Source organism: Quercus lobata, chromosome 7, assembly GCF_001633185.2.
Source record: "Quercus lobata isolate SW786 chromosome 7, ValleyOak3.0 Primary Assembly, whole genome shotgun sequence".
NCBI lineage: Eukaryota > Viridiplantae > Streptophyta > Magnoliopsida > Fagales > Fagaceae > Quercus > Quercus lobata.
Genome location: NC_044910.1, coordinates 5,484,694 through 5,549,830, shown reverse-complemented (window position 1 = coordinate 5,549,830; position 65,137 = coordinate 5,484,694). Strand labels below are relative to the sequence as shown.

At 35.5% G+C, this 65,137-nt stretch overlaps 1 protein-coding gene and 2 pseudogenes across 1 annotated transcript in view; all 3 read right to left on the bottom strand.

Annotated features, from left to right (window-relative positions):
- The window catches only part of LOC115951440, a 1,404-nt gene extending 69 nt beyond the window's left edge, over positions 1-1,335 (bottom strand). The window contains exons 1-2 of the mRNA XM_031068646.1: positions 937-1,335; positions 1-852 (exon numbers count right to left, since the gene is read on the bottom strand). The exon at positions 1-852 is cut by the window's left edge and continues 69 nt beyond it. Of these exons, the coding sequence (XP_030924506.1) occupies positions 1-852; positions 937-1,335 (1,251 nt within the window). The remainder of the gene's footprint in view (positions 853-936) is intronic.
- A 21,812-nt stretch (positions 1,336-23,147) lies between these two features.
- On the bottom strand, positions 23,148-35,717 carry LOC115951439 (annotated as a pseudogene).
- Positions 35,718-47,996: 12,279 nt separating this feature from the next.
- Positions 47,997-61,267, bottom strand: LOC115951437 (annotated as a pseudogene).
- Between the last annotated feature and the right edge of the window lie 3,870 nt (positions 61,268-65,137).

Genomic DNA, 65,137 nt, shown 5'->3' with positions numbered 1-65,137 from the left:
AGCACTCTTTAGAATTTCGTTGAAGCTTTCAGACAAGTTTGTGGTGATTGCCCCATAACGATGTCCACCATCGTATGCTAACGTCCACTTTTCCACCGGCCTTTCCCTTAAATACTTCTCACCATATGCACTTAATTGAGTAATTCTATCCCTGGTGATTTGAAACTTTCGTAACTGATTCTCCATGCCTACCCACATTACCATAGCCTTCAAGTTTGTATTCCCAATTTGTTGATTGAAATTGCTAGCCATATGGTGAAGGCAAAAACGATGATACCAACGTGTCGATTGACATATAGTCTGTATTGCTGCCATTATACCAAGATGATGATCAGATATGACACATAACCCTTTCCGATTAGTGACATTAATCTGAATACAACGCAAAAACCAATACCAGCTATCATTAGTTTCCTTCTCCATAATGGCAAAGGCAAGCGGAAAAAGTTTGTTGTCACCATCCCACGTTGATGCAATCAGTAACGTACCTTTGTACTTACCATATAGGAAAGTTCCATCTATACTAATCACTAGCCTACAATGTTGAAAACCTTCAATTGATGGACCAAAAGCCCAGAACACTCTCTCGAATATCGCACAACCTGGCATAGTAGCAAGTATTGTTCTCCAAATAACCCTACTACCCGAATTTGAATCAGTCAAAGCTTTCAACCATTTTGGCAATAATTGGTAAGATTTGTCCCAATTACCAAGCGCTCTACCAATTGCTTTCTCTTTCGCCTCCCACACCTTAAAATAAGAAGGCCTGTATTGGTACTTATTGTAAAGAGTCTGTTGAAGTGAAGCAATCTTTATGATTGGATCATTTTTGACAACATCCCTCAACTCTTTCTTAATAACATGGGTGTCTAATTGCTCATGATCTTATGTGAGCGTGGACTCTATACATGTGTGTGGACCATTGTATTTCCTAACCTCAAACAACCCATATGTAGCCCGGAAGCATGCTTGAAGACGCCAAGAACAATTTTTGCACCTTATAGACCAACATTCTAGATTTGACTCTCTTACACAAAATGTTTGGTTCCTTTTGATGTGATAGCGTTTAACAGTAGCTTGTAGTTCATCCTTATCGGCAAAAAGCAAGCCCACATAAAACTCTTGGGTAGGGTCCCAAATACTCTGAGTGGGCTTTTCAAATGGTGGGGTTGGATCAATCATATTATCCCACATGTTTTGTGAAAAGCTTAGTGATGAAGGTTGATGGAATGCCATAATTGGACTGCTTTCATGATTACCTTCATTTAGAGGCTCCTGTTCATCTCCAATATCATCAAGGACCTCGTCGTCATCAACTTGGTCATCACTATCCATGGTCCGCATCCTTTCTCATAATGTATGGACCACATTTTCAGTAGTAGCAGCTATGTGATGTGTATCATTGGGATCATTAGCAGCTCTCTGAGTGGCGGTTTGGTCATACTAAGCTTCAAACTCAAAATAAGTAGTCTCTTGTGTGACATGCTCAGTTGGATTATCATAGTCAGCATCACTGTTGTTCATTGGCCGAGAAGGAAAATGTTGATCGTCAGTTTTAACATGGGTATACGGAGCATGATAGTCAGCACCGCTAATGTTGATTGGGGAATGAGCTGCATCTTGAGAATAATGACCAGTATGAGTGGCATATGGATCATGGAAGTGCCCGCCATGTGAATAACTAAATGATGCACTCGGTCCTTTGTTGGCATACCGAATGGGAAAAACATCTCGGTGGCTTCTTATAGGCTCTACACTCACATAACTCTGCACCTACAAATCCATATTGGCGGTCTAACATATCGAATATTGCATTGACACTATTATCATCTACTACCAAAACTTGCTGGTAAGTCACAGGATGTGGATGACATTGAAAAGGAAATCTATACCAAATAGTCAATTTTGAATCTTCTCTGTTTATATGAAGCGTGGATGCTACTCCATCACATAGATCTTCAAATGTAACACCTCGGCTTAATGGAAGCATAGAAGGAGGTGGCCCTTCGTAATAAACCCCATTTTCTCCATGTTTAACTATTCCATCGGAATGGATGAGAAAAAGAACAACTTTGCTGCCATCTACACTAAAATATAATAATAGTATTAATAAATTAACACTACACAACCATTACAATGCAATACAAAAAGGTAATCCATTAAAAATATTCATTGATAATAATAGTATTAAATTATTTTTTATTAAGGTTTATGAACGTATACTAACCTTTTTTTTTTTTTTTGGTTTTCTTATAGCATACGTGTATATTATAGGCTAACAAACTAAGTATTTCTTTAAGGAAATATATGTCAATTTTGAAATTTAGGCAAGAATTCATGGACAAATAATTTAAAACATATCATACAAATCGTTGCATGTTGCAAAACACATAATACAAAAACAAGATTTGCATGAACAAATAATTTAACAAAAACAAGATTTTCATGTTTAGCTATGCCCCTAAAACATATCAACATAAATATTATAAAAAGAAAAGTAACTACTTAAGAAATATAACTCACCTTCTAAGAGATAACGAACGGATAGATATTTGCAAGTGTTGTTACTTATAGTTGTTTGTAGAATGTATGGCACGCATGATTTGAAAATGGTTGGTAAAATTATGAGGGAAATAAGAGTGGAGAAGAAGGTTGATGGAATTTATAGGGGAAAAAGAGTAGAAAATAAAAATTGAGGAAATTTTAGTGACATTAGTGTTGTTTAAATAGGATGCAAGTTTCATATCAGTAAAATTCTTAGATTTTAAACTGTATAATTAGATACGCAATTGACTAAATACAACACAACACAGATAGGACACTCTGGTACAAATAAATTACTTAACTATAAACATATATTCACTACAAATAATCTCTGCAAAAATCTCAATTTCTTTGTTCTTTTTGGTTTACAGCGTGCACATCAATCATTTTTTTTCATCCATATTGTAAGAATCTATATACTTTCTTTGGATTTTTTGGTTTACAATGTGCACATTAATCATTTTTTTTTCTTTCCTATTGTAAGAATCTATATATTTCCTTTGTTTTTTTTATTTACAGCGTGCACATCAATCAAATTTTTTTTATAAGAATCTATGTACTTTTTTTGTTTTGTTTTTTTTTTGTTTACAGCGTGTACTTTAGAATAAGAATCAATGTATTTATTGTACTTGAATCTATCCTTATAGGGTATTTTTACTATAAAAGAACATGACAAACAAAACTCCTTCGGTCAAAAAATACTGAAAGAATCTTTGCAATGCCACAAATACTAAAAGAATCTCTGCAATGCCATTGTACTTGAATCTATCCTTATAGGGTACATTTTTTTATATGTGTACTTTTTTTTTAATCTCTCTCCTCTATTTCGGCAACAAAAAAAATACTGAAAGAATCTCTGCAATGCCACAAATACTGAAAAGAATCTCTGCAATGTCATTATACTTGAATCTATCCTTATAGGGTATTTTTTTTCATATGCATACTTTTTTTTTATAAAGAGTTGAGGTGATTGGTTGATTGACTTTATTTTATTTTATTTTATTTTTTACTTTCTTTGCTTTTTTTGTTCACAGCGTGCACGTAAGAATCTATGTATTTTCTTTGCTTTTTTTTTTTTTTTTTGTTTACAGCGTGCACATCAATCTATTTTTTCTTCCGTATTGTAAGAATCTATGTACTTTCTTTGCTTTTTTGGGTTTACAGTGTACATTTCAATCATTTTTTTCTTCGGTATTGTAAGAATCTATGTACTTTTTTTTTGTTTACAGCGTGCACATCAATCATTTTTTTCTTCTGTATTGTAAGAATCTATGTACTTTCTTTGCTTTTTTGGTTTACTGTGTGCACATCAATAATTTTTTTCTTCCATATTGTAAGAATCCATGTACTTTCTTTGTTTTTTTTGGTTTACAGTGTGCACATCAATCATTTTTTCTTTTCTATTGTAAGAATCTATATACTTTCTTTGATTTTTTTTGTTTACAACGTGCACATTAGTCATTTTTTTCTTCTATAAGAATCTATGTACTTTTTTTTGTTTTTTTGTTTTTATAGCGTGCACTTTAGAATAAAAATCAATGTACGAGAGAGTGTACTTGAATCTATCCTTATCTATTTCTAAAAGAACATGACAAACCAAACTGGTTCAGTCAAAAAAATATTGAAAGAATAATATGCGTACTTTTTTTATATCTCTCTCCTCTATTTCGGCAATGGCATTGCCACAAACCAATTGGAACAATTTTTTTTTCCTCCTATTTCGGCAATGCTATTGCCACAAATCTGTTCCACATTTTATTTTTTAAAGAAATGGTAGGTACACACAATTTTTACAATATTTTTACAACAAATTTTAAGTGGAGGTTGTTATTGTTAGATTAAAAAAGTAATCTCAGTGTTAAATTCAAATTTGAACTAATAATAACTAATTACCTGTGATTTATTGTGAAAATATTGTGAACGAAACACTTTTTTTTTTTAAATTCCTCCCCAGATTTCGGCAACCACTTTTTTTTTTCCTCAGCAAAAAAATTTTTTCACCTATTTTGGCAATGCCATGGCCACAATTCCATTCCATTCCATTATTCCCCTTCCCATTTTAGGCAATGGCATTGCCACAATTACCAAAAAAAAAAAATTTTTCATCTATTTCAGCAATACCATTGCCACAATTACCAAAAAAAAAGTTTCTCCTATTGCCACAATTCTATTCTTTTTTTTCCCTCACATTTTTGGCAATGCCATTGCCACAATTCCATTCTTTTTTTTTTTTTTTTTTTTTTTTTTTTTTTTAAAGAAATGACAAGTGCACATAATTTTTACAATATTTTTACAACAAATTTTAAGTGGCAGGTTGTTATTGTTAGATTAAAAAAGTAATCTTAATGTTAAATTCAAATTTGAACTAATGATAACTAATCACCTGAGATTTATTGTGAAAATATTATAAAAATATTGTGAACGTAACAATTTTTTTTAAAAAAATTCCTCCCCAGTTTTCTATCACTGCAAGTTGGATTGGGGTGTATGTTTATTTATTTTGTGTCTGTGTGTGTCTATATATATATATTGTGTATTATAGTTTAGGGTTTCGATAACACCTTAAAATGTATACTTTTTATGGAGTGCTTGGGTCATTTACCATGTTTGAAAGCTTCAAATAAGGAAAGAAATCAAAGGGCCACAATCTGAAGAGGAAAAATCAGATTTGAGCACTAATTAGTATTTTAGACATATCTCTCTCTTCAAAAATCCAATTGACTCAAGGCGGGATGTGCTGGAACAGTGACTTAAATGTCTACAACTTTTAGGTTTTAAGTTTTTTGAAATTCACGAATTTTGTTGGCTGAAATTAACTCACAATTTGTTGCTGTAAATTTGGACGAAAATTAGATGGTGAAAGTTTTATTTTTCTTTGACACTTTTATGAGGGTTTGGAAGAGAGGCTGTGGAGAATGAAAATAAAAATGTACACCATAGTAGCCATCATGCAAAGGAAAAAAGATCAACTATAAAAATAGAAGTTTGACACCTTTTTTATTCCGCCTATTATGCACCTATAGTTGTGGCTACACATATAGATTCTATGTCCGATTTGTAGGAATGGACAATTATAGTAAATAGATGTATGATTAGATTAATTGGGCACTAATTTCAAATGCCAAAAAATATGTACAAATTTCTTATTTTCACAAAGGTCTTACGGTTAGTAGTATAATGTGCTATATATACTATCTAGGCATAATATTTTTTGCTACAATGATGCATAGACAATGATAATACTTTAATATATTTTTAATAAATAGTCATTTTACATTGATTAGTGATTGCGATGATGGGATACATTCAATTTTTGTTGTGTTCCACAACATGGAGGGTGCCTATTTACTTGTTGTTGGTACCTTCGTGCTTGCACCAGACTTCTCCCTGTGCGCCTTGACTGTGTTCTAATATCAACCTCTGTTTGATAATTACCACCTTCGTCATTTTCATTATCTGAAGATACCTCCATATCTTGGCTATCTTCTGCATCTTCCCTACTGTCCTCATTTGAGGCATCTTCCTCAGAGTCTATTACGGAGGCCTTTTCCTCAGAGTTTGGAGCACATGCCCATGTATTTTGTGGCGTGCAAAAATCACCAACATGAGGGGGTGGTTGGGAAGGTTATGGTGTGCAGAAATCATAGTTGTACTAGCTATCTTGGCCATAATTGTATTGCCCAGCATAGGATGGAGATGGTGATGGGTGATAGGAGGGAGGTGTTGAATTAGGTTGGGGATAATGGTCATAGCTAAAAAAACCCTTAAATCCTTGTCCTATGGAAGTGGATGACCCAATCTGTTGATATAAATTCATGCAGTACTCGTTGACATTAATTGGATTATACTCACTGAAGGTGGTTGGCTCATTACCGACAAATGTTGACGGCCCAACTTGGGTAGAGCTGTACATATTGTGTTGTGCAGAGGTGGATGGTCCAGCATCATCATTTCCATGTTGTCCACGTTGTGCAGAGGTGGACGAGTGGGTTTTAGTATAGGTTTGCAGCTATCTTCCTTGGCGCCTTTGTCGTCGCCCGAAGATTGTCACCCTCTCAGTAGGGATGGAGGAAATATTTGCTTCCATCGATAACTTCAGTTGGGTAAGACCCTTTACTATTAGTGGAAGGACTTGTTGTGCAGTGAGATCATTCCTCTGTTGGTTTGCAACAGCCAAATTTAACATATTATGGACCTCAGTTTGCTACCACAGAAGAAGAAAAATAACATTTATTAGTGCAGTATTATTGAAAAAGTGAAAATAATAATTTGTTATCAATATTAGTGCAGTATTTGGATGTGTAAATAATTTTTTATCAATATTAGTGCAGTATTATTGAAAAAGCTAAAATAATAACCTGGTACATATGGGCAGCCACCTTTGGTGTCGTGAATAGGTGACCATGTTGTTGGTACTATGTTGCATAGTCCACACCTAAATCAAAATGGTCATCCCCAACTAGAAGTTCAGCTCGCATGTTCCAACGCCGGTAGTATTGTTCATGCTGCGTATTCCAATTGACAGTGGACTTTCCTGTCAACTTTACACAATGCACAGATTTATCCAAATTGTCAGTAGGCCACCTTGGACATCTTTGCAACAACCCAAACTGTTGCATGACTCTTTCTGGGTGGTAATACTCTACAATTTGGAAGCACAGCAATGGCGCTGTTGTAGTCCATATATGTTTTTCTGCAAGACATCATAAATGCAAATAATTATTGTATGGTGCCCAAACAACCTGTAATCCCAATTACAATAACTGTGTTATAATCAATGAAGACAATAATATAACTAGTAAATTAACCATTGATGCATTGTGATATTTTACCTGTTCATTATTATGTGTGTCGTGATTAGAACGGTATGCACGCAGAACATGCGTTGGTGTGTGAGTAAATGTTCTCTTGGTATCCCACCTATACACAATTAATGATTGCCATACAATATTTAGGGTTTGGAAGTATCAAGGACTACAAAATTGTATAGAAATAGAAAGTAAATATTATACCTGCAATCGTATGGGTCGTCGCCACTTAAATTTGTTGGATTTATTGGAATTGGGGTCAGATATGGAAGATGCTCCCACGCCCATAATTGTAATATGAAAACAGGACCTGCAATCTCCGTAATTTTTTTAATAGCAGCAGTACACAGCTCTTTATAAAGGTAAGCAAGTGTGGCACTACCCCAGCTATATTCCCCAGTTACACCAAAGTCGTCTAACAACTTGAGAAAGCAGCAATGCAATATACTTTGGCTCTTATTTCCAAATAGAAAAGCCAAAACCTGAAACATGTATGCCTTAGAATGCTGTTGGGTTGTTACAGCATTGGCACCCTTTGGTAGGTTTGAGAATGTATCCCTTGCCCATGTTATTTTAAGGCCACCATAATTCAATGCTGTTGCAGGTGGTGTCACCCCAAGTAAATTAGCACAAATTAGATTCCAATTGAAATTAGTTGGCCCGCATACTGCATTGCCATCAATAGACAATCCTGTAAGGATTGCTATATCCTATAGAGTTATAGTCATTTCACAATTAGGTAGGTGAAATGTATGGGTACTAGATTGCCATCACTCCACCAAAGAAGTGATAAGACTCCAATCAATATCTATATGTGGTAAGCGGGTAACACGGTATAATCTACATTGATGCAAATATGGGGTGATACGCTTGCCAAACTGCCGGGGGGGGGGGCAAACAATTGGGGTCGCACTCGTAAGGTGGAAACCTGAATTTTTTTTTAAAAAATATACAATGTTATATTGCTAATGTTTAAATTATTTTCATGTAAATTGAATAATTGTAGATATTATTAGGACATTAATAAATTTGGATCTTGCAACGTACATTGCGTCATTAGAGATGTGATATTGTTGTTGCTCCATTTCAAATATATCCTACAATAAAATTGAAAGAAACTCAAATAAAGGATTTATGAAGAAAAATTTTTAATAATAATAATAATAATAGTTTTAGCAAAAATAATCATACACACAATAATTAGTATTAACAATAATTGAGATGCTTACCACAATTGTGATACCAACTAAAAGAGTGAGAATTATAGAGTGATACTTGCAAAATAATAATAATAATAATAATAATAATTCATTAATCTAAAATTTGAATAACAAGAACAAGAACAAGAACAAGAATAATAATCATAATCATAGGCATACAAATAATATTAACTGCAATTACAACAATACATAATATTTTACAATGTATTAGCTTCTAATATTTACAAAGCACATGTTTATACAATAATAATAAATCTGTTAATTTCTAGAGCTATAAGTTAATAAGCAAAGCAAAAAAACTTACATGAACAAAAAACTTACAATCCTTAGTTGTGGCACACTGAAGCAAAGTAAAAGAGTAACTTTGCAACCTGAGGAACTGTGATGAGATGCAATTCTAATTCTTCATCAACTTGCCTTGCCTTGTCTTTTATTACCAACTAAAGAATAAAAAGACAAAAAAGAATCGATGTTGGAGATTTAGGCATGATGTAAGCCTGGCAAAATATATTTCCCGTAGAGAATAAAAACCAGATGAGATGAGAAGTTGAGGTGATTGGTTGATTGAATCTTTGTTTTTTTTTTTTTTTTTTTGTTTACTTTCTTTGCTTTTTTTGTTTACAACGTACATGTAAGAATCTATGTACTTTCTTTGCTTTTTTTTTTTTTTTTTTTTTTTTTACAGCGTGCACATCAATTATTTTTTTTCTTCCGTATTGTAAGAATATATGTATTTTCTTTGCTTTTTTGGTTTACTGTGTGCACATCAATAATTTTTTTCTTCTATATTGTAAGAATCTATGTACTTTCTTTGCTTTTTTTGGTTTACAGTGTGCACATCAATCATTTTTTCTTTTCCATTGTAAGAATTTATATACTTTCTTTGTTTTTTTTGTTTACAATGTGCACATCAGTCATTTTTTTTATTCTATAAGAATCTATGTACTTTTTTTTGTTTTTGTTTACAGCGTGCACTTTAAAATAAGAATCAATGTACGAGAGAGTGTACTTGAATTTATCCTTATCTATTTCTAAAATAAGATGACAAACCAAACTGGTTCAGTCAAAAAAATACTAAAAGAATAATATGCATACTTCTTTTATCTCTCTCCTCTATTTCGGCAATGGCATTGCCACAAACCAATTGGAACAATTTTTTTTCCTCCTATTTCGGCACTGCCATTGCCATAAATCCATTCCACATTTTTTTTAAAGAAATGATAGGTACATATAATTTTTACAATATTTTTACAACAAATTTTAAGTGGAGGTTGCTATTGTTGGATTAAAAAAGTAATCTCAGTGTTAAATTCAAATTTGAACTAATAATAACTAATTACCTGTGATTTATAGTGAAAATATTGTGAAAGTAACACTTTTTTTTTTTTAAATTCAGAGATTTCGACAACCACGATTTTTTTTTCCTCCCATTTTTGGCAATGGCATTGCCACAATTGCCAAAAAAAAATTTTCATTTCGGCAATGCCATTGCCACAATTCCATTCCATTATTTTCTTTCCCCTCCCATTTTCGGCAATGGCATTGCCGCAATTACCAAAAAAAATTTCACCTATTTCGGCAATACCATTGCCACAATTCTATTATTTATTTTTTTTCCCTCACATTTTTGGCAATACCATTGCCGAAATAAATGAAATTTTTTTTCACCTATTTCGGCAATGTAATTGCCACAATTCTATTCTTTTTTTTTTCCCTCACATTTTCGGCAATGGTATTGCCGAAATAGGTGATTTTTTTTTTAAATGATAAGTGCATACAATTTTTACAATATTTTTACAACAAATTTTAAGTGGCAGGTTGTTATTGTTGGATTAAAAAAGTAATCTCAGTGTTAAGTTCAAATTTAAACTAATCACCTATGATTTGTTTTGAAAATGTTGTAAAAATATTGTGAACGTAACACTTTTTTTTTTTTTTTTTTTTTAATTCGGAGATTTCGGCAACCACAATTTTTTTTTCCTCCCATTTTCAGCAATGGGATTGCCACAATTAACAAAAAAAAAAAAAAAAAAAAACCTTGCCACAATTCCCAAAAAAAAAAAAAAATTTTCACCTATTTCGGCTATGCCATTGCCACAATTCTATTCCTCTTTCTTTTTTCCCCACATTTTCGGCAATGGCATTGCCACAATTCTTTTTTTAAGAAATGATAGTGTGGGGCCTGAAATTTGAAATCCCAGCCCACTTCACATTAAGGGCCCAAAGCCCAAGCCGAGGAGCCTACTGCCGAGGACGTATGACGAAAGCCCCTTAACGGCCCAAGAATGTGGCCGAGGACGATCTCACGCTCAACACCTCACAAAACGCCTGAAGAAAAAGACAAACTCAGTACAAGAGCAGTACAAACGAGAAAGCTGCCAACACCATAATGTGGAGCCCAGCGCCTGACAAGCCCATACTCCATACATGCTATCCAACTTTTCCCAACCACTCTGACGTATGGATTGATAGGACGAGTAATTACCCCAAATAAGGAGAAACTGACACATAGATGAAGAAGGGGAAGTGAATACTAGTATAAAAGGGAAAATAGAGCTAAAAAGAGGCGGGCGGGGAGGCCCCGTAAAAAGAAGGAGAAAAAGGAGGAAGAATGGTGAGAAGATAATGCTCCTCGGATTAATTCCGAGGAGTCAGACCTTTCAAACCACATCCGTGTAAGGCTTAGCAATATAGGCCAAATCCACCTTCGTATGGGCTTCCATGAAAATCCTGACTAAACCGTTGCCTAACGACCAAGATCCAGCCTTTCTATCTCACTCTCTTCAAATCATATTGTTTGGGCCCTTCACATACGAGCCCAACGTCATCTTTGGGCCGTTAAAAATCGTGTCTTTACAATTGGCGCCGTCTGTGGAAAGGCTTGCGCGTTGGCGCGGCTGGCGGTGGAGTCAGGTCTATATCAAACAGAGGTTCGCGAAGTTTCCACCATTTCTAGCAACATGCAATTGTTGCTCCGGCATCAACTCCCGCTAGGGGCTACGTCTCGCAGTGCCAATGGCACGGCCAGCTCTAGGGGCTTCCAACCTCAAGCTAACTCTCCCCACCTTGGTCGAGGGGCTAACCTTTGAAAAAACTACAAAATTTTGGACAGAACCAAGGCCTTGCATGGTCCTCGGACTCAAGCCTATGGGGAAACCAACTACCTAGAAGAGACAACATGGGGTTTGGGCACGACCTGGACGTTACATGGACCTTAGAATCTATCCAAGGAGAATTTCCCATTGATAGTTGGGCTAACCCCTAAACTGCATGGATTCCCCAATCTACCCTCGGATCCTCAATACCAAGGGGATTGATGCAATATAGGACAATATGTTGCCAAAAACACAGTCGAAGTCTCTCACTGCTCGGCTACCCTCTCGGATGAATTATTCAGAATTTATCGTTCTCGGACGGTCGCCTTGCATGCATTACGAAGCGCTCAGCCGTTATCTCGGTTAGTTCCAGGAGTTTAATCTATTGAGAATTACCATTGTCATACTTGATAATGTCAGTAAGTTCAAACTAGTAGGAATTTATTTTAAGATTTTTTTCCTGCTCTAAGTATCATTAAAGGAAAGTGTACATTTAATATTCATGCACCAAGTAGTTGTTGCAGAAAAGAAAAGTATTTGAGAGTAAGCAAATTCATTTCTTATTAAGACGAAAGAACAGTACAATGTACAATGAAAGAGCTTAAATAAGCTCATACTGAAACTAACTACACTAGCGAAAAGAAGAGATACAAGGGGATGAAGGAAAAGCCGAAGAAGATATGCGGAGAAGAGACGTGCTGCCGCTCCAAAATTTTATCGAAGGAAGCCATTCCTCAATACTTTTACATGCCTTCAACTCAGGCAGCAAAAGAGCCCAACTTGGGACTTGCACCGTTGAAGAAAAGGTGCAGAGTGCTCGACTCCGGGCTGGCGCCGCTAAAGAAAAGGTGCAAGGAACCTAACCTGCGGCCAGCACAGTTGAAGAAAAGGTGCCGGGAGCCAGAAGTTGAGGAGCCTCCACAAAATCATGCCTGCAATAAAGTAGACAGCGCTGATGGCGGAAATTCTTTCTTCTGACACACCAAAAATCTGATGTGACCAGAACCTGCTTCAGATTTTGACTGAAAGAGGTGGGGGTACCATTCCCACCTTATTCAAGTGGGAGGTCACCTTAAATCTGTGCCTCCCCTGCCCAGACCACACCACCTTAAGTCTTGGAAGGGTCCGGTGCCTCTGTGGCGGGTGAAGTTCCTCCACCTCCACCCAAGCCTCAAACATATTGCACTAAGGGAGGACGACACTGGATGTGGGAACTGGTTATGGATAAAAGGTTATGATTTTGAAGAGAGCAGAAGGGTTTATATGCCAGGAGAATAACCACCTATCCTGCTTATATAAAGGGTAAGGTGGTGTCATTTAATTTGAGCAGATTCCCAAGAAACGCTGCGGACAAGGCAGCTCTGGCACAATTTCCAACACCATCTGCCACCATAAGATTTAAAGGTCCTCGTGAAGGCGCGCCTCGAATACTGAAACATCAAAGGACACTGCGCGGGTGAAGAATAAAGTAATGCCTCTTAAATTTGGCACATCTCCCATGCAAATGGAAGAACACAAATAGCAATAAGGTGCGGAACTTGAGCAAACCGCGAGACGGGCCCAACATCACCAAAACCCTCCCCAACTAAAAAGTCGGGAAGCAGGATTTTGAGGGGCTATTGTGGGGCCTGAAATTTGAAATCCCAGCCCATTTCACATTAAGGGCCTAAAACCCAAGCCGAGGAGCCTACTGCCGAGGACGTATGACGAAAGCCCCTTAACGGCCCAAGAATGTGGCCGAGGACGATCTCACGCTTAACACCTCACAAAACGCTTGAAGAAAAGGACAAACTCAGTACAAGAGCAGTACAAACGAGAAAGCTACCAACACCATAATATGGAGCCCAGCGCCTGACAAGTCTATACTCCATACATGCTATCCAGTTTTTCCCAACCACTCTGACGTATAGATTGATAGGACGAGTAATTACCCCAAATAAGGAGAAACTGACACGTAGATGAAGAAGGGGAAGTGAATACTAGTATAAAAGGGAAAAGAGAGCTAAAAAGACACGGGCGGGGAGGCCCCGGAAAAAGAAGGAGAAAAAGGAGGAAGAATGGTGAGAAGATAATGCTCCTCGGATTAATTTCGAGGAGTCAGACCTTTCAAACCACATCCGTGTAAGGCTTAGCAATACAGGCCAAATCCACCTTCGTATGGGCTTCCATGAAAATCCTGACTAAACCGTTGCCTAATGACCAAGGTCCAGCCTTTCTATCTCATTCTCTTCAAATCATATTGTTCGAGCCCTTCACATACGAGCCCAACATCATCCTTAGGCCGTTAAAAATCGTGTCCCTACAAATAGGTACACACAATTTTTACAATATTTTTACAACAAATTTTAAGTGGAGGTTGTTATTGTTGGATTAAAAAAGTAATCTCAGTATTAAATTCAAATTAGAACTAATAATAACTAATTACCTATGATTTATTGTAAAAATATTGTGAACGTAACTTTTTTTTTAAATTCCTCCCCAGATTTTGACAATCACTTTTTTTTTTCCTCCCATTTTCGGCAATGGCATTGCCACAATTGCCAAAAAAAAATTTTCATTTCGGCAATGCCATTGCCACAATTCCTTTCCATTATTTTTTTTCCCCTCCCATTTTCGGCAATGGCATTGCCACAATTACCAAAAAAAAAATTTCACCTACTTCGGCAATACCATTGCCACAATTCTATTATTATTATTTTTTTCCTTGACATTTTCGGCAATACCATTGCCACAATTTTATTCTCTCTTTTTTTTTTTCCTCACATTTTCGGCAATGGTATTGCCGAAATAGGTGAATTTTTTTTTTTTAAATGATAAGTGCACACAATTTTTACAATATTTTTACAACAAATTTTAAGTGGCAGGTTGTTATTGTTGGATTAAAAAAATAATCTCAATATTAAATTCAAATTTGAACTAATGATAATTAATCACCTGCGATTTGTTGTGAAAATGTTATAAAAATATTGTGAATGTAACACTTTTTTTTAAAAAAATTTCTCCCCAAATTTCGGCAACCACAATTTTTTTTTCCTCCCATTTTCAGCAATGGCATTGCCACAATTGCCAAAAAAAAAAATTCATCACTTACCAAAAAAAAATTTCACCTATTTCGACAATACCATTGCCACAATTCTATTCCTCTTTTTTTTTTTTTTTTTTTCCTCACATTGTCGGCAATGGCATTGCCAAAATATGTGAAAATTTTTTCCACCTATTTCGGCAATCTCATTGCCACAATTCTATTCTTTTTTTTTTTTTTTTAAAGAAATGATAGGTGCATACAATTTTTACAATATTTTTACAACAAATTTTAAGTGCCAGGTTGTTATAATTGGATTAAAAAAGTAATCTCAGTGTTAAAATCAAATTTGAACTAATAATAACTAATCACCTATGATTTGCTGTGAAAATATTGTGAACGTAACACTTTTTTTTTTTTTTTAATCCTTCCCAGATTTCGGCAACAACAATTTTTTTTTTCCTCCCATTTTCAGCAATGACATTGCCACAATTCCATTCAATTTTTTTTCCCTCCCATTTTCGGCAATGCCATTGCCACAATTACCAAAAATTTTTTTTTTCCCTATTTCGGCAATGGCATTGCTGAAATTGGTTTTTTTTTTTTTTTTGGGAGCACTCCACACGGGACAAGACACAAAGCGCACGCAGTACACAGAGCGCACACCGTACAGGACACAGAGCACACTCGGGTAGGTAATTTGGGCAAAGGAATTTCGGTAACAGTGTTGCCGGAATTCAAAATCTTTCTCTCTCCAACTTTTCCTATTTCTCTCTCCTACTTTTGTTGAATTTCGGTAACACTGTTGCTGAAATTCTCTCTCTTTCCTCATTTTGCTAAATAAGTTGAAACAGTACTTATAACGCAAATAAATTTCAGATTTAGCAATATTAAGCCAAAAGACTGGGTTTCTCTGTAACTAAGAGAGGGGTCCTAGACTCTGTGCCTCTTAGACAGTAGAAGTGAGAGTTCCTTCTTGTAAGGCTGTTTGGGTTCCCTAGGGTAACTAGTTTACCGGTAGGGCTAGTGGGTTGTCTTTCTTTTGGGGTTAGGGAAACACAAGAGGAGGGATGGAGAACTTGACGGAGCATTGGCGTAAGTTGTCTCTCAATGAAAGAGAGGGAGGCAAGCTGGAGGTGAAGAAGGATAGAGCCAACAAAGAGTTTACTCTCATGACGAAATTTCTAACTAAACGTGTGTTGAATACTGAGGCGATTGTGAGGACTTTTAGCCCTTTGTGGCGAGCCAAAAATGGTTTTAAAATTCGCGATGCAGGCGAACATATGATGTTATTTGTGTTTGATAATACAGAAGAAGTGAATAAAATTTTGATGAGTGAACCCTGGAGTTTTGATAGGCATCTCGTGGTCCTTCAACGATTAGAGAGCGCTACCTCGGTGAATGCATTGAAGTTGGATTCTGTATCGTTATGGGTCCAGGTGCACCATATTCCAGTGAGCTATCTGAACAGAGGTGTGGCTGAGGATTTGTGTGAAGCAGTAGGCGTGGTGGATAGAAGTGCAAAGGATACTGAAGTAGATCGTGGCAGTTTCTTCCGAATTCGGGTGCGTGTTGATATCTCGATACCTTTGTGCCGGGGTCGAGTGTTATCAATGGAGGATGGTGAAGAGTGTTGGGTGTCATTCAAATACGAGCGTCTCCCCAATATTTGCTATTGGTGTGGATGTCTGGATCACTCCGATAGGGACTGTGGGAGATGGATTGAAAGCGAGGGAACATTAGATAGCAGGGAGAGGGAGTATGGTCCTTGGATTCGGGCAGTACCAACTCAAACAAGGAGGAAATCTGTGGTGGTGGTTCCTGGCTACTATGAGGCTAGGAAAAAGGATAGTCTTCAGGCCAACATTCCGGTGACTGAGATGCAAAAACCGGTTGGGAAAGAGGGAAGGGAGCAGACCAAACTTGCCAACTCAGCAGCGGAGAGGGTAGCAGTAAATTCAGAAGAGGAAATTACGGAAGAAATTAACGTGCATGAGAATACCAGACCTGAAACGGTAGAGGTGTTAAAGGAGAATAATTGCGACATTTATGGAGAGAATAATAGCGGGAATTATGGAGTTATTTATGGACATAATGGGGACCTGCTGGAGGATCAGATACTAGAGATTGATAGAGAATTAAATAGCGTTGAAATTACTGAAGAAATTGAAAGGGGTGAGGCGGCTTCAAACAAGGAGACACACGTGGACAACCCTAATGCTGATTCATCAAATAAGATCCAAGGACATTTAAATAAGGGTTTGGAGGCAGGTGCTGGTCACGTGGCTGCTTTAAATTCATTAACTGATGAACTACAGAAAAAAAACAAATCCGATACTCAGGGAATGGCTCTTAGCCATGTGGGAGAGGAAGGTCTAGCAAAAACTAGAACTTGGACTAGGGTAGGTCGCTTTGCGCAGAAAGGGGATGCTCAAGCGAAGGCGAAAAATGCTGGTATTTCTAAACGCTCTTTCATGGAGATTGATGGTTGCGAATTACCAAACAAGAGGAGATTGGTTGATCATGTCAGTCAAAAAAAACTTTCAATGGTGGAGGCTGCTGGGCAGCCCCGCCAGGAGCAATGAATCTCTTATGTTGGAACTGTCGAGGGCTTGGGAACCAATCGACAGAACAAGAGCTTGGGGATATTATCCGGGCACAAGATCCCTCAGTTGTGTTCTTAGCCGAAACATGGCTGGATAAGGCTAGGCTAGAAGATATTCGGGTCTGACTAAATTTTGGTGGTATGATAGAAGTGTGTAGAGATACGAGAGGAGGGGGGATAGTAATTTTCTGGAGAAAGGGAGTAGATTTTTCCCTAGATACCTTCTCCCCAAATCACATTGATGGTGTTTTGAATAAGGGTAAGGCGGATGAATGGAGGTTCACGGGGTTCTATGGAGAATCTGAGACAAGTAATCACTATTTATCTTGGGCTTGTCTAAGGAGACTAAAGGGTAGAAATTCAAGCCCATGGCTTTGTGCAGGTGATTTTAATGAGATTGCACGGAGTCATGAGAAGCTTGGAGGTAGGCAAAGACCAGCTAGACAAATGGAAGAGTTTAGAGATGTTCTGGATGAATGTGGTTTTCGGGACCTTGGCTTTACGGGAGGAAAATTTACTTGGTGTAATGGACATCCGGATGGGCATACAATTTGGGAGAGGTTGGATAGAGCGGTTGCTACGATGGAATGGCTAGATAAATTTCTTGCAACTAAGGTAATTCATTTGGAGTGTGGTTCATCTGATCATAAACCTATTCTTATTTGTCTCAAGGGTATCCCAAAAATCCGACAAAAGCCGTGGCGTTTTGAGCATATGTGGTTGGAGGAAGAGGGTTGTAGAGTTACAGTAGAAATAGCTTGGCTTTTCAATGCACCCGGTCAAGCTATGAGTAGGGTGGAGGGGAAGATCAGTCATTGCCAAAAACAACTCAAGTGGTGGAGTCGGGTTGCAATTGGGAATATTACTAGACTATTGAAGGAAAAAAAAGAGTTGCTAAGGAAGGCAGAAGAGGAGGCGATAAGGGGGAGGTCCATAAACCGGGTGACAAGGCTGAAAAGAGAGATAAATGATTTGTTATCAAAAGAAGAGAAAATGTGGAAACAAAGATCTAGAGAATTGTGGCTGCATGAAGGAGATAAAAATACCCGGTATTTCCATAGTAGAGCTACTCACAGGTATCGGCGAAACAAAATTGAGGAGCTGGAGAACCATTTGGGTGAGAGGTGTGTGGATGAGAATGGCATAGCAAATATTTTGGTGGATTTCTACCAAAATTTATTCACTTCATCCTTACCAAGTCGGATTGAGGAAGCTTTAGAAGCTACACCAAGGGTGGTAACTGAGGAGATGAATCATGAGCTTGTTGCTCCTTTTGGGAGGGACGAGGTTGTCATGGCCTTAAATCAAATGGATCCCTTGAAATCTCCAGGACCTGATGGGATGCCTCCATTGTTTTTCCAGAAATTCTGGTCAGTTATTGGTGATGAAGTAGCTGATGCAGTTCTCACATGCCTCAATACGGGTTCAATTCCACCTTCCATAAACCGAACTTTTATCACTCTCATCCCAAAGGTTAAAAGCCCGGTAAGAGTTTCTGAATATCGCCCAATTGCACTTTGTAATATTTTGTATAAGCTTATTTCTAAAGTTCTAGCAAATAGACTTAAGAAGTTTTTACCTAGCATTATTTCAGAATCCCAAAGTGCCTTTCAGTCTAGTAAAGCAATCACTGATAATATTTTGGTTGCCTTTGAGACCTTACACCATATGAAAAACCAAAAATCCAAAAAAATGGGTTTTGTGGCCATGAAGTTAGATATGAGTAAGGCGTATGACCGGGTGGAGTGGAGCTATTTAAGAATGATCATGGAGAAGTTGGGTTTCTGTGAAAGGTGGGTGTCTCTTGTTCTTGAGTGTATTAGTTCAGTGTCCTATTCGATTCTGGTGAATGGAGAGCCTAAGGGTGATATTAGGCCTTCAAGGGGTTTAAGGCAAGGAGATCCTTTGTCTCCATACCTTTTTTTGTTGTGCTCAGAAGGTCTGAATAGGATGTTACAGTAAGCAGCCGCAAATGACAAAATAAGGGGATTCTCCTTATGTAAAAGGGGCCCAAAAATCTCACACTTATTTTTTGCAGATGACAGCTTATTATTTTGTAGAGCTTCTTTGGCAGATTTACAGGCAATCCAAGATATTCTGTCACTATATGAACAAGCTTCGGGTCAAAAGCTAAACCGGGAGAAGACAACCATCTTTTTTAGCAAGGCAGTGAATGAAAACATGAAGGCTCAAATTTCAGATTTTCTACAAGTACCAGAGGTGAAAGAGTATGAGAAGTACCTTGGCTTGCCGGCGGTGGTGGGAAGGAATAGGAAAGCAAGTCTAAATTTCATCAAAGAAAGAGTGTGGAGTAAACTTCAAGGGTGGAAGGAAAAGCTATTGTCCCAAGCGGGTAGAGAGATTTTACTCAAAGCAGTGGTGCAAGCGATTCCTACATTCACAATGGGTTGCTTCAAATTACCGATGGGCCTTTGTCATGAAATTGAGGCATTAATCCGAAAATTCTTTTGGGGACAAAAGGGTGAGCAACGAAAAATTCATTGGAAAAGATGGGAGGTTCTATGCCAGCCTAAATCAGAAGGAGGGTTAGGGTTCAAAGACTTGGAAAAATTCAATGATGCAATGTTGGCAAAACAAGTGTGGAAACTATTGAAGGACCAATCCTCTCTTTTGTATCGGGTCTTTAAAGCGAAGTATTTTCCCAAGGGATCCATTTTTGAAGCCTCAGCAACCACGGGCTCTTATGCATGGCAGAGTATCCTTAAGTCAAGAAAGGTGATTTTGATGGGCATGAGATGGAGAATAGGAGATGGGAAGAGCATAGATATATATGGAGAAAATTGGCTGCCAGGGAAGGGGTCTGCTAGGATTGTTTCTCCTCAGGTAGCGGCATTAAAAGGAGCTCAGGTGGCTGTACTAATAAATCCAAATACCCGGACTTGGAATATTAATCTGCTCAATCAGAATTTTTTGAGTTTTGAGGTTACCAGAATAAAAGCAATCCCACTGAGTTGGACTGAACAGGAAGACCGTCTCATTTGGCCCGATAGTCATGATGGGGAGTATTCGGTTAAGGCAGGGTACCAAACGTTGTGTAGGGAAGCAAACTCTAGCGCTGCATCAAGCTCGGATTTGTCGCACCGATCAGCTTTCTGGAAACGCCTCTGGAAGCTCCATGTTCCTAACAAAATAAAGTTTTTTCTTTGGAGAGTTTGTTCTAATGCGCTACCCACAAAGGATAATTTGAAGAGGAGAAAAATTCTTGAGGATGCGAGGTGCAGTGCGTGCCTTCTGGATCAGGAAACAACGTTCCATGCGTTGTGGAGTTGCGAGACGCTGAAAGATATTTGGAACCCCTGTTTCAGCTGGGTCCGAACAGAGTGTCCTCATCTTCAGGACATGCAGGAACTAATAAATCTGGTCGGTCAGAGGGAAAAGGGACTGGAGTTGTTTGGGGTGGTGGCTTGGTCTATCTGGACTCAAAGAAATAAGCTGAGGCTGAATGAGAAAGGGGTGCCCAGAGATACGCTTTTTGAAACGGCTAGTAGATACCTCTCGGATTTCCAATCAAAATTCCATGAGACTAAGGTGCACCAACGAAAGGAAAATACGAAGTGGAGACCCCCAGAGGTCGGAATGTTTAAAGCAAATTATGATGGTGCGGTGTTCGCCGAGTCGGAGGAAGCAGGGATAGGAGTTATAGTTAGAGATAGTAAGGGGGATGTGATTGCTGCTTTAGCTGAAAAAATACCTTATCCGGGTTCAGTGGAGGTGCTGGAAGCTCTAGCTGCAAGAAGAGCAGCAAAATTTGTTGTGGAATTGGGATTATCGGCTGCTGTAATTGAAGGAGATTCTGAGGTAGTTTGGAGGGCTTTGAAGACAGCGGACGGGGCTCATTCAGCTTGGGGGGTGATTATCAAAGACACAATGTCTATTGTAGGTTCTCTAAGAACCTTTTCTTTCTCTCATACTAGGCGGCAGGGTAATTGTGCAGCCCATGCTTTAGCTAAGAGAGCAATTGTTTCTTTTCTGTTATTAGTCTGGATGGAGTATGTTCCAACAGATATTAGTCACGTTGTAATTTCTGATTTTCCAGCATCGTAATAATAATACTTTGTTTTGACTCTCAAAAAAAAAAAAAAAAAAAGCCAAAAGACTCTTAATTTGACTCATTTATATTTGGTAATTAAAGTGGACTCCAAGGGTCACAAAAGTAATTCTACCAAATGTGCCTCGAAATCACAAGTAAACAAATGGAGTCTTTGTTGTCGCCTAGGTTGTGACTTTCTGAATATTACCACACTTTAACCGACAAGGTGTACAGTGACGGAATTAAATTAATTGACATAGATTTTTTTCATCATTTTTGTGTAGTTTGTAACATATTGCAACAAAAAAAGATTTTGAAGTATTCTTTTTAATTTAATTTGTCTAAATTAAAGGATTGAGTCCTATTACATTTACCGAATAAATTTTTTTGATATATCAAGGATTTTTAATTTTTAATTTCACCTAGATTTATTTTTTAAAAAATTAAACTTGTTAGTATATACATTAGCCTAGCCCACTAGGTTTGGGCCTGGTGTACTGCACTTGCCATACACTTACATAGTTGTTAAATCGTGAATTGATTTTTGGTTTTTTTGTATCGTATATCGTATCGAATCGTGTATCGTAAAATAAAAAAATACCTAATAAAATTATAAAATAATTATATATATAAGGTATATTTATTATAAATTCAAAATATATTTAACTAATGACCAATTTAATCATTACTTATGTAATAAAATTTAACAAAGCTAACTAAATAAATCAAATTAACTTATGTTTATAATATGCACATTCAAATTAATTAAACTCAGAAATAATACGTGATATATGAACCAAAATAATAATAATAATATCTTTTCATTATCTTGGCTAATCAACTCCATCTAAGTCAATGTTATCATCATGTTCAGCATCTTGCAAAATTATTTTTTCATAGACATTTTCTTTATTATTATCAACATTAAATTTTTTTTTTTGGTTTTTTTATTCTAATAATTTTTTCTTTATATTTTTTCTTGGCGTTATAGCTTTTTAGACTCAAAATAATAATAAAAAAATAAAAAATAATTATATTTTTCATTTAATACATTATTAATAGCATAGAAAATAAATTTGCACATATGAAAGTGAGTGTTATAAGTATAGTCTAAATTTTGGAGGAGAAAGAGAAGAGAGGGAAAAAACTCATGGACTTACTATTTCATTAGACTCAATTAAGTTTCCCAATAATTTTGTATTAACAAAGTCTAATAACTTATTTAAATCAAATAAAATCACAAATTTTAACAAAAAAACCCATTTTAAACCCATAAGTCTATGTATGATATGATACGTACGATTCACTGATACGATACGATTCATACGATATGCACCTATGTATTGGATGATTCATGAGCACTTACGATATGCCTTTACGATACGAAACTTTTTGAACACAATACGATACGTATCGCGTATCGTACAATACTGACAATTATGTACACTTATAGTACTTGTATTTAACACATTACTTGTAGTCATCTCAAGAAAAGCTATCTCTAATTGTACTCCATCTCTACTGCCGACCAATATATTCACTAAGACTCACCCACTTGGTCGTCGTTAAGATCTTATCCAAACTCTAGTTTGCTTCCTCCTTGCCACCATGAATTTGAGGGGGGTGTTAGTATATATGTTAGTGTAGCCCATTGGACTTGGACCCAAAGTATTGTACTTGTAATACACTCATATTACTTGTATTTCACGCATACTATGCTTATACAAAACTCTATATTGTACAATGTTATACACACAAAATATACATCAATATACAAACAATTCTCACTTCTTAGTCTCTCTCTATATGTTCTTAACAAAAATTAAAAAATTAAACACATAAAATAACATAACAAAATAACTATCATTTGGTCAATAGTTTTGTAACTCAATTGATTGGCACTTCCATGCACAACTTTGTTGTGTACTATACTGTTCTCCATCCTTATCCAAGTTCTAAAGGAGGAAGGCTGCTGAGTGATTTCTATAATTGTAGCTCCTCTAGGCCAGTCTCCATAGCCACCATAACCAGTATGCCTAGCAAAACAAAGCCAAAGTTTCTCATGGAGGCAGCACCAATCCAATCCATGGTTATGTCCAACAAATATTGCCTGCCACAATAAAGAGAAAAACAACTCAACATTATCGTATTCATATCCATCAAACTCAAGCCATAGATTCATTTAGTTTCTGACTTTCAAGAACCATAAGCACACATTGTATATTAAATATATGTGGTTCCAATTCAGAGCTTTTCTTAAGCCAAAACTGATCAAGGCTTAATACCTTCTTGCAACACATTAACATTTTTGCGTAAACTTCTTCCACATTTAAAAGAGAGATATAATTACAATAACCAAAACTCAGCTGACCATCCTAAACCACACTTAGATGATTTAGGTGCGAGTGGGTGACTCACATGTCATGGGTGCTTGAACTCATATTTTCCTGTAAATGGATTATGAATTTGTGATAGAACTGAAAAATGATAATTGTGTTGGAGTGAGTGTGTTTCAAACACTTAACCTTTGCTTTGTGTCCCACATTGGTTAGGAATAAATCTTGTTATGAGTTTATAAGGCTTTGCATATCTTAGGTGGTGAGTTGGAAAACAATGGGCTAGGTATTGGCTTGGGTTTGGGTTTGTTACAGCATTCTTGGGCCTCACCTTTTCTCTTACTTTCTTTTAGCCCAAATTTGATTTGATTTTGTTATGTCCGTTGGTGAGCATTTGAGCAGCCCGTTGGGCATTAAATGAATAGCCTGTTGGGCATCAAATCTGCACAATAGCCGTTGGAGGTCTTGTCCTTTAGTCAGCCCACTTATCTTCCTTTAGTTAGCTTATAAACCCTACAACTCACACTATTCAATACATATATTTTTCCTCATCTTCTCCAGTTGTATGTCTCTATTTTGCTCTGGTTTTGCTGCACAAAAAAATTTCAGCTTCAATTTTTTAAGTAAAGGAAAGGCAAGTAAGGTTGTTCCTAGTTCTTCTTGCTTGAGTGTGTGATCAACTTGAAGAAATTACTGTAGTCTAATCTTTGGGGGGTTGTTCGGCGAAGAGAGCCATTCACACCGAGTTCTACTTCGGGTGGCACAAATCAAACTTTAAAGACAACGCATTTTGCGTGATTTTATAGTTTGTGAGATCTTTCTAACTCTATCTATTTATTTTTGTCATTGCCAATTTTTTAGGGTTTGTATTGTTGAATCAAAACTTGTTTATTTAGCCATATTTTCCAACAATTTTAAAGGTTGATATTTGTGTTTTAAAAATGAAGATACAAGTTGTTGATTCTCTTAAGGTCATTTCAGAAATTACAAAGCTTGAGGCTTTTGATGGAAATAATTTTAAACGTTGGAAAGAAAAGGTTTTGCCCATCTTGGAACTTACCGAAATTGACCAGGTTCTTTATGAGTCTAAACCTGAAGAAGATCGTAAAAATATAGCAAATTGGGAAAAAACAAATAAATTGTTTGTTCATACTATTAAGTGTGTTTTATCTAACAAGTTGTTTGATAATTATTGTCATTTTACTTGTGCTAAAAACTTATGGGATGAACTTAATGGTCAGTATGAGTTTGAGGATGAGGGTGCTAAAAAATTTGCTACAGCTAAATTTATGTCTTTTCAAATGGTTGAGGAAAAAAGTGTTTCTATCCAAATTGAAGATTTTCAAAAATTAGTATCTGACCTAGCTAAAGAGGGTGATGTTTTACCCAAGAGGTTTGTGGCTCATGGCCGAGTGTTTAAGTTGCCGGACTTTTGGAAAGAGTATAAACATCGGTATAGCCACCATAGAACCTATTTGAATCTTCAACAAACTATCGTTGATATTCAAATTGAAGAAACAAATAGGATGCCAAAAAAGGTTTCTAGAGTTAAAGAATTTACTTCCAAGGCTAATGTTGTAGAGGGAGGACATTCTAGACCTCTACAACATAATAAGAAACATGATTTCAAGGGAAAAGGAAAATTTCATAATAAAAATGGCCCAAATCCTCAAATCCAAAAGAAAAAGGGTAATTGTTTTATTTGTGGCAAGGTAGGTCATTATGCGGCAACATGTAGGGCAGGGGGCAACTTCAACAACAATAAGAATAACAACAAAGGCTCTACATCAAATAAGGCAAATGTGGTGCAAACCGAAGAGATCATTGCGGCCGTGGTGTGTGAGGTACACTTGGTGACAAAAGTGAAGGGATGGATAGTTGACTTGGCTTGCACAAGACACATTGTTGCATTCAAAGAGGAGTTTAGTTCCTACACTCCTATGGCGGAAGGCACCGAATGTGTCTATGTTGGGGACAATAGGTCTATGTCGGTGAGTGGTATAGGGAAGGTACTCTTGAAGCTAACTTCTGGTAAAACTCTTTCACTCAATAATGTCCTTCATGTACGTCACTTTCGACACAATCTCATTTCGGTACATTTGCTTAGCAAGGCTGGTATTAAAGTTTTATTTGATGGTGGCATAGTTACTTTAATTATGAAGTCTTTGTTGGTAAGGGCTATGATGATGAAGGTCTCTTTATACTTAATGTTGATCAAGTTATTAATGAAAAATGTTCATCTTCTTGAGTTTACTTAGTTGATTCCATTGATGTTTGACATGGTAGACTTGGACATGTTAATCTTGGCTATATAAAGAAAATGAAAGAATGTGGAATTATTAACTCACTAAGTGAAGCTAATATGGACAAATGTGAAATTTGTGCCGAAACTAAAATCATCAAGAAACCTTGTAAATCTATAACAAGAGAAACCAAGCTTCTTGGATTGGTACATAGTGACTTAGGTGACTTAAAACACACCATGACTAGAGATGGTAAAAGATTTTATCTGATCTTTGTTGATGACCACTCTAGATTCACTAAACTTTATTTACAAAGAACCAAGGATGAAGCTTTGGAGATGTTTATAAAGTATAAAAGTGAAGTTGAGAACCAAAAGGATAAAAGGATTAAAAGAATTAGAACCGATAGAGGTGATGAATATGAGTCTAATCCTTTTAAGGAATTTTGTGAACAAAATGGCATAATACATGAGGTAACTCCACCTTATTCACCAGAATCTAATGGAATAGCCGAAAGGAAAAATAGAACTCTAAAAGAGATGATGAATGCTATGCTTGTTAGTTCCGGGCTATCCTCCAACATGTGGGGGGAGGCCATTCTTTTGGCTTGCCATATTCCATAAGGTACCTCATAAGAAAACCGGTAAAACTCCTTATGAACTTTGGGAAGGGTGTAAGCCTAACTTGGAATACCTCAAAGTGTGGGGGTACTTGGCTAAGGTCATGCTACCCGAGCCTAAAAGGAGAAAGCTTGGTTCTAAAACATGTGATTGTGTGTTTATTGGTTATGCTTGCAATAGTTCATGCTATAGATTTCTTGTCATCAAAAGTGATATATTAGAATCATACACTATTATTGAATCTGAAAATGCCATATTCTTTGAGCATGTGTTTCCTTTGAAAAATAAGGAAAAAGAATTGCATGATTCTATTGAAATTTCTAATGAATTTGTTGATGATGTGCAAGAAATAAGAAGGAGCAAACGAGCTAGGAATGAAAAGGATTACGGTTACGATTTTCTTGCCTATGTCGTTGAAGATGAACTTGGAAGTTACTATGATGCAATTAAATCCATAGATGCACCTTTTTGGTTGGAAGCAATTAATAATGAATTATAATCTATTATGTCTAATCATACTTGGGAATTAGTTAAGCTTCCACCCAAGGTTAAACCTATTGGTTGCAAATGGGTGTTTAAAAAGAAATTAAAACCAGATGGTACAATTGATAAGTTTAAAGCTCGCTTAGTAGCCAAAGGCTATACGCAAAAACATAATGTGGATTATTTTGATACTTATTCTCCGGTTACTAGTATTGCATCTATTAGAATTTTATTTGTCATTGCTTCTATTTACAAACTTGTAGTACATCAAATGGATGTTAAAACTACTTTTCTAAATGGTGATTTAGAATAAGAGATTTATATGGAGCAACCCGAGGGTTATGTAGTTCTTAGACAAGAACATAAAGTTTGTAAGTTGATTAAATCTTTATAAGGTTTAAAACAAGCACCTAAACAATGACATGAAAAATTTGATAATGTTATGCTTACACATGGTATGTGATCAATGGTGCCGATAAATGCATATATAGCAAGTTTATTAATAATGAAGGTCTTATTATATGTTTATATGTTGATGACTTGCTTATGTTTGGAACTAGCATTGATGTTGTGCATGATAATAAACACTTTCTTGCCTCTAATTTTGATATGAAAGATTTGGATGAGGCAAATATAATCTTGGACATCAAGATCCTTAGGGATAATGATTGCATTACACTATCACAATCTCACTATGTAGAGAAAATTCTTAAAAAGTTTGAACACTTTGATATGTCACCTATTTCTACTCCTTTTGACTCAAAGATGCACTTGCTTAAAAATCGTGGTGATAGTGTTTCACAAGATAAATATGCACAAATCATTGGTAGTTTGATATTTTTGACAAATTATACTCACCCTGATATTGCATATGCTATTAGTAGATTGAGTAGATATACTCATAATCCTAATATTGAACATTGGGAAGCAATATCAAGATTGTTAAGATATTTAAAGGGTACTTTTGATTATGGTTTATCATATTGTGGTTATCCTGCTATATTAGAAGGATATTGTGATGCTAATTGGATCTCTGATACAGATGAGGTAAAACCCACTAGTGGATATGTGTTCACACTAGCTGAAGGGGCTGTCTCTTGAAAATCATCCAAGCAAACTTGTATAGCGAGATCTACCATGGAATTAGAGTTAGTAGACTTAGAAAAAGCTGGTCCAAAGCCGAGTGGCTTAGGAGTTTGTTAATTGATATACCATTGTATTAGTATACTAACTTTATTACCTCTATTTGCATACATTGTGATAGCCAAGCTGCCATAGCACATGCTGAGAACAAAATCTATAATGGGAAAAGTCGACATATCTGATGGAGGCACAACATTGGGAGGCAGCTCATAGATAATGGTGTAATGTCCTTGGACTTTGTGAGGTCAGAAAGGAATTTGGCCGATCCTTTGACCAAGCCACTAGTAAGAAGGCTGGTAAGTGAGACATCGAGGGGGATAGGACTGATACCCAAATTGTGACACTATGGCCAATGCCCAACCTCTATGATGGGTGATTCCACACAAGGGGTTAAATGGGTAGAGGTCATTTGTGGTCCATCTGGGTACTATCAGTTATTATGTATTTTGCTATCTCATTGAGGAGATTAGTGATGAGTCCATCCCTATGATGTGAGACAGTGCTAAGTTGCAGATTGTTGGAAGTTGAGCTCTAGCACTTAATGGATCCATAGTCCCTACCTGTTGGGATGGGGTGTACTGCACATACTCTTGATGGATGCCACCTATGTGGGAGTGGAAGTTGTGCCGCTTCTTATGAGACTTGGGTAGGTCTCTAATGCTCTCATGAAACCTAGTGGTGTCTGGCCTGTATAAGGCGCCAACCCGCTTATGGAACAACCTTGGTAAAGAAAGGTATGTGGGTGGTAAGTTTGGTTATCTAATAGCTTGGTTAAAAGAGTCTAACTCTACCATTATCTAGTAGTTCCTACTTATTTATCCTAAGTATGGTTAAAACATTAGGATACCATATTGATGCATGCCTTCTTGGGTTTATTGCCTTTCCTAGTTTAGTGTTTGTAACATGTGGGGGATTGTTGGAGTGAGTGTGTTTCAAACACTTAACCTTTGCTTTGTGTCCCATATTGGTTAGAAATAAATCTTGTTATGAGTTTATAAGGCTTTGCATATCTTAGGTGGTAAGTTGGAAAACAATGGGCTAGGTGTTGGCTTGGGCTTGGGCTTGGGCTTGGGTTTGGGTTTGTTACATCATTCTTGGGCCTCACCTTTTCCCTTACTTTCTTTTAGCCCAAATTTGATTTGATTTTGTTAAGTCCGTTGGTGAGCATCTGAGCAGCCCATTGGGCATTTAATGAATAGCCCGTTGGGCATCAAATCTGCACAGTAGTCGTTGGAGGTCTTGTCCTTTAGTCAGCCCACTTATCTTCCTTTAGTTAGCTTATAAACCCTACAACTCACACTATTCAATACATATATTTTTCCTCATCTTCTCCAGTCGTATCTCTCTGTTTTGCTCTGGTTTTGCTGCACAAAAAAAATTTCAGCTTCAATTTTTGAAGGAAAGGAAAGGCAAGTAAGGTTGTTCCTAGTTCTTCTTGCTCAAGTGTGTGATCAACTTGAAGAAATTACTATAGTCTAATCTTGGGGGGTTGTTTGGCCAAGAGAGCCATTCACACCGAGTTCTACTCCGAGTGGCACAAATCAACCTTTAAAGACAACGTATTTTGCGTGATTCTATAGTTTGTTGAGATTTTTCTAACTCTATCTATTTATTTTTGTCATTGCTAATTTTTTAGGGTTTGTATTGTTGAATCAAAACTTGTTTATTTAGCCATATTTTCCAACAAATTGTACCATCCAAGTATGAAGAACGAATTTAAGGGGAAGCAGTAGAACAACATGATAAATTAATCATGGTGAATAACCAAAAGAAACATAACATGATGATAATAATAATAATAATAATAATAATAATAATAATAATAATACCATTTGACTGCAAAGAAGTTATAAAAGACAAAAAAAAAAAAAAAAAAAAAGGGTACTCAAATCCCAACATGACACAAGATTTCAAGTTTCATTCTTTTCTTATGTAATTCCTGTCGATCAAATGAAACAATAACAAAAACCAAAAAAAAAAAAAAAAAATAGTCGTTTTGGGCCATAGAAGCCAAGCCATAAATTTCAAGCCAGGCAAAGCCTGGCCAGCTTGTGTATCAACAAATTCCAACCTTCCTATTTGACTTGGCATTGGTAATCAATCAATCCAGCTCAAAATGGGGTCATTCAAATTTCAAGTTCAAATCTAAAGTCTAAACCCAGTCTATATCCAGGAGCACTAATGTCTCATATGTGTATGGAGGTATATGTACTGTTTTATGTATATACATGCATATGCTTATTCAATTCCTTTGTGTCATTACCTAGAGAGCAGGCATCCAGGGACTGACCCAGGTAGAGGGCTAAGGAGGCCCGGGCCCCCCCTGTGCCCAAAAAAAAAAAATTTTGGCAAGTAAAATTTTCAAAAAAAGGGCTTGGGCCCCTGAGTTTTTAGCTCGCCCCCCCCCCCCCAAAAATCATGAACTCTAGCCCATCATCCGACCAGCCCAAGAGCCCATGACCCACGTAAATCTTTAAAAAAAAAAAAACTCAGTTCTCACTCTCAGCAGTCCAAAACTAAACGGAGAAAGCAAAAAACGAAGGAAACAAAAGAAAAAAAAAGAAAGGGAAGTGAGAGGCAAGACAGAGAGATAGAGAGGTGAGACAGAGTAGAGATAGAGAGTACTCAGAGAGATGGAGACCCACTCACCCATGTTGCGACGCCACCGCCCACGCCCACGCCATGACGCCGTGACGCTTGCGAGTTGCGAGACCCATCTCGTACTTCAACGGCTTTCCGTTCTTGTACTTCAACAGCTCCAGTGCTCCACCAAATTACATCTCTAAAATTGAAATTTTTTCAAAGAGGAACTGAGTGTGTAATTTATAAATAAATAAAATATATAAAAAGGTTAGAGGAGGGAAGAGAGCTGCTTTGCTTACGACGGCGTTTTGGGAGGCAAGGATTTGAGAGCTTGGGAAGAAATTCAGTTGCAAAGAGGAACAAGAAGTGAGAGGTGAATAGATGATGATGAGCAATAAGAGCGATGAAGCAGAGATGACATTTTTCTTTCTCTTCTTTCAGTTAAAGAAGGAATGGATTTTTTTTTGGTTTGGTAGCTGAGTTGGGTTTTGTGGGAGGAAAGTGGGGTTTGTGAAATTGTGAGCTTAATAAGTAGTATTTTTTATTGGAGAAAATATGGAGTTTGACGGTAGAGAGTACAGGGCTTAATAAGTAGTATCTTTCAGTATTTTTTTTTCTCTATTTATACTTTTTTTTTTCTATTTTGGTTTAATGGTTATACTGTTATATAGTTATTAATAGAATTTTTTTTTTTTTTTTTTTTGATAAGTAGTTAGTATAAATGTGGATGTTCCAATTCTAGAAAATATGCATTTCCCAATTCTGGAAAATGTCGATGTTCTAATCTCTCAAACACAATTTCAAATAGTTGATCTTGATTCTTTGGATTATGATATCGGAACACGCAAACAAATATGGGAATATCATGTTAATTAACATGATGAAATTCGATGGGCTTACATTTAAAAAGGTCCACACCAACCTCCCGAAATTTTTTTTTTCGCTTATTTCCGGCCCCCCCAACTTGAAATCCTGCGTTCGTCCCTGCAGGCATCTTACATGAATTTATGTTATGCATGTGTGAATCTATATATTTACAGATGAATATGGTTGTGCGTAACAGCGTAAGCATGATTATCTTTGAAAGGAATATATTTATGTGTGTACATGCACGCTTATCTGTGTACTTACCTTGACAGAAGGTCTTTTAACAAGAAGTTCCATGATACCCAATTCAGCTGCTTGAGAAGAAACATTTTCTTTTTTAATTGAGCCTACACAGGGCTTGTGAATTCCAAACTGTGGAGCAACTTTATTATAGGCTTGACTTGGGATATGCCAGAATATTGGCTCGGGCACACTGTCAGGTAACACTAAATTGGATAAGAAAATGCAGGAAACAGATTTAGTTAACCAAATATATATATATATATATATATATATATATATATATTCACCATATCTTATTGGTGTACTTCAAAAAAGAAAACCAAAACCTCAGCATTGTCAATTACAACTATTTGCCTCAGTAGAATAAACCTTCTGTCCTTTTCACTTTCTATTTAATCAAACCATGCCGGGAGCAATGTTTCCAAGTTTTCTGTTCTTTTTTTTTTTTTTTTTCTCACTTACAAACCATTAAAATCAACAAACCAGATTCTAGATATTTAAAACTTGTTACCTAATAATTCTAGTCAATGCTAATAAGGTACCATGAAATGTAGTTTAAAAAAAAAAAAAGAGGAGGTAATTCTTAGTTCTAATACCTTGAGTTAGGTTTGATCTCTTCAGATTTGTTCTGGAACCATTCTGCTTGAGCATTTGAGATAACTTGTGGATAGGACCCGCCGCCAGAATCTAAAAAGTACATGTATACCACGGGTGACTTTGGATCATCTGATGATGAGAGTTGGATATACTTGGCCAAAGCGCTTTAGGACCGTTGCTAGAATAAGATAGCACATTATGCTCAATCTCGTGTTTCATCAACTCGATACGCTGTGTGCCTCTGAAGCTACATGCTTCTTCTCCTGCCAGTTATGGAACATAAAAAGATGAGAAAAGAATGGAAGAGATTAACGTGGTTAATTTGGTCACTAAGACCTACATCCACAACAACAAAAACCAAATGGCTACATCTTTCATTCACCTGATTGATAGCACATTACAGGATTTGAAAATAGGTCGACAATCAATTTCTTACATATATATTTTGAATATGAATTTCATATCTGTATAATTGATTTTTCCAATCCCTTGATTTACTCCATGCAATCAATTCCTTGATTTTGTCAACGATTTGTGCAAAATGTCATTCTTTCCAACATATATTGTAATGAATTTATGATTATTGGTTAATTTTACAACTGAAGAAGTGGTGTCCTATCATAAATGCTATCTTCAAATTACAAAATTATAAATATCATTAGATGGGGTATATTATGTTCATATTTTGTATAAAGGGAGTAGGGTGGGATTTATTACATGGTTCATTTGGTTCTGCAATTTCAGTATTCTCCATTATTGTTTGAATGAATTTCTCTACGACTCTATCCCAACTTATAATAGTTCAGTTCCAAAGAGGCAGCTGTCTGAAACAATGAGAGGTCAATCATAATTCTGGAAAACACTCAGAAACCCAAGGCCTGTTGCCTGTCACTAGTGATGACTGGTTGTCACCAGCTTATTTATACCACATTTCAAACATCATGCTAACCTGAATGTGTTGAGTTGACTGCTGGGAAAATAAGTCGAGGAATTCCAGGGGCTGGAAACCACTCCTTCGGCCATTCAAATGGCGCATCATCATGGTTTCCAAAAACACTGGCAAACGGAATACCTCTGGATTTTGTTGGAGAGATTGCCTGACCCCAGTACAAGCTGGCATTTGCAATTGGTATATTGTTGGCCGTAATGACATCTCCAAGCTATATAACAAAATCTGCTATACAATCAGTTAGTTATTAGAGTTTTAAACCAAAAAAGAAACCAAAAAAACCAAAATATTAACTATGTGAAGGTGCTCTATATCAAGCTTTGAGCGCTTCACTTTTTGAATTGAACAATCATTGCAGACTTGCAGTAATCATGGAAACTTGTCAGGGTAGACCAAAACATGGGCAGAAATGCAGCCTATTAAGTCAGCTGAATATTAAACAATTCAGAAGAATCCAACTAGAGATCAAATTTAAGGTTGTTTAGTGCTAAGCTGCAAAACAATAATAATCTTGTCATCTACAACAAGTGCTACTTAGGAGCATTTAAACAGCAAATGAAGATTTCTTAAGGTAGCATTAGTTCAGTAGATGGAACATTTAAACAGCAAATGAAGATTTCTTAAGGTAGCATTCAGAGACAATAAACATGTAGTAGTAAGGCCCATATGGCCATATCATTGTCATTTCGAGTCATCTGTGAAAGACACTTGACAAATGATCGACAAGAACAAGTTGCTAAGTTACTAATCCCAAACTTCAAGAAAATTGGACATAATACTTTACATAGAGAATGTGCATCCACGGGTACCAAGTACCAACAAATTAACCATTAACAAGTAATACGTTACCATGAGTTGACCTTTATTTTGTGAACAAAGCTTGGATTTCAGTGTCCAGTTACATTGGACACGTTAGGATGATGACACGAATAACATTAAATCCAAGCCAAGTCTTTTTTACTTGAGCTCTCAAATCGAATTTCAGAATGATGAATTTATATACACACATTCATTAGGGTCTTTTATTTTTATTTTTTTACACTAAAATTCATTAGGTTTGGGTGCAATTATTTTGAAAAAAGAAATTAAAAAAAAAAAAAAAAAGACGAAAAGGTGTTTTTTGAAAAAGCATTATCCATTCCTCTTTCTAAAAAAATTACTTTTTGAAAAAGCCAAGTCTTTTTTACTTGAGCTCTCAAATCAAATTTCAAAATGATGAATTTATATACACACATTCATTAGGGTCTTTTTTTTTTTTTTTTAATACTGAAATTCATTAGGGTTGGGTGCAATTATTTTGAAAAAAGAAATTTAAAAAAAAAATCAGGCGAAAAGGTGTTTTTTGAAAAAGCATTATCCATTCCTCTTTCTAAAAAAATTACTTTTAAGTCTAAAATTTAAAAAAAAAAAAAAAAAAAAAAAAAAAAAAAAAAAAAAAAAAAAAACAAGAGGCACTTTTGGGATTTAGATACAAAAATCCAATAATAATAATAATAATAAAGACTTTCTGATTTTACTTTTTATCTTTTACATCAAAAAATAAAAACCTGATTACAGTATATCTTTTGTAAATGACAATAAAAAAGAAAAAACACACACAAACAAAGGCCGATTTTTATAACTTTACATCTAAATCTCACAAATCACAGCATATGAACATTTTGCAACGAAAAAAAAAAATAATGGGATTATTCTTTATTCTATAGTAGGACAATGTATAATAATAACATGGGACATGTACTTCACCAAAGTTTTAATAACGTGGGACTTTCTTTCTTCTTTCACGGTACAAATACAACGACAACAGACACACACACAGCTAGCACATGATAAAAAGAGCTACTAATAAAATAGACAATTAGCTTGTATGCAATATTTTCACACACATTTTGCGACAAATGTCTTATACGGTAGACTGTAATTGGTTGTCTATTACTGTTACATAAATTCACTACTTTTTTTTCCACCACTTACCATTTATCATGTAAAACAATTATGGTAAGTATAAAAGTGTATATTACTAGCATTATCGATAAATGGAAGTGATAACGTTACCTGGAGTTTCACCGTCAAGTACAGTGTTTATAACTCTTGTTGAGTTCACGTCTTGGAGTGGACCCCAATCGGCCGACGTGGCCTCCCCAAAATGCAGGTCAGCAAATAGCGCTATCTTGAACGGTGCACCTGCTCGCATCTGAACATACCTCTCACCTGAGGCCTTTGTTGTTGTTGTTAAGCTGAGCACTTGGTAATCTAATCCGACGGTCAGGATGAAGAGAGAGAAGAAGGTGAAGGATAAGATAGTCATTTTGGGTCTGGTTTTGTGGCCACTCTGACTCCATTAACGGAGAGCAGAGCAAAGATATGATTTATTTTTTTATTTTATTATTATTATTATTATTTTTGTATCAATGAAGGTGAAGGTTGGTGGAGGTGGGGGTGAGTTTTGGTGGGAAAGAGGATGAAATGACAGAATTGTCCCTAGTTTGATTGAGATGGTGGGGGAATTTGCAGAATAGCAGTGTAAGGAGGTTCTATGTAGTAAGCTAGGCAACGTTTGAAAGTTTTAAGAAAAATAACATCTTGAGTTTCTAAAACTCGAGATCTAATTAAAAATCGAGTTTTAGAAACTTGCTTTCCACTTGCAATGAATTGCTGACTTGGCTTAAAAAAATCTATGTAGATCTCAAGTCTTAAAGACTCGATTTCTACATAGCAAAAACTGAGTCTTTAAGACTCGAGATTTAATTAACTCGCATAGCTCTTAATTAAAATTTGAATAGAACTCAAGTCTTATAGACTCGAGTTTTGTTGAGAAAAATTTTAAAAACACGCATTGTACAAAATTTTATAAACACATACACTCAGCCTCACTAACCTCTCACCCAAAAACAAAGCATCCACAACTCTCACCCATATACTTAGCCTCACTAACTCTCACTCACCCAAAACTCTCACACAACATTGCCTCTCACTCTCATTCACCACACTGCCTCTCTCACCGCTCTTCTCTCTAAACAAATTCATATCTCATGTAAGGGTTTTTTGATTTGATTGTCATTGTGGTTGGGTATTAGTTTTATATGGGTGTGGATTAAAGAGTTTGACTATTTATTTTGTCGATAGTTAACATAACTTATGGAAAGAGCACCTAGCAATCATTCAATACTTATAATATATGCTAACAGGGGCCATTGTTCCATAATCACATGACATTTAGGGAAAAACTATGATATTTTGTGGAATGTGCTTTTGTATTTTTCTTTGATTTTGCTTTTATATTCTATGAAATTGAATACTTTCTTGAACTCAAATTTGGTAAGATAAGGTTGATTTACTTTATTAATGTTGCTTATTTGTGATATATTAACCAAGAATTTTTACTCTTTAATTTTCCTATGGATTACCATTTCTAGTTCTTGTACACTTAGATATTGAAAGTTCCATGAAATCAAAATAAATTCACCTCAAACAGATAACTCAACAATAAAGTTACTCACATTTTCAACATATGGCTGAAATTGAGACTTTTTATGACCTATGACAAAAACAAGAGTTACATTGGTTTTCTATTGTGTATTTCCATTGATAGGCAATCCCTTCAGATGCCTCCTTAGTTTGGTTTGAAGTGAAAACTACTAAGCACTGGTTTTTATTCACCATATTATCAACTGTTGGCCAATCTTTACCATGCCCTAGCATTTGACGTGATGGAAACCAGAATTTCCTTAGGCCAGCAGCATGAAACACTTTTACAAGGATTTTTTTTTTTTTTTTTTTTTTTTTTTTTTTTTTTTTTTTTTTTGGTATTGGGTATGAAATGGGCTATCTTAGCATGACGGAAAAAGGATTTGGGTAAGAAATGTGTAACGAATTTGCAATGAAATTCATACCCTCGGAATGAATTGGAATTTGTACTTTTGTGTAGTTTGACTAGATAATATGTTTTTTAACTAACATAGTAACTTGACTTTAACAGGTTCACCATGCCTGAAATTGATATAATCCTATACCACGGTGGTCCGCTTACGAATGCCAGTGCGAACAAGGGATTGCCATTTGAAGGGTCGGGTTTAAAGAGCTATTATACCCAAATTGATAGTAGGTTGAAGACCCTTGACAAATTGAAGACAACAATTATGGAAGAGTTGTGTGAGAATCCTGCTATGCACAACATACAAATTACTTATCATATGCCAAATGAAATCCTGAAGTATTGGATTAATTACAAGTATATGGTGATAGAAACAAACAAACATGTAAAGATCATGTTTGACAAGTTGGAGAGAATACCTGAAGTAACTAACATTGAGTCGTACATACAGTTGGAGCCGCACATACAGTTGGAGCCGCATGCAGTCTGGCAAGAGGATATCCAACAAACAACCACAAGTTTACAGGTTACAGTTCCGGATGCTCAATATGAGTATATTATCCATATATAGTTAGTGTCAATTCAATACAAGTCATTAGTTTTTTATTTATTTGTATAATTTATATTTTATTATATTAATTCAATATTTAATTTTTTTTTTTTTAATTTTAATTTATGGTTCTCCACATTGTGTTCTTTTCTCAATGATTCCGGATAATGCTTGCATCCTCTGTATTTCCGCGGCTGCTGGCACAGAGTTAGCCGATGCTTATTCCCCAAATACCGTCATTGCTTCTTCTCCGGGAAAAGAAGCTCATGACCCGTAGGCCTTCTACCTCCACGAGGCATTGCTCTGTCAGGCCTTCGCCCATTGCGGAAAATTCCCCACTGCTGCCTCCCGTAGGAGTTTGGGCGAGTAAAGATAGGCCCGATTTTTATTTGCACATATAGGGCAAATGTCCCAATACCACGTCTTTTTGCTATGGATTTTTTATTTTTCAATTTCATTTATTTCATGTGGTGGGCCATAAATTGGGAGAATTCTTAGCTACTATAAATTTTCGAGGACACGCAAAACATGATAATAGATCTCGTCGTTAAAATAAGAGTAGTTAATAAAAGTGAATATAGATGCTTATTATTTTCTACACATGTAGGGGATGATGATGTTCATGCCGATGGTGATGATGATGATGATGACGATGACTACTGCCATTAACAATGATGATGACGATGATGATGACGATTATGTTGATGAGAATATTGCCATTAATGGTAAAGATTTTGCCAATAGAGATGAGTACGAAGACAGGATTGACAGAGGGGACTTTGGGGACTTTGAGAGGGACATTGATGATGATGAGACATTGGACGGTAGTGAACCTAATGCAGACAATGTTATTAGTGTCCAAAACATTACAAACACAATCCTTGCCTACGCACCTCTTGCGTTGTCATTCTCTGCAAATATTTGGAAAAATATGGTTGATCCTTCACATATTGAGATGCCATTTGTGTCTACTTGGAGAAAGGAGATGAATTTGTGCAAAGGGTTGACTTTTGCCAATAAAGTGGAGGTGAAGCGCGTATTAACAATTTGTGCCCTCAAGGAAAACAAACATTTTACGATCACTAGGTCGACGACGAAAAAACTGTGTGAAATGCGTGCATGAGTCATGCAAGTGGTATGTCTGCGTAGTTATGAAACCCAATCTCCACGAACTATAGATGGTCACCGTGTATGTGGGTCCTCACACGTGTATACCGATTGGGGTGCGAAATGATGAGTTGTAATTTTATTGCATCAGACATCCATCAGAATTTATGTAAGGATCACACTACCCCAGTTAAGCATCTCAAATCTATTATAGAGATGAAATATAATGGCCATAAGCCTTCTTACTACAAGCTATGGGATGCGAAACAAAAGGCGATTGCGAAGATGTTTGGGAATTGGGAAGAGTCTTACCAAAGGTTGCAAAAGTTGCTAATGGCATATATTGATCAAGACCCGACTACCCAGGTGTTCTATTGTATCACACCTACCGATGAAGATGACATCGTATTATTGCATTATGTGTTTTGGTCTTTCGGTCCATGCATATCAGGATTCAAATACTGAGCCGATTATTAGTATTGATGGGATCCATCTGTATGGTAAATATCAGGGAAAGTTGTTAGTTGCAATGGCAACTGACGCTAACAACAAGATATTTCCTCTCGCCTTTGCTGTTGTGGATTGTGAGTCAGGGTCCAGTTGGAGGTGGTTTTTACAGTGCCTTAGAGAAACAATTGGCCACGTGATACCTAACGAAGGCATTTGCATAATTTCTAACCGACATCTCGATATCAAAAACGCCATTGCAAACTGGCCTAGAGGGGATGATGGAAGAACACAGGTATTTCATAAATATTGCCTTTGACATGTTGCTAGCAACTTCAACACCCATTTTCAGAACTCGACTCTAAAGTCAGTGGTGTTGAAAGCGGGATATGCTAGTCAGGTAGTTAAATTTGATAACATAATGGAGTCCATTAAGCAAGTGGAGATTGAGGCCATTAGGAATAAGAAGAAGGTGACAGGGAAGGATGGCAATTAAAAGAATCAAGATTATCTTCCATACACCTATCTAATGAGCGAGTCTGTGGATATGTGGACCTAGTCACATGATGGTGGGAGATGTTTTGATGCAATAACAACCAATATATCAAAGTGCTTTAATGGTGTACTGAAAGGTGCATGGGGCCTTCCTATTGCCGCGTTGGTTGAGTTCACTTGGAACAAACTTGTTGAATATTTCCATGACCGGCACAAAGAATACCATTATGAGTTGTCAGAGGGTAAGAAATGGAGTGAATATGCCTTATCCACGTGGGATGGAAATAAGCGTAAATCTAAGAAACATTATCTCAAGCCATTTAGCAATGAAGAGCTGATATTTCAAGTAGTTACCTAACTTAACACGTGTAGCGCAGGAGGGGGAAACCACAATTATGAAGTTCGGTTACGGGAAAGAACATGCAATTGTGGGAAATTGCAAAACATAAGGATCCTGTGTTCATATGCAATTAGAGTATGTGACTATTTACATATTGATCCGACCACATATTTTCACCTATGTTGTGGTTTAAACAGTGCCCTTAACACTTATGAGCATGCATTTGTGGTTCCTAAGTCACAGTCATTGTGGAGGGATCCCATGGGCCTAAAGTGGTTGCCTAATCCAGTATTGTTGTGGGCGAAAGGTCGACCAGTGAAGTCAAGAATAAGGAATGAGATGGATGGAGTGAGGAATAAGGATCGAGAACCGAGATGGCGGAGGGAGGATGCAGATTTGATAGAGAGTCAACCCAAGCATACATATGGACTATGTCATGCTTCCGGGCATAACTGTAGAAAGTGTTCGCAGTCCTGTGGCGCTTCCACAAGCGGTCATGTTCCACACAAGGTAGGTAGATGGCAAAAAGTTATGGATCGGTTAAATAATTGTTGTTCATTCGATGTTTACCTAATGTTTACTATCTTGTCTCCTAACGTGATTACTCTACATTTTTTTAGGCATGCTTCCATGGACGACGTTTTTGTCGTGCGGACCGCTGATCTTAGGAAAAGTGATTACGTTGTATTGGCTCCATGTGAACTTTTTGGTTTTTGTTGAATGTACTTGTAAACCTCTATCCAATGTACCTCTATGAAGATTGTGATTTGAGTAGTATGGTTAGAACTGCAAATTAAGTGTGGTTGGGCATGTTTAGAATGTTGATATATTGAGAATGCCTTTTGCTATGATGTAAGTGCATTTGCATTGTAAAAATATGTTTATGCAGAGAGTGTAACAGTTTCTATAGTTTGGTGCCTATTGAGAACGCCTTTTGATGTAATTTAAGTGCATTTACATTCTCAGCTTCTCTACCTCTCAATGAGTGTTTATGGATTACATTCTCAACTTCTCTATCTCTGTTTCTCAGTAGGTGCATACACACATTTCAGTTTCTGGTTTGCTTGCATGTCCAGGAAAAAAAAAAAAAAAAAAAATTTCCCAGTTTCTGGTTTGCCTATTGAGCAGTTTTGCACGTCCAGAGGGGAAAAAAAAAATTTCCCAATGGAACTCGAGTCTATGAAACTCAAGTTCCACTGAGAAAAACAGAGCAAAACAGAGCAATCTCTTGACCTAAACATAGGATTGAGCACTTTTGATCTTGAGAATTAAATACTCGAGTTCTTCAATGGAACTCGAGTCTATAAAACTCGAGTTCCATGTGAATCTCGAGTTTCAAACACTTGAGTTCTTTACTTTTTTTTTGTGATTTTTAATTTTTTTAAAATCTCACATTTTATTTCTTTTGTACAAATGAGAACAGTTATTTTAGAAATGTAAGTATTGTGAACATAAGTTTGATGGAGGTGTTTCAAGGATTAAATCACATCTGGCTGAAGTTATTGATCTTGTTATTTGTAAAAAAACTACTAAAATTGTTCAAGAAGAAGCCTATTTTTCTCTCAAAAAAAAGACAAAGAAAAAAGAAAATAAGAAGCTTATCTAGCCTTTAAAATTTAGGCACGTACAAAAAGTTAATTTGATTTTGATTTAATTATATTTATAGTATATGTATGTGCTATAGAGTATAGAGAGAAAAAGACATAACATAATTATATAATATTTTAAAAAAAATTAGAAAAAGCTTATTTTTATAATTCTATGGATCCATTTATTTTAAATTATTTGTTACTCTTCTATTGATCCAATTTTACTATCAATTTTCATATTCTAATATTATATTCTTTATCTATTTATTGTAAGGCAAAAGAAATATGGTTCGAAAGAAAGATCGATTTTGGGAGTATGTTGAAGAACTAAATGGTCGTTTCAAATGTAAGTTTTGTGAATGTAATTTTGCTGGGGTGCTACAAGGATTAAAGCACACTTAGCTGGAGTTAAAGGTCACGATATTGGTATTTGTAAAAAGGTACCTACAAAAGTCCAAGAAGAAGCTTCTCTAAATATTGGACAGCCTAACAAAAAACTTAAAGGTAAATTGACTTCAAGCAAGGCCGAGGAGAGGAAAATTAGCTCAACTTCAATATCGAAGGATGACACATTAAGTGGACTCTTTAAAAAGGTGAGTGATGTTTGTAATCAATGTTGTAAATATTTTATTGTTAGATTATATTTTGCCATAATTTTGGTTGAGATAACTAATTCAATTAGTGATTTTAAATGTTTGAATCAAGTAAAACATTATACTAAATTTCATTAATGAATTTTTTGTTATAAGAAGATTGGTGTTTGGGGTGGGATGGGGGGAGGGGATGTCAAAAAGTCACACACTTCAACACAACTTAGACATGTGGCAAGCGGTGATTAGATTACTTTTCTCTGAGTTCGAATGGTGGACTTATATGATCATTTTCAATTTGGTAGTTACTAATAATATCACTTACTGAAAATATCACTTTATCTTTCTTAAGGACTCGAACTGATCACTATAACTTGTTAAGAACTAAATGTAATCACTTTTAGATTTAAGGACTAAAATTGCTAATGGGCTAAAACTTATAAACCAGCATCATATTTTGCACTAAAGTCACTTTTAGTCTTAATCCTCTTCCTATTCTTTTTCTTTTTTTCCTTCTAATTTTTGGTGCAAGGGGAAAGCTCAATTAGAGAGGGAGTGAGAGAGATTGGAGAGAAAAAAAACTTGACAGAAGAAACTTGACAAAAATGCTGAGAATCGCTACAACGCATGATCTGCTTAGTGTGTTTTTAGGATGATGCCTAGAGGATGCAAGATGTTTTCTGGATGCAGAAGCCTTATCCCAGTTGCTATCAAAACCCGGAGCAATAAGAACGAAAGCTCTACCCAGAGCAACATCCAAAATGGCACCTCAAAAGGCTTATTCTAGGATTCTAGACTCAGTTGTGGCTATCTCAGGCTCTTCTGCATTTTGCTAAAGAATTTACAATGCAAAATTTTACTTTTTTATTGATCTTTATATGATGTTCAATGACAATTAGTTTAGTTTCTGAAATAAAAAAAAAAGCATCATGAAATGTTGTTGTTTGTCCCTGCATCATTCATTTTTGGTCTCACAATGCTATAATCTTTTTTTATTTTTGGTTGCAAATACGCGGTTATATGTAACTCCAAATAACGATGCCCATCCAATTATAAGTTTGCCAAAGTTCTCTTCACCACATGCCAACCATATTTGCTAGAACCTGAACTTAAATAGAGCAATATTTTGTCTAGATTAAATAGAAACATGAGAGAGATCCAATTATAAAGATGAAATGTTTAAAACTGCAATTTATATACATTGTAAACACTGACTTTCTATTAGTTCCCTATCAAGAGGGTATCACCCCCTAAAAAAAGTCATTTACAACCAATGCCCCTTTTCCATCCACTATGATGATATAAACAAGCAGAGCTGGAAAAAATAACTATATACAATTGTTGAATAGATAGAGGAGTCGGATGTCATGAAAAGATTTCCCCTTCTTCCCCATCAAAATCAAGTTGTTGTTCATTGTCATCGTCGTCTTTGATAAATAACCCTAACTGTTCTAATTGGGTTCTACTTAAAGATCCATGGAGCAGACGAGATGATGCTGAACAGCCAAATAACATCTCAAGTTCTTTTTGGATCACCATATTCTCCTCAAAATCAACAGTTTTTTCCATCTGCAGGGAGAGAAACATCAGAAAGAAGTCCCAGATAATCAAGTAAATCAAAGTCTATATGTTAAAATTGTAGAAAATAATTAAGAGGAAAATAAACCTTCTGCAGGGCAACTCGAGCAGCTTCCCTTTCTCTCTCCCGCTGCTGCTTACACTCAGCCTCTTCCTTCCTTCGTAAGGCAGCTTCAGCGTCTCTAATTTGGGCTTAAATCCTAGCCCAAATCTGCAAGTAAAAATCCATAATATTACATATAGTCCTATTTGCAAGCCCCAACATAATTTGTCACTTCAATAAGCCCCTTTACACCATCCACGCCAAATTACATAAAATCAACCATTCGGATAGAGAAACAGTGGCATGCTGAGAACCACATGGCAGTATAACTAAAAATATACACCTGCATCAGGAATTTGTCCCCCCAAGAAAGAAACGAAACAAATAAAAACAAAACAAAATTTGATTTTTGTGAGACCACGCAGAACATTCTAACACCTTTTTGAATTCAAGGATCAGGGAAAATTCAATGCTATAAGAATGGTATTTTCTGCTGTAAGAGGAAGCTATTTCTCACATAATTGTTCCACAATTTAGCCAACTACTCTATGTAAGCATGGACCCCAAGGAATGAACTAAAAATCACGAGGGTGTATAAATCTTTGGGCCTAGTAGTAAATAGTAATTGAGCTCAACAATACTTTAATCCCCTGAAATATGCCTTTTTGTGAAAATTTTGTGGTATTCCTAAAGTTTATCTTTTCTATGCCAACTTCATTGTTAAAAACCTTTTCCATATTAACGGAAATAAGAGAAGCTTATCCTATGTTGAACTATTAAATTCAATTCGACAAAAAAACACATTTTAATATTCCTACCAATGTAAGTTTGTATTTATGATGTGTATTGTAGCAAAATGAATCTAAAAAACATCAAGGCAGATAAATCTCTTCTTCCTACTGATGCAGTACTTTTATAAAAACCATAACAACATTGCTCTTACTTAATCTAAATTGCTGAAATTCCATCACATCATCCAACAGAAGTCCTAATTATCTGATTACAATCTCTCAAAACATTCTTTGGTACACTTCAGCTTACCTCAGCATGAGTACATGTGAGAACTTCAAACAGCCACACCTTTCACCATTCAATCTCCATCTCCGGCTGCTTAAATACTAAAGGAGAAAATAAAAATCATCATAATTTCAGTAGAAAACACACAAGGCCTTTAATGAAGGAGACTAATTGCAAACTTGAAAAGAAGCATGGTAGCAAACTCAATATATGCCTTAGGAACCAGTGGGCTTGCAACCAAACCAATAGAACATGTGAAATCCTTGAAAAGTACCAGAACTAATAGATAAGCAGTGAGTTAAAATGAGAAATCTCAATGCAAGTTCTAATGGACATTTCTTTTTGCCTACAGTTCTAAACGCCTTTTTTTTTTTTTCTTTTTTCCTTTTTCATTCTTGAATTATTTGGATTAAGTAGCAAATGTCACAAAAAAAAAAAAAAAATTCAAGAATTATCCATAAATAATTTCTTTCTGACAAATTCAATTAAAGTGAACTAAGGTGGAAGCCAAAAGTCGATTAAACATAGAGACGTGTATGACGTTTGAAAAATTATTAGTACGCAAAGCAGAACATGATCATGATTACAGGATGATACAGCTGAAACCAAGAATATAAACAATATTCCATATGGTTGACAGATGCTTTCTAAACCAGTTTCTCCAAGCAAAGAGGAGAGAGCTAACTGTCTTCAGCATTACCCAATGGATCCCAAATACCTTGAAAATTGCACTCCATAAAGCATGAGAAAACTTACAGTGGAGAAGAGGATGATCCACAGTTTCCCCATCACAACAACACCTATTAACCAAGGTCTGACCACGCTTGACTAGATTAACACTTGGAAGTTTTAATCTATGGATATCTTTTATTTCCTTCTATAAAGAGTATAAATATCAGGTGCAGCTGGCCAAAACTCTCAGAAAAACCAGATCAAAGATTGAAGTGATTTTAAAATATGATCTAGTTTGGATATTTTCCCAGTGGCACCCTTTTTAGCCTACTTTAGTTACTATTAAGTCTAAATATCAAGTAACTTTACATGAAATTGCAGCTAGTTCAATTTGAATTAAATTTAGGGCACTCTATTTCGGTGCCTTAACTATATAAGCAGTTCAGTTTCAATCATGAATTATCAACTTAATCCTTAGAGGGTCTGAAAATGGTTTAACATTACCTTTGTGCTCATTTTCCAATTAGAAATAAAGTGATTTCCTTGAAATTAGAATACAAATCAAGTGATATAACCTATAGTTAACTTTAATCCTCACTAATACAAGGCCCAAAAGTTCAAAAGAGGTACAATTTATATCATTTCAGCAATTAAATTTAACAGCAAATGGAGGCAAGGGTAGCATTGAACCGTTCTCAAAACTTAAATGACAAAATTTAACAAAAAAAAGGGAGTGGGGAAGGGGCTAAATTGGACTCAGATATAGAGTTTAGGAAGCGAAATACTAAGAGATAACTTGAGTTTAATTAAAGTAGGGGTAATTTGGCAAATTCAATATTTTATATAATAAGTTGTATGCCTACACAGGAGCCTTATGAGTCTTTTTATAAATTTTTTCTAGTGTTTCCTAATGGTTTTAGTGGTTCTTTTTAATTATTCAAGAGATTTAGAGTTTCTAGGAAAAAGAATGCCAATAGCCTGCCTATGCAAAAGCCTTTATATAATCTATCAAAATTCCAACAGCTTTTATTAAACCTTTTTAACTTTTATGAGTGTGATTGCCTTATCCTTCCTTACATATAATTGCCTGGACTTTCTAATCCACATTTCTACCGTTAAAACATAAACAACTCAACAAGTTTGAAAATTTGTTAAAAAAACATCTGCACTCTTTCATACAAGTTAAATTAAATAAACACTTTGCACTAAAAATGAATCCTACTTACCAAGAATTTTTAGATTCTAGCAGAAGTACAATACTAAGAGAAACGGCAGAAGAGTATAGCAAGGCGGAAAAAGGAGTATTAGTGGATCAAAACCTCAAGTATAAGGGACTGTCTCCTTGTCTTCTACAATCAAGTCAAATGTTTGATTCCAAACAGGATTCAGATTGTTATCAACAACCTTTGTTTTGACGGTGAATAGTGGCCGAATATGCACAACAACATAAGGATCAGATTTTCCAATCATTTCCATGCTCTTCAAATCATTTGCTTTTATGATTGTCAAGGTAATCTTTCCCTGTGGTTTAAGCTCTAATTCACTGCATAAAAAAAATAAAAATAATATAAAATAAAGGCACACTTAACTAGCTTAACATTTGTGATGAACTGAACACACAAAAAAATCACCTAAATACAACCAATTAAAGACAGCATATATTTGAACATAAACGAGTGAAAAGGAGGAGATATCCACAGGAGAACCCCATTAACCAATTTTGAACTCTCTGGCTCTCTTAAGATAATCACTTGAGTAGTTTTGCAGCAATTTGAAACCTCATAATAAAACCAAGCAGACAGGAAGGAACAAAAAATATATGATTCATGGTTACCTGGTATCAACAGGTATACCGCTAATTGGAACAATAATCCTATGGGGCCACTGGAGCATATCTGTGACAACCGTATTGACAGTATCCTACCAAATATAGTGTAAACTGCATAATGAGTCTTAGTAAGAATACAAAATCAACCAGGAGGGCTAGATATGAAAATAAAACTTACATCAATCATATCTGAAATTCCAGGGATGGCTGTTAAGCTACCACCAACAGCCTTCAGAGTATAATCAATTCTAGGCTTCGGCTGATTAAATGTAAATAAGCATTAGACAATTTTAAAACAACAGTAACTAATTTGAAGAAGAAGTAGAAGTGAAATAGTAACTATGCTCATTATTTTATTAGATATAATAAAATCCTGCAAACCATACTTTCATCTGTCACATCATATTTTACTATCAATTTCATAAGCAACAATAACATAGAACTGTGGATTAAAAACTCACTTGCTCAATGTGTACTGAAAAGGAACACCAAACATAATGACCAGTCTACCATAATGTCAATCAAAGTCTATACCCTCAGCAACTTTTCCCCTGCAAAAGTACAGATATATTTTCAATTTTACATGAACCTAGATCGATAAAAGATTTCCCCTTCCACAAGCTTCCTTTTAAGAACCAGAAAAGGACACAATGCTCATAAAAAGATACAGTAGAGACTAGAGATAAAATAAAATAAAATAAAATGTAAAACTTCAGGATTAAAAATCACAAAAATCTTTTGGAAATATTTTATATGCTAACATCAGCAGTGCAAAAGGCACCAGATCAAGAGAAGGTTGCCTTAGACCAAATGAGACATGGCGCCGTGTTCTTTTAGTCACTTATGGTATTAACATAAAGATTATACTACAAAATTTACACCATTGTGATGGCAAGTGCCTTCCACCAACAGCGACAGGTCGCGGGTTCAAGTTCGAGAATTAGTCTCTCCAAAAATATTGGGGGTAAGGCTGCCTACTGTAACCTCTCCCAAACCCCACAAAAGTGGCAGCTTTAAGCACTGGGTACGACATCCTTTTTCATTTGATTGCAAATGGTATTCAAAAGTTTTTTTATTTTCCAGTAAATTATTAGAGAAACCAATAGGCTATAACTCACACACTTCCAAGCATTGAGAATGAGGTAAACTAAAATCTCCACCTTTGCAAGGTGGAGAAGTACAACAAGGCTACATAGGTTGAAAACAGTCAAGAATTCAAGTATTATAGATTTCAACATGTAAAGGAAGCTTTTTAACCCTGAAAAGAATTTAAAGGGGAAAAAAGCATTTTAGTAGGACTAATACAGTACCTGGCAACAGAGAAAAAGATGGCACCCCTACCACAATCAGAAGCCTTGCGATAGTTGTCAAGAGCCAAAGTAGTTTCTACAACATCCTGAATCTCGATGAAGACAAACTTATGCTGCATTATTTCCTGTGAAAATGAGAGCATGAAGCACCTTTCAGCATAACCAGATACCTAACAAACTAATGAAGGACAGTGAGGTGAAATTCAATGAAAATAGTTGAAACTAAAAGAATATAGACAGAACTGCTACCTTTAAAATTCCATTTCCATTCCAACTGTTCACTATGCCATCCATATATGAGTAACTAACAAAGAAACATACAATCCCATCTGGAACAACAGATGCCATCTTCAGTAAAAGCCTCCCATAATTTCGTACAACACCAAGATCACTTCTCATGTCAAATTTGGTCCTGACAGGAAGCTGATCACTGAAATAAGAACCAATTTACCAGATACTAAGTGACAAACTAAAGTATTAATAAAGGGGTCTAGTTGTATTACGAATTAAAAGGTGAGAACCAAACTGAAAAGACTAAAAATCATTATTTGCCTGTAAAATGCTAATGGATTTTAGCTGAACTTTATACCTTCCACGAGTGAGAACCATTGGGCATATGCAATCTCTTGTTAAGGACATCGTAAAACTTCGACTAACAACTGGATGGAAATTAAGTTGACGGGGGTAGAGATCAATTGGACTCAGAGTTCCAGATGTAATGACAACTGACTGGAATCGATCAAATACGGGCTTTATGGCAAGAGAAGCATCATGGCAACTAAGCTGAAATACCAAACATATAGAGGGAAAAACCAATCAATAATAAATTCGAAAAGCTGATATACCAAACAGGATGGAAATCTTAATTGCATCCATGGTGCAAAAATATAAAATTAGACCTAGTAACAGCAAACAGACACGTCTGCATAAGCAGGTAGATGGCTGATGGGAGAGCATCTATAGGTTTAAATATATAAAATTGAAGGATCAGTAACATCAACCCATTAGATTCATTACTTAAGATGCTGGGAAAATAAAAGAAAAAGGCAAGTGGCCTTAAACATAGATGTTGTAAGTTCAAAATTACATACAACAGATTGTTGAATAGGACTTCATAAGGTACATATTAACATTGGAGTCAAACATCCATTCCATTTGCAGAATACTGAAAGTTTGCTAACATATAAAGTGTTCCCTAAAGGTAAAATAATATGGAAAAGAAATAAGAGGAAAAAGGACAAAACAAAGCAAGGTGAAGATGAAGAAGGGAAACCAACCTGCAGCACAGGGTCAGGAATATGGGCCATTCTCTCATCAAAAGGTTCAATTATAATTGAAAAACCACGAGTGTATGTCCCTACAAGTGCTGGGAAGTCACATATTGTTTGGATGTGTAAGAATTCATCAGTGTCAGTGATTTCTAGTGTTAACATCAGTGAATGTAGGTGATCATAACAAAACTTCAGTGTTTTTTGGTCAATTCTAGCATGAGTATTAATAGATGCAACAAAGCCAACAGGCCCCTCCTTCTCAACGTTATCAGTTTCCAGCCGCCCCTCCAGATATTGGACCAATCTACGTAAGACATGCAGAAAATGTTGTGCTCGGCGGATATTTCCAGGCACAGCCTCCTTCAGAATATCATCAGGTAAGGCAGGATTGGAGAGCCAGTTGTCCGTGACTGCAAAGAGAAAGAAGTCCAGCTCAAGATAACTACGGACATTGTCCCAAAAAAAAAAAAGTCTTGGGTCTTGAGAATGAATACTAACGTCGGTGCAATCCACATACAAGGTAAGTTTCCTCTTTGTGCCAAACCCTCAACAAGCCAATTGTACTCTGCGCGCAATCTACCAGCATCTGTGGCCTTAAACCTTCCTATCATGTCAAACAATTTCATAAAAGCTGCATCCAATTTTAGTTTATGGTTCAAAGAGAAATTAAAAATGAATCTAAGCAGGAGAAATCCAGCCATTACTTCTTAAGAATCACATCAGAATATTGACAGGCAAACACAGAAGGCCTACAAATTAAATCGAAAGACTTTTCCAGGTCTGGTCTAACCAAACTATACAATAATGGCTCCATATTTCCATAAAATTACAAGAGAATATTTAAAGTCGATGAAGCCAATCAATTATGAACCTAATACGTCATGTAACAGCAAAATGGGAAGAAATAAAAAAATTTAAGAAAAACACATACTTCTCAATCTCCTGACGCATTTTATTGAGATTCCTTCTGGCCCCTTCAAGTGTCTGCCTTCTCACACTAACACTGAGAGCTTCAATACACAAATTATCAATATTATGTGCCTCATCAAACACCACAACAGACTCCTTCTGCATTTCCTTGGATATATACCCAGCCACCTTGAGATCAAGCAAATATTGATAACTATAAACCACCACATTTGCAAATTGCACATTCGATGTCGTGCCAAGAAGTATGGACACCACCCTTTCTCCTTCCCGTATGCCCTCAGATCCTGAAAGAATTTTGGCTAGGCAGTTTTAAAATTTAACATAAACAGCTCTAGGACAGCCAAATTGAAAGAACAGAATACACACTATGAGAACAAAAATTATTAAATTTATGTACAAGTTTAATAAAGCACTAGTCGCGGACCCGTGCGTTATGCGTGGTTATTTTTTTTATATGATTGTGTTATTATTTGAAATATTTTTGAATGTATTACTACTTAAGTTTCATTATATATGTATAAACAATATATTGTAGGATTCATGATAATAGAAGGTATTGTCTTGGAATTAGACGTGGAAAGGATACAACTATAGTTGGCCTCGTAGTCAGTCAAGACCTGATCATTCGTCTTCCTAAGTTAGTAAAATTTAATTAACTTAAAATTAGATAGAAAGAATTTTATAAATTCGAAGTTAGCATCGTGGTAGGTGAAAACTTTAGAGGACTGTAATTAAATTGTTTGAAATGTTTTTAAATAAATATTAATAATAAAAAAAGATCTATTCCTTTAAAGATAGAGATTAGTATTATAAATAGGATGAGGAAATTTTATTGTATTATGCTTTTTGGAAACATAATTTCTACCAAACTCGGTTGGCTAATTTGTACATTTCCAAGTCAATTGAGCACATTTTGCATGTTACATGTAATTCTTCATTTCCATATGGGTAAGGGCATTCACGATCCCAATAACCCACTCCATTTTTCTTGCATGCTTGGTTTTTTGGGATGCGAAATGTGTTTGTTCCAAAAATTGTATGTCGAAGGATTTGTTGATAGTTTTGCAGCAATTGTTTTCCATCTGGTTGGTTTAGAATTGATAATAGTAATTGTATTCCTTCATCATTTGATTCGCATAACAACGCAATTGTGAGTCCATACTTTGCATTTTTGTCTCCTTCTATGTTTGCTTGAAGAAGGATTTGTTTTCCCACTTTAGTTTGATCTTGTACAAAATATTTGTGAGCTTCGACCCAAAATAGTGCTTGTTTGTTTGCAACTCTAACGCATTGATGAATGAGCTTTTTTTCATCGTTTTGAAGGAATAATGGATTTTGGAGTAGTCTAGTTAGATTGATGTGGTGAAAAAAAATTTTCCTTTTGGTTAGCCGATTGAATCGCTTGCAGCTATTTTTAAAAAACGAAAAGACATATTAAGAAACTAATGCATTAGAAAAAACGAATTAGTGACAAAACATGACAATAATCATATACTAAGAACTATACGTGAATATTATTATCATCACAATTGCAATATTTGATTGATGAATAATGACTATAGAATTGCGCACTACTTCACAGTAAAAAGTTAATAAAAAGAGAAAATTGAAAGTTGGGATATACGGACCAACATTGTAATGAGAAAGAAAATATATATATAAATATATATATATATATATATATATATGTAACATCATTCATGTCATGACTTTGGAATACACCATCTGTGTAACATAGGAAACTTTAAGGTGATAGATTTCACTTTTTTTTTCCCCCAAACAAATCAGGTCCAAAACTTGATTTAAATTAAAGCCACAAGTGTTAACTTTGATTCACTTCACTATATTGGGCTTCCATGCTCAGTTTTATCTGTTTAATAAAATTTCTCCCTAATTCACCATATTCTTGTATTTAGTCTAAAATACAATAGAAACTCACATACTTGACATCCAATGACTCCCTAAAATCCGGCCATACCCACTCCTAACAACCACTCAAACTCCAGTATACCACTATTCCTCCCCAACCTTTCCAAATGAAAAAAAAAAAAAAAAAAAAAAAAAAAAGATTTTCAACTTTAGTAGCAAAATTTGGATCTACCAAACCTAGGTGCCTAAAAATTCCAAAAGTCTGACCTCAAATGAAAGCAACTCACAATCTTAATTCAAAATTTATTAATATTTATGTAAGGTGATAGATCTCATTTTTTTTTCCTGGAAAAAATTAGGTCCAAAACTTGATTTAAATTAAAGCTAGAAGCGTTAACTTTCATTCACTTCACTATATTGGGCTTCCATGCTCAATTTTATCTGTTTAATAAAATTTCTCCCTAATTCACCACATACTTGTATTTAGTCTAAAATACAATAGAAACTCACATACTTGACATCCAATGACTCCCTAAAATCCGGCCATACCCACTCCTAACAACCACTCAAACTCCAGTAGACCACTATTGAGAAAATTCATCTCAACATGAATGCCCCCCTCCCCAACCTTTCCAAATGAAAAAAAAAAAAAAAAAAAAAAAAAAAAAAAAAAAAAGAAGGGAATTTAAACTTTAGTAGCAAAATTTGGATCTACCAAACCTAGGTGCCTAAAAATTCCAAAAGTCTGACCTCAAATGAAAGCAACTCACAATCTTAATTCAAAATTTATTAATATTTATGTAAGGTGATAGATTTCATTTTTTTTTTTCCCTAGAAAAAATCAAGTCCAAAACTTGATTTAAATTAAAGCCACAAGCGTTAACTTTCATTCACTTCACTATATTGGGCTTCCATGCTCAATTTTATCTGTTTAATAAAATTTCTCCCTAATTCACCACATACTTGTATTTAGTCTAAAATACAATAGAAACTCACATACTTGACATCCAATGACTCCCTAAAATCCGACCATACCCACTCCTAACAACCACTCAAACTCCAGTATACCACTATTGAGAAAATTCATCTCAACATGAATGCCCTCCTCCCCAACCTTTCCAAAAAAAAAAAAAAAGGGAATTTAAACTTTAGTAGCAAAATTTGGATCTACCAAACCTAGGTGCCTAAAAATTCCAAAAGTCTAACCTCAAATGAAAGCAACTCACAATCTTAATTCAAAATTTATTAATATTTATGTAAGGTGATAGATTTCATTTTTTTTTTCCCCCTGAAAAAATCAAGTCCAAAACTTGATTTAAATTAAAGCCACAAGCGATAGCTTTCATTCACTTCACTATATTGGGCTTCTGTGCTAAATTTTATCTATTTAATAAAATTTCTCCCTAATTCACCATATACTTGTATTTAGTCTAAAATACAATAGAAACTCACATACTTGACATCCAATGACTCCCTAAAATCCGGCCATACCCACTCCTAACAACCACTTAAAATAAGCTCCTATTCATTCTAGCCCTGACGTAGGAAACATAGTTTAAGGCACGTATTTGAAGGTTATCAATTGGCAACAATGCAAGAATCACTTTTGAAAAAAGAAAAAAGAAAAAAGAAAAGAAGGATCACTAATCTATATGTAGTAGCTACTCATGGGAACATACATGCAGGTACGGTAAGAAAAGTCAAAAATATTGTCTTGAATTCATTGTTACATGGGATGTGATGATGAATAGCAGAATATGAGACCAATTTCAGACACTACAAAATCCTAATTATTCTCCCCTGCTGGCTAGACTTGATGAGAGAATTCACTTTTGAATTGAGCAGAACCAAAAAAGAAATCGAGAGACCTGAAAACTCACCTTTAAATCCCCTTGGAATGGATAAGACGTGCCACCAACACTTTATACTTCACTACTTCAGAGTCTTACATTCTTCCAATAAGCCACAACACATTAAAAAAATGAGGCTTGAGATATTTCCAAACAAATAAGCTTTTAGTAAAATAAAATAGTTTTTTTGGCAGTCAAATTATAGCACTATTGAAACAACATTCAGGCAATCTCACAAACACATCATTGGCATGCCAAGGATGCTCGTCTAATATAAACACAAACACAAACAAACGGAAAAAAAGGGTCTCATACTAATATAAATAGAGCATAAAATTTTTGCACCCAAAAAAAAGAATTGAGATGTAGAGATACCTCAACCAAAGCAGGGAGGTTCTGTCAGTATTTATAAACCAAGTGGAAAGGAATAAAGGGAAGAAGGAAATCAAATAGGCAGCCGTTACTGAGAAACGGTAGAGCAGGAAGGTGGGTAGCTTTCAAACTCTCTGTTTTATCATGCAGAAGCCTTCAACGTTTTTTTTTCTTCCTCCCTTTCAGCTTCCCTCTACGTTACATATTTCAAACTCTCTCTCTCTGCTCACGCAAAACCCTGAACGCTTCCCTTTTGTTTGTTTGTTTGTTTTTTTTTTTTTTTTCCTCACGCAGAAGCCTTCAACGTTTTTTTTTTTTTTTTTTTTTTTTTTTTTTTTTTTTTTTTTTTTTTTTTTTTTTTCTTCCTCCCTTTAAGCTTCCCTCTACGTTACATATTTCAAACTCTCTCTGCTCACGCAAAACCCTAAACGCTTCCCTTTTGTTTTTGTTTTTTGTTTTTTTTTTTTTTTTCCTTTCTTCCAAACCGGCTTGAACGTTTCATATTTTTAATTTCTTTTTCTTTTAAGCTGATCTAAAAAGGCTTTGGGTTGGGCTTGATATTGGAACTAAATAAATAAGAGGTGAGCTGGATTAATTTATTATAGGGTGATAGTGGGAGTAAATAAATAAGTAGTGGGCTGCATTTATAGGGCTGGGATTTATAGGGCTGTAAATTGTAAAACCCATTTAAAAATTGAAGGAATTTTTTTTTTTTAAGAAAATGACGTGGCAGTTGATGTGGCGCAACATGAAAGCAACAGCATCACACGCTTAAGCTGAACTGAAAAGTCTTTGGGTTGGGCTTGATAGTGGAACTAAATAAATAAAAGGTGGGCTGGATTAATTATACAAATTTATTATAGGGTGATAGTGGAAGTAAATAAATAAGTAGTGGGCTGCATTTATAGGACTGAAAATTGTAAAAACCATTTAAAAATTGAAGGAAAATTTTTTTTTTTTTAAGAAAATGACGTGGCAGCTGATGTGACGCAACGTGAGAGCAGCAGCATTTACTAAAAGCTGAAGCATAGCATTTAATGTTGCTACGCTCACATTGAGCCACATCAGCAGCCATGTCATTTCTATCATATTTTCTAAATTTTTCCTACAATTTCAATATAGTTTTTATCAATTTTAAAATACTGATAAATATAAAATATTTTACAGCCCTATCTCCACCATAAAGCCCACTTCTTATACATTTAATTACACCATAAAGCCCAAACCCAAAGCCTTTTCAACTAATATCTTTTAAAACCCTCTGTTTTCATGGTATCAACTTTTTGTTTTCCTGCACGGTTTCAATTTCCTCTCCCCACGTTTTAGTTCTTTCCCCTTCCCCACTTTGTTCTACCGTTTCACATTTACTTCACGCCAACCTCTCTCCCTTCAAATGGTGGCCCCTCTGTCTTCCTTCCTTCTTGTCTTCCTCTCCTCACACTACTATATAAATATTGACAGAGGCGGGATGATTTGGTTGAGGTATCTCTAAATCCCAGTTTCTTTTGTGGTCCATTCTTTTGCTTGATTTTTTTTTTCTCTTTTTATTGCCTTTTTCGTGCTATGGTGTTTATGATTGTTTATTGCCTCTTTCATAGGGTGTTGAATTTTTTATTGTTGGGTTTTTTAATTGGAGTTTTGCCTCTTTGAGTCTGTTAATTTTGAGTTTTTTTATTACTGGGTTTTTTTAATTTGATGTGATTCCAATGACTTTGTATGACTTTGATTTCTTAGCGTAGTGTTGTGGTGTTTGCTTTTGCTATTTTCCAACAATTGGTATCAGCGCCTACTTCAATATCATGATTGTATAATATGTTGATTGGGTTTTAGAATCAAAGCTTATAAACCACGTGGAAAGGAATAAAGGGAAGAAGGAAATCAGATAGGCAGCTGTTACTGAGAAACGGTAGAGCAGGAAGGTGGGTAGCTTTCAAACTCTCTGTTTATCATGCAGAAGCCTTCAACGTTTTTTTTTTTTTTTTTTTCCTTCCTCCCTTTCAGCTTCCCTCTACGTTACATATTTCAAACTCTCTCTCTGCTCACACAAAACCCTGAACGCTTCCCTTTTTCTTTTTCCTTTTTTTTTCTCACGCAGAAGCCTTCAACGTTTTTTTTTTTTTTTTTCCTTCCTCCCTTTAAGCTTCCCTCTACGTTACATATTTCAAACTCTCTCTGCTCACGCAAAACCCTACACACTTCCCTTTTTTTTTTTTTTTTTTTTTCCAAACTGGCTTGAACGTTTCACATTTTTAATTTCTTTTTCCTTTAAGCTGATCTAAAAAGGCTTTGGGTTGGGCTTGACAGTGGAACTAAATAAATAAGAGGTGGGCTGGATTAATTTATTATAGGGTGATAGTGGGAGTAAATAAATAAGTAGTGGGCTGCATTTATAGGGCTGTAAATTGTAAAAACCATTTAAAAATTGAAGGAAATTTTTTTTTTTTTTGGAGAAAATGACGTGGCAGCTAATGTGGCGCAACGTGAGAGTAGCAGTATTAAACGCTGTGCTTCAGCTTTTACTAATATATAGATTTGTAATGATTCTGAAGAGAACTAACTTGATTGGCATAATGAATAAACTTGACCATTTGTTTGAACCATGTATGTGCATATTGGTACTTGAATCTGTTCCCATGGTCCACATAATATGATTTGTGCAAGTAATGTTAGCCTGAAAAACTCAAAAGATATATTATCAATAAGCCACAATAGATTTGAATTCTTTCTTGTACAAAATTATTGGCAGCAATGGCATAAAGGAAAAGAATACAAAATCTTACATAATGTGTTCCTCCTTCAAATTCAAATTTCAACTCACTCACACCAACAATCTGATATGTTAACTTAGGTTGCATTGAAGAGAATCTATTGCAGGTTAAAAAAAGTTAGACAATGTCTAAAAACTGATGGCATCTTAAAGCACCTTCGTTTATATCATAAAAAGACATATTTAGAAGAGATTTGTCTTAAATACTAGTATATCAAGTCATAAGCCACGTTTATAAGTAGCCAGTTGGAGAATATCAAGTCCAGTGATTCATCAGAAATTTACCTCTTTAACAAACCTCTTCTTCAAGGTTCACCAATTTTGTGTTTTTTAACCCTTGTGTAATGTTTGGGCGAGGGAGGAGGCTGCAGGGCATCATCCTTAGGCTCATCATCGTGCTACAATGACATTAGATGCATACAATTAATATTCGGTGAAATGATAAGAATAAAGTGAACTACACAATAAATATCATTACAAGCAAATTAATGTTATCATACCCTAGAGCTACCTTGGTGTCCTATTTTGTGTCCACCTGTCCCACAAGTGGGTGCTTTTCTAGTGCGTTGCGGTCTACCTCGTGGGGGTGAGGGCTGATGAGGGGGATGCTCGTCCGGTACACCTCCATGTGGCTATAGAGTATCAATCCCAACTGGAGGTCCTAGAGGGTCGGATGAGGATGAGGTAGGTGGGTAATGATGCTCTTGTGTAGAGGCCAGGAGTGGGTGCATTGGAGCTGATAGGTGGGTATGAGGGTGTCTCGGGGAGAATACGAGGGGTCAAATTTTGATCAATACCAAGATCAAAACTGGGCTGCGAAGGTGGGGTGGGTTAGGGGACCTCAAGTTGAGGAGATGCATCTACCATGGGTGGAGGGACCTCGAACTGAGGAGATGCATCTAGGATGGGTGGAGGGACCTCGGGTTGAGGAGATGCATGTGGGATGGGTGTAGGTATCTCATGATTAGTTACAACCGAAGGGGTTGTTGCACGCTGACCACGGCCCCTAGCTGCACTTGTGCTTGGGCTTGCTGTAGCAGGCCGACCACAGGCCCTAGCTGCACTTGTGCTTGGGCTTGCTGTAGCAGGCCGACCACGGCCCCTAGCTGCGCTTGTGCTTGGGCTTGCAATAACACGTCGACCATAGGTCGATGTACTTACGGGTGCTGCGCTTGTGCTTGGGGTTGCAGCAGCTGCTGGTTTAGTCTCATGCCCATTGTTTGCCTGCCGATTTGCTGCAAGACCACCACCAAGCCTAGCCACATTATTTAGGATGCGCCAAACATGGTTGTGTGCTCGGTTGCCTTCAGGAAGCATCTCCAACAGCGCTAAATGGCTTTAAATAAAAAACCAGTACAATCAAATTTGAGACATTTATTTATCAATTATAGAATGAATAATATAGTACTTATTAATCTACTCAAATACTCGACTAAGAACTAACAGTTTTATTAGAATACTATATGTAACAGAAAGTCTTTTTAATTGGATGTCAATCAGATAAAACCAGATTTGCTGAAAAAAGAAATCAATTGATTCTACGTTCATACATGTACTAAAGAAAAAATGAAGCAAACAATAAAATCTAATTAGAACACATTACCATTATATCTAATTTAGTGCTGTTGCAGTTGACATACTTTCAAGTGACTTTGTGGTACCAGCGGTAATAGGCATGATCGCGGGGCATCTCACCAGTCTGAGGAGGTGCATGGCAAAGTTATTGTTGTCTCATATCCCATGTAAGGATATACGGTCCATGCTCCTCCCTCCAATTCTTTTCCACCTTCCCACGCAAGTCTATTCTATGCAGTTTATCATCGTACACAACATGGTCAGGCCGCTCCTATGCCAACCCAAACTATCGAAGGACACATTCCGGGTGGTGTATCTCTACCATGCAAAAACACACAAGCGGCACCCTTGCCGTCCACGTATCCCTCCCTGCAATGCAGAAGTCAGGAAGGTGGCCGAAGTCTGCCTCGTATGGCTGCCACACAATCTACAATAGAAACAAAAAACAATTATCATAGCATCTTAAAATGTGAAACAAGGGAGAATACATAGATAAAGGGAAAAACAAAAATTGAAATAGAAGATATGTTAATGGATGAAGCAATCATATTCTTAAGGAAAATTAACATAACCAAACAGAATTTTTGAATATTATTACCTAGTTCGATTGCATTGTAACTAATTGCTCACGATAGTGGATCAAGGCCATGCCGGATGGCCTACTCTTCGGGCTTGGCACCCACACCCACCTACAGTTACGAGCGAATAACATAAGATAAGATAATACCATTTAGTTACTAAGAAAAGTACATTGCATAACACACTAAATATCAGGAAAAGACTTACTTAAATGCAAATAAAGCATATGGCCATGGGCCATAATCACATCCAGGTGGGGGCTCTATCCTCGGGCACAAGAATGGCAACCTTGCCCATGCCCAATACTGGACCAAGGTGCACGCCCCACCAATTTGCGATGCCCTTTTCTCGCTTGCCCGACACAACTCTCTGTACAACCAAGCCAAGCAACCACTACCCCAACTATACTGTGGTGGATCACGAAGGTTCCACAGGAACTCCAAGAACATCAAATGCACCCTATCTCCCGACTTGTCCATGAAAAGCTTATCACCTAGTAGTGCTAAAATATAGCACCGGGCATATTGGTGTATCTGAATCTCCGTTGTGTCCTAAGGCAGTGGCACTGCAATGGCGTCAACAAGGCGGCTGATGAGAATTCTTTGCCCCACCAAAGTTTTGTTGTCATTCACCGGAGTAAAACCAAGCAACTCCATGCACAGTTGACTCCAATCCCTATCCACCACAACAGTCGGCCTAACCACGACCTCACAGTCTATAGGAAGTCTGAAAATGACCTCCACATCTTGTAGGGTGATTGACATCTCACCATGTGGAAGATGGAACGTATGAGTCTCCGGCCGCCATTGCTCAACTAGGGTCGATATTAGGCAATGATCTATCTCTTTGGAAGGGGCCCTAAACAATCTTTCCAGCCTTAGCAACTTGATAATGTCAATCACCCGATTATCTTGCATCCGAATGTTTGCCATCTCCTTAGTGCGACCACGGCACGTAAGTGGGCCTGGGTCCTACAAAATCAATAAAAATTATAGCGGTTGTTAGAACTAGAAATACAACTTTGAAAGAACTTGCTAACTAAAAGTCAAAGACAACGTAAAAATTATAGCGGTTGTTAGAACTAGATATTTCACCTCGCCATTCCAAATGTCCTCTGATTGATGATATCGTTGTCGCGTCAACAATGACTCATCAAGCGGACCAGGGTGCAAAATCTCTGGCTCCTCATCGATCCGAGGCTCCATACTACAAAGAGTGCTACTATGAGATCATTAATAGTGTGGGGGCAAAGGAATGCTATTCTACATGCAAGGAAAATCTATACTGAAGAGCAGCTTATTGGCATTATTTAAAAAAGGATGCTAAAATAATGGAAAGCAAGAAGAAGTACATCTATAACTCAGGATTAAATAGAGTACTTTGCTGTAATTAGGGATTCAATCCAGCCTTGATCTTTTCTGTTCCTATGTAATTGGTAAGTTATTTTTTAAAAAAATACCTCAATACAGGTGGAATCCTTTATTTCTCTAGCCTTTTCTGATACACATATACACATGTAATATGCTTTAATGGATTTGACCAGGAGTCTTTATATATCTCTCACACACACACATACACATGTAAATATCTACATGAGAGATGGATTTGAAATTTCACAGCTAAATCATGAAGAAAAAGCATTAAAAACAGTAAAAAAAAAAGAAAACAAGAGAAAAAAAAAATCATAAGGATAATAATTTCCAAAGAATTGGAGAAATCAGCTGATCTTTCATGCAACTTGAAGTGCTCTGAGAGTTATTGCTCATTTGGTTTTTCAAAGACAAGAATACAATCATAAATTATAATCCTGTGATATATAAATGAGAATTATGAAGCATATGCAAGTGGAGCTCCCAAAAGAACTATTTCCTTCCTAGATTAATCAAATCAGTATGGGAAGCATATTTTACCATTTAAAACAAAAAACATAAATAAATTATAAATCTAAGCAAAAAAGACTACAATAATTGCATTTGCAAGGAGAATATGCTACAATTTATAATGACCAAGGAAGATAAAGTCCACTTACATTGAGAGAACAGGCTAATTTTACCCAATGCACGCACAAAATAAGGGGAAAAAAAGAAGAAGGAAACATGCATTAGTATCTTCGATATCATGTAAAACAGCTTGTAGCTAGATACAGACAATTATGTAACACCATGCATGATGGATGCAATCACAAATTGTATCAAATATTAATTTAATATTTGACAACTACAGGGAATTCCACCCATCCATACAAAACGCTCAGTCTTCCAAGGTAAAGAAGACTTAGCAAATGTTATCAGATGGGTGGCCACGTTTTGAAAAAACAGATGCACTGTAACTTCAGCTGCCTTTCTGTTTCCTTTAATCATGTTAATCAGGCTGATGGACTGCATAATCTATATAATACTAAAAGCTGAAGCATAGCATTTAATGTTATTACGCTCCCATTGAGCCACGTCAGCAGTCATGTCATTATCAATTTTTTTCCAATTTTTTTATACAATTTTTTAACATTTAAAGTGAATTAAAAACTCTATTATATTACAATCAAAATATCATATTTAATTTATCTTATTTTTAATTATTCTTATTTATTATTAAATTTTCAATTCCATTTTAACTTTTCATATCCCCACTACTCTCTACCTTAACTTTCTTCAACCTTTCTCATTCCATTTCAACTTTTCATATCCTCACTACTCTCAATATTAATATTATTCTATCTTTTTATCTTCCTTTATTTTTGACTCTTCTTATTCTTATCCTTATGCTATAAAAATCGACATTCTCCCTCTTATTCTATGCATAATTTCTATTTTTCCACACACAAAAGCCTCTCTCTCTCTCTCTCTCTCTCTCTCTCTCTATATATATATATATTTTTTTTTTTTCCTTCAATTTTTGGTATATATATTTTTTAATTTTAGTGTAACAGGTGCTAATGCAGTATTGAAAGCTCCATCAAATGCATCGTAGAAATCAGTTTTAGACTACTAGAAGTCAGTTAGTTTGCTAAAATTGGAATTGACAGGTAATCCAGCTTGATACAATTTAGTTTTATATTTTATGTTGTTATCTTTTTTATTCTCATTGGTTGTTAAATGTTATATTATTGCATTATAAAGATAGTATATAAAAATATAATATTATTTTATTACATAGCATAACTAAAATAATATGGTGTTTATTGCTATAAATTTCATTTTTACTATTTTATTCTCATCTTATTTTATTCAACATTTAAATTTAGCAACATCCTCCATATCATAATTATTTATATTTTGTCTCATTTTTTTAAAAATTAAACGTATAATATTTTATTCAATAAATAAAAATTGTTCTTATAAAGTCTTCCCATGAAATGTTACAATGCATCAATGGAAAAATGAAATACAAAACAAATATCAATTTAAAAACACTCAATTTTATAATAATTTATAAAAAAAAGAATAAACAATTTTCTTATAAAGTATTCCCATAAAACGTTACAATGCATTAATAGAAAAAGAGAATACAAAACACATGCTATTTTAGAAACACTAAATTTATAATAATAATAATAATAATAATAATATCAAACCAAACATATCATAAAATAATAAACTAATAGTTATGGATGTACTAACTTCATGGCAGCAAAATGGAGTGAAATAAAAATAAAAATAAACGTTACAATATGCATATTTAGTACATTAGAATTATCATCAAATTTCGGAAAACAATAGGATGTTAACAAAGAGAGAGAGAAAGAGATTAGTAAAAGAAATCAAACGTTAATTAAATAAATTAATTAGTAACCGTTAATTGGAAAACAAAGAGATCGACGGCTAAAGGAGTAAAAAATTAATTAAAGATGACCTTACGAATGTTATTATAAACTTTACAGTGCAAATAAATAAATCGTTAAATTCACTTAATTAAATCATATAATCAACAATTAAATAAAATCATACAAAATTTAAACTTGAAACTAATCAAACTCTAATCTAGAAAATCATATTTATTATCAAAACTAAAAGGAAAACGTTCTTCAGTAATAATAGAAATATATAAGAAATAAAGATGAAAATTTTCAAAATCTTTTTTTTTGACATTTCATTTAACATTATTTATAAATAATAAAATATATAAAAAAGTCCTTAAATGCTTATATTCTTCACACACCATGACTTTTAAAATCTAATGAAAGGTTCGAAGAATTTAACTCTCATTTAATGCCTCTATTATGAAAATCAACAGCCAGTAAAATATGATAATAGTAAGAAACGTTATAAATGAGAACATGAAAAAACTAATTAGCCACTATTATTATGGAATAGATGTCTTTTTTTTATGCATCTAAGAAAATGAAATGTATAGGGTTTACTTATTAAGGTATATATAAAGATTCACGTTAAAAAAATATGTAAAGGTTTTTTGAAAAAAAAAAGTAGATGTAAGGTTTTTATTAACTTAAAAGACAATGAAAAACCAATTTTTAATTACTACAACCGTTGCTACTCTATAAATCACACACAACACTATATTCAATATCCTAAACAACATAGTTAGGCCCTTTTGGATATACACCACCATATTCAACTTATAAATTACAACCCAAATCAATCATACAATTACACAATCAAAGCATGAACATGTAACATGTATTACCTTCTGAATTATTGCTTGGAATTTTCACAATTATTGAAAGAGAATCTCCAAATTTAATTTTTAGAAAACATCAAGACAAGGTGAATTTTATTCTTTTTAACTTCCATAGAAAAAAAAATATTACGCACATTATTTCAACCCTTATGGAAAAGAAGGTTTACATGTAGCATGCAAAACGTGTTTAATTGACTTAGAGATGTAAAAATTAGTCAACCAACTATGGTAGAATTAAGGTTTCAAATTTTAAATAAAACAATTCTACAATTTCAAATTTTAAATAAAACAATTCTACAATAATAAAAAATTATTTTGTAATAAATATGATTATGAAATGCATTACTTTTCATTAAATTAGTTCAAATTACAAAATAATAATAATAATAATGAGATCACCATAAAAAATAATCATGCGCAACGTGCGGGTCTGTGTCTAG